At 33.9% G+C, this 60,948-nt stretch overlaps 4 protein-coding genes and 2 pseudogenes across 6 annotated transcripts; 5 read left to right on the forward strand and 1 right to left on the reverse strand.

The window, feature by feature from the left end:
- Positions 1–7,868: 7,868 nt before the first annotated feature.
- LOC107806015 (uncharacterized) lies at positions 7,869–8,723 on the forward strand. The gene is made up of 2 exons (XM_016630129.2): positions 7,869–8,180; positions 8,265–8,723. The coding sequence occupies exons 1-2, from the start codon at positions 7,869–7,871 to the stop codon at positions 8,721–8,723; spliced, it is 771 nt and encodes a 256-aa protein (XP_016485615.1).
- Positions 8,724–14,560: 5,837 nt separating this feature from the next.
- LOC107806013 (uncharacterized) lies at positions 14,561–15,373 on the reverse strand. Its single transcript, XM_016630127.2, has one exon. It carries the CDS (start codon positions 15,371–15,373, stop codon positions 14,561–14,563), a length of 813 nt encoding a protein of 270 aa, XP_016485613.2.
- Positions 15,374–20,289: 4,916 nt separating this feature from the next.
- LOC107779344 (origin of replication complex subunit 3) lies at positions 20,290–37,399 on the forward strand. 3 transcript variants are annotated; one of them, XM_016599744.2, is made up of 18 exons: positions 20,290–20,490; positions 20,792–20,850; positions 20,953–21,135; positions 21,260–21,440; positions 21,788–21,957; positions 22,063–22,193; positions 23,177–23,450; positions 23,594–23,671; positions 24,149–24,240; positions 24,336–24,429; positions 25,118–25,317; positions 25,717–25,786; positions 28,279–28,364; positions 29,803–29,880; positions 33,145–33,220; positions 34,103–34,230; positions 35,018–35,185; positions 36,576–37,399. In XM_016599744.2, exons 2-18 carry the CDS (start codon positions 20,794–20,796, stop codon positions 36,679–36,681), a joined length of 2,172 nt encoding a protein of 723 aa, XP_016455230.1. In that variant the 5' UTR covers positions 20,290–20,490; positions 20,792–20,793; the 3' UTR covers positions 36,682–37,399. The 3 variants fall into 3 exon arrangements, 2 of the variants coding, with proteins under 2 accessions (XP_016455230.1, XP_016455231.1); XM_016599745.2 differs by having other exon boundaries at positions 24,339–24,429; XR_012705091.1 differs by lacking the exon at positions 33,145–33,220.
- Positions 31,199–32,219, forward strand: LOC142176486 (putative sodium/metabolite cotransporter BASS4, chloroplastic; annotated as a pseudogene).
- Positions 37,400–44,740: 7,341 nt separating the features above from the next.
- On the forward strand, positions 44,741–53,795 carry LOC107779345 (protein PSK SIMULATOR 1). Its single transcript, XM_075244290.1, has 13 exons — positions 44,741–45,075; positions 45,636–46,205; positions 46,934–47,259; positions 47,364–47,456; positions 47,555–47,645; positions 48,452–48,545; positions 49,548–49,645; positions 49,805–49,874; positions 49,995–50,089; positions 52,043–52,159; positions 52,274–52,350; positions 52,661–52,705; positions 52,793–53,795. Exons 2-13 carry the CDS (start codon positions 45,879–45,881, stop codon positions 53,292–53,294), a joined length of 1,935 nt encoding a protein of 644 aa, XP_075100391.1. The 5' UTR covers positions 44,741–45,075; positions 45,636–45,878; the 3' UTR covers positions 53,295–53,795.
- Positions 53,796–55,117: 1,322 nt separating this feature from the next.
- LOC107779349 (sucrose transport protein SUC2-like) lies at positions 55,118–59,493 on the forward strand (annotated as a pseudogene).
- Positions 59,494–60,948: the final 1,455 nt, after the last annotated feature.

The following is a 60,948-nucleotide window of genomic DNA, read 5'->3' on the forward strand; positions in this document are numbered from 1 at the left end:
CATCCAATGGGGGGTATTATAAGAAAAATTAAATTATGGTGGATGTCTACTCTTCCTCCATAATCTACTCAAATGCTTAATGACATATTCAATGACATATTTTTATGCTTAATGACATATTCAATGACATATTTTTTTTACTTTTTATGCCTATATAAAGGCCTTGTAATAGATAGAAAAATACACACAATTGAAGAAGAAATACTCTTCCGTCTCTCTATCTCTATTTCTTGTTCATGTTTTACTAAATTGCTTTTATTTCATAACTTGTTCTTGTTCATGTTTTACTAAATTGCTTTTATTTCATAACAAAATCAACACTTGTTTCGAAAAAAGTAAAAAAAAATTGGAAAAATATTTTTTTGGTAAAATAATTTTTCCGGATTTTTTTTTTTACTTTTTTCGGAATAAGTGTTGATTTTGTATTTTAAAAGAATCCGGAAAATAAATTTTCCATACTGGATTGCTTAGGTTGATGGTCATGTAAGCAAATCTAATTCAGTTGGACTGTCATGTCACCTTCAATGACAAGACTAACGGTTTAAGGATATTTGTGGTCCAAAATATAAACTGTCGGGATATTTTTAATACCAAAAACAAATTGAGAGTATTTTTGAGCTATTTCAAATAGTTGAAAGTTTTATTTTGTTTTGGACCCTTTTCCGATATTATAATCATCACTCTGTACTCTATAAAAATGCGACTCTTTACTCTCTTTTGAGGTAATTAATTTTTACTATCGGAAAATAGATTATTACCTTAGGGCTTTGACCACCGAAAAGACAAAAGCAAAGCAAGTGGGTGGCGTCTGGCCTGCTGTTTTAGACCATGTTCCAGTTGGATTTGTTATGGACTGCGTGGTTGGGGGAATTTTTTTACTTTCTATGTTTTTGCCACATTTATTAAATACATAATGTATATAAGTTTTTATTAGAATCTTATTGTTTAATGAAGAGCGAAAGATCCTATAATGACGATATAACAGATATATTTAAACCATATGTTATTTTAAAATTGGACATATAAAGCATGGTGACATTACATAAAATCAACCGGGATGGAATAGCATTATGGGTTTGGATCGAATAACGTATTAAAGCCCCCGTTTGGCCATGATTTTGTCAATTTTCTTTGGCTAATTCTTGTTTGTTTATAGATTTTATTCATATTTTGATAAATTTCCAAATCTCAAAACCCATATCCCAAAATCAGCTAAAGAGATATTTTTGGCCCAAAATATTACCGTTTGATTTTTTAAAACATTTCAAAAATTACCTCAAACTTTTGTATTTTATAAAAAGCCCACTTTCTGTTATTATGACCCAACTAATTCATATCTACCCACTTTTCCCTCATTAAACTTACGCGGCTTTGCCCTTCTCTACGGAAGAAAACCTTCGCCAAAGTTGTTGTGCCAATCTGTGGCAATCCATCGCAAAGACAAAATTTGAAGGTAATTTGCTAAAATCTGCTAGTGTTTGTATAAATTTTCTTCAAATTTGTTTCGCTTGTTTATAAGAATTTTCTTCAGATTTGTTTCGCTTGTTTTGTAAGAATTTTCTTCAGATTTGTTTTGCTTGTTTTGTCTGGATTTTCTCTAGAGTTATTGAGTATTTTTGATAGTTTTTAAAACTTATGGGTATAAGTCACATTTAATTTATTTTTTTTAAGTGAAATATATTTTGTAAAATTATGTCCAAACAGATTTTCATCTTCAAACTAAACTTCACCCAAATCAAAATTTTAAAAACAAATTTGGGAATATATTGTCAAACGAATGGTTCTTGAGCTGAATTAAACTCTAAGAATTAGTGCAGATAGAAAAAATAAAATTATTCATTGTTTATTGACTTATTTTACTTGATATAAATATATCACAATTACATATCACTATAAAAATATAAAACATGATAAATTCTGGAATATCAGAATAATACACATTAAAATTCATAATATGTAACAACTTATAATACAAACATAAATTTAGTTTAACTCAACTCAATTTGTAAGTAATGCCTCTCGTAAGTCAAATTCATTAAATCAATTTGCACATTGTTCCATTTAGATTCCATTACTTGTTTTGTATTTCTTTCTTTCTTTTGTTTGAATTTGCTTTAAAGATTGATTTGTGAGCATTTCCTCCAATTAGGGGGGGGGGGGGCTTGCTTATTTATTGCTAATTTATTTAGTGTAAAAGCATTCATCAAAATTGGATGTACCACCATACCTAGAATCAGTGTGATTCCGCAAACTTTTCGTTGACGTTACTTTCTTTTTCATGACTAATTTCGAACTATAAAAGAAATGAACAAACTCTGAAATTGTGTAGAGAATGTGTTGAAAATAGAGAGAGTAAGAGCAAAACAAATTGAAAAGAGGATGAAATGTCGATTATGGGAGTGGGGGTGGGTACATTATAGAGATGTAGGTTACCAAATGTCGCTACAAATTAAAAGCCCTGCAATTAGGGGACGCTTGATTTACATTAAAATGTATAAAATTGATAAATTATATATCAATTTATAATTAATAATTAAATTAAAACCCCAATAGTTAGGGTAATTAAATCTCTAAATTAGTATAGCTAGGTAAAAATTAAGGGATTTTTACCTTCCTATTCTAAATATGAAACTTTATTACCCTTCCTAATCAAGTTTTAATTTAATTACATAGTCATATATAATTTAACAATTATATACAAATTAATTTTAAATGAGTATCTCTTTATATTAGGAATTGAATAAGGAATATCAGATATTTTCCCATCCCTTTATCTCTCGTGCTCTCTCTCTCTCTCTCTGCCTCTCTCTACTATGCTCTCTCTCTCCCCCCTGACTCTCTCTGTCTCCCATTCATGTTGCACAATTGGTGTTCAAATTGAAATTGTTAATCAATAACTTAGCAATTTTCTCATTCGTATTGCACAATTAGTGTTCAAATTGAAATTGTCAATCAATAAATTTTGAAGGTGTTTGACTATTCACCATTGACAGTCATTAAAAAGCTTTAAAGCTTTGAATTCGAATTTGGATTTTCAAAAACCATTATTTGTTTGGATTGAGTGTTGTTACAAACAATTGAGAATATTGTTTGGAGTTTATACCTCAATTTTGAGGGTGTTTGGTGAATATTATACTTGATTTTGGCTTAATTTCAGATTGAAACTCGAAGAAGAAGAAGAAGAAGAAGAAGAAGAAGAAGAAGAAGAAGAAGAAGAAAGACACATGACATACAATATACTTACGCAATTGTAGTAAAGTTATCTTATAATTGTATGTAAATTGTATTCTGTTATAGTTATATATATATTTTTTATTTGAATGTTGTATGAAAATAGAAAAATAGATGTATAATGTATGAATCGTTATATTAAATTTGTATTTAAGTTATCAATACTATCTTTTTACATAAAGTTGTTGATATATAACAAAATTGTATTAAGAGAGAAAGTTTTGATTGGAATTTTAGAGAGGAAGAAGCACACACCATATACAAAATATATACAAACCAAATACAAAATATACAAAAGACATATTGTATAAAATTTGTATGAAAATTATATTTAAGTTGTATGATGTTGTATATGTATTTTAAATGGTAAAAATAATGTATGAAAGTTGTAGATAAGTCGTAGATTGGTTGTAAATAAGTGTATATTGTATAATTAGTTGTATGAAATTTATTTTTAGTATGTATGAAAGCTGTAGATAAGCTATAAATAAGTTATATATTATATAATTAGTTATATAGAATTTATTTGTGTTTATATGATGTTGTAGATGTATCAAATTTTTACGAAATTAATTTTTTAATTTGTATGTTGGTGTACCATACAAATTTATCATCTCTCTGTTCTACTTACGCTTCAACTCCAACTAATCTCGAGATCATTGATATATATGTTATGTTTGCGATATTCGCCACTGTAATTCAAGTTGGGTACATTGCTATTGTTGGGTCCTTCCAACTTTGTCTCTCCTTCTATTCCATTGGGCGATGTGCACAGATAGTCAGTAATAACACATGTATTTACTTTTAAGCCACTGTTTTAAATGTATTTAGTCTTTAGCCACTACTTTAATAAACTTTTACCCACTCGGACGTAAATACCCTTCTGCTATATAGGATTTCGCTGATACATACGCTCCTTATTCACGATCAGCAGCAACTCAAACTTACGTGCAATCTTACATGCAGAGAATTGTTGTGATCGTCCAAAATTGCAGAAGCTTCTCTTCCGATTTCAAACTTTTTGTCTAAGTTCAGAATTCAACTTTCTCGTCTAAAATTCACCATAAAATTACAGTAAGTTCTAAAGTTTCAGATATCTCTATATGCTTTTGTATGTTTGTGTGGATTTTTATTTCGTTACTGAAGAATAAGATGCTAGGAATTTGATTTTTTTTCTTTTCTGTATTGATAACGTTAAGGACATCGCGTCCTTAACTCTGTGATTGTTCTGTAAATATTAAGGACATAATGTTAAGGATTTGGTGTCTTTAACATGACTGTTATTCTAAAAAATATTAAGGATAAAGTATCTTGTGTTTTGAAACTTGTATTAATAAAGTTAAGGACACGATATCCTTAACTTCATGATTGTTGTTCTAAATATTAAGGACATGGTGTCCTGTATTTGTAAATTATATTAATAAAGTTAAGGACACAATGTCCTTAACTTCATGACTGTTGTTCTAAATATTAAGGACAACATGTCCTTAACATTTTCACTGCACACAGCAAAGTTAAGGACACAATGTTCTTAACTTTTTCACTGCACACATCAAAGTTAAGGACAACTTGTCCTTAACTTTTACAATGCACACATCGAAGTTAAGGACATCATGTCCTTAACTTTTACAATGCACACATCCAAGTTAAGGACACCATGTCCTTAACATTTTGACTGCACACATCAAAGTTAAGGACATAGTGTCCTATTTTTGCAACTTGTACTGATAAAGTTTAGGACATAATGTCCTTAACTTCATGACTACTGTGTAAAAATTAAGGACATAGTGTCCTATTTTTGCAACCTATACTAATAAAGTTTAGGACATGATGTCCTTAACTTTATGACTACTGTGTAAATATTAAGGATATAGTGTCATGTATTTGCAACTTATATTGATAAAGTTTAGGACATGATATCCTTAACTTCATGAGTGTTATTCTAAATATTAAGGACATAGTGTCCTATGTTTTGCAACTTGTATTGATAAAGTTTAGGACATCTTGTCCTTAACTTCACGATTGTTGTATAAATATGTCCTGAATTTCCCATTTTCTTGACTTGCATGATGGATACAATATGTATTATAGTTGCTTTTAATGGTAGATGGACTGCAGACTATAAGTATCTTGATCATCAAACAAAGCTTGTTCTAGTACCTGAGGCAATTCGATTTGAAGATTTCATTAATCAGGTCTTTGAAGTTATTGAATTGGATAGAGACAAGTTTGAAGCAATGATATGGTTTGATATCAATCTGGGAACAAGCAAGGGAATGCTTGTATCCAAAGATTTAGATCTTCACACATGTATAGAGTTACTAAAAAGTCATTCACTCTTCAAGGGCTGTCGTTTCATTATTGATATTTCGAAAAGAGTTTTTGATTCTACAAGCACCTTTGAACATGTCAATACAGAAACTCAACAAGACAATCAAGACAAATGCCAACAGATAATGGAAATAGATGTGGTTGAAGCTCAACCAATAACTGAAGAGGTGCTTTAAACATTTGATTCTATTCAAGTAGAAGGACAAAGCATTATAGAGATTGACAACGAACAAGCTTTGGGTATTCAAGTCTTAGAGAGTGCACCGGTAATAGAAGAAGTTGCTGAAAAAACCTTTACTCAACTAACTAGACAAAGCTCAAATTCGAAACAAAAAGAATCCCCAACTACGATATTAAGAGAAAATGCTTCGTTGGATGAGATAAAAGTGGGATCAATATTTGACAAAAAGAAGAGTATAATTAATTGTTTTTCCAATATAGCAATTAAAGGACATTTTGAATTCAAGGTTGTTAGATCAAGCTCAACAAGATATTCGTTGAAATGCAATGATGATAGGTGTGGGTGGTGTGTGCGTGCTTTCAGAATTAAAGATTCAACACTATTCAAGATAGTAAAGATTGAGAAAAATCATGACTGCTTAGTTAACACTATGAAAGCTGATCAAATGCATGCAACTTCAAAGTTGATTAGTGGTTACATTATCGACAATCTTTGAGACCCAAGGTTTGAAGTTACACCAGGCTTTGTCATGGTAGAAATACAAAAATTGCATGGACTAGACATTGGTTATCACAAGGCGTGGCGTGTTATTCAACGTGCTTCAGCTTTAATAAGAGGAACTCCTGAAAAGAATGATGAATTATTGTCTTCATACTTGTATATGATGAAAAGTAAAAATTCGGGAACATACACTAACATAAAGATAGACGACAACAACAGGTAAACAATCAAAAATAGTTTATTAGTCTGTTTTATAAACTTTAGGACATGGTGTCCTTGACTTGGATGTGTGCAATGAAAATGTTAAGGAGATGGTGTCCTTAACTTTGATGTGCGCAGTGAAAAAGCTAAGGACATGGTGTCCTTAACTTGGATGTGTGCAATAAAAAATTTAAGGATATGGTGTCCTTAACTTTGATGTGTGCAGTAAAAATATTAAGGACATGGTGTCCTTAACTTTGATGTGTGCAATGAAAATGTTAAGAATATGGTGTCCTTAACTTGGATGTGTGCAGTGAAAAAGTTAAGGACATGGTCTCCTTAACTTGGATGTGTGTAGTGAAAAACTTAAGGACATGGTGTCCTTAACTTTGATGTGTGCATTGTAAAAGTTAAGGACATTGTGTCCTTAACTTTGTTATGTGCAGTGAAAATATTAAGGACATGGTATCCTTAACTTTGATGTGTGCAGTGAAAAAGTTAACGAGATGGTGTCCTTAACTTTGATGTGTGCAGTGAAAAAGTTAAGGACATGGTGTCCTTAACTTTGATGTGTGCAGTGAAAAAGTTAAAGATATTGTGTCCTTAACTTTGCTATGTGCAGTAAAAATGTTAAGGACATAGTATCCTTAACTTTGATGTGTGCAGTAAAAAAGTTAACGAGATGGTGTCCTTAACTTTGATGTGTGCAGTGAAAATATTAAGGACGTGATGTCCTTAACTTTGATGTGTGCAGTGAAAATGTTAAGGACATGGTATCCTTAACTTTGATGTGTGCATTGTAAAAGTTAAGGACATGGTGTCCTTAACTATGATGTGTGCATTCTAAAAGTTAAGGACAAGTTCTCCTTAACTTTGATGTGTGCACTGAAAATGTTAAGGACATTGTGTCCTTAACTTTGATATGTGCAGTGAAAATATTAAGGATTTGGTGTCCTGTATTTTTAACCTTCTGTTAAACTGTATTTTCAGGTTTCTTTATATGTTTTATGCATATGCATCATCAATAGCTGGTTGGAATCATTGTAGACCAGTGATTGCTGTTGATGCAACTTTTTTGAAGTCAAAATATCGTGGTGTTTTAATGATTTCAGTTTCAAATGATGCAAATAACCAAATATTCCCCACTAGCCTTTGGAATTGCAGAATCTAAGAATAACAATTCCTATGAGTGGTACTTTAGTGAGCTTCGCAATGCAATTGGGAGCCATGACAATTTAATTTTTTTATCGGACAGGCATCAATCTATTGCACATGGCATTGCAAAGGTATATCCTGAAAGCCACCATGGGATTTGTATTTATCATTTGGAGCAGAACCTAAAGCGAGGAAAGTGAAAAGTGAGGTCATAAAACCTTTTCAAAGTGCTGCAAGAGTATACAGGCGCAAAGAATTTGATCTATACATGTCAGATATAGCAAAAGTTGATAAGAAGACTTTTGACTACTTGATGGAAGAACCACCGGAAAGGTGGGCACGTTCTTGTAGTCCACGGCGAAGATATGACATGCTCACAACAAATATAGTTGAATCAATGAATTCTGTGCTATTAGAAGCAAGGGAGTTGCCTATATTAAGAATGATGGATTTCATTCAAGTGAAGCTACAACGTTGGTTTTATGAAAGAAGAAATGAAGCAGAAGGAACTTTTTATGACGTTTCTTGTTGGGTAGAAGAGGAATTGAAGAAAAAGATAGATTTAGCTTTTACTTTAAATGTAAGTATTATGTTCTTACTTTAGCTTATTGTTTTAATGATAATTTAACATAATGTACTAACTTATAGTTTTTCAACTTCGAAGGTCTTCCCTGTTGATTCATGGCGTTCTAGAGTTGAGGAAGAAGGAATTACTTTCTTGGTGGACTTAAACAAAAGAACATGTGATTGTTTTCAGTTTCAATTTGATGAATTGCCATGTATACATGCAATTGCAGCTATCGAGAAGAGAAACATCAAGAAGTCCAATTTCTGCTCGGACTGGTACTTAAAGGAATCTTGGCTGAAAACATATGAAAGACAAATACATCCTGTAGGACATACGGATTCTTGGATTGTACCAGACAGTGTTAAGTCACAAATTATTAAACCTCCAGATTTCAAAGTCCCGCCAGGTAGAAGGAAAAAGAAAAGGCATATTTCAGCTACCGACTCATCAAAAATAACATTCAAATGTGGTCGTTGCAGAAGAATTGGTCATAATAGAACATCTTGTATATATTCTCCGGCAGTCCATCCATTTTCAAGGAAGCATAGAGAATAATAGATATATCCACTTATGTTTATCTACTCTTTTAAGTTTTTGCTATAAATTGGATTCATTTAAATTATTTTTATTTGAGCAAGTAAACATTAGCAGATAGTTATATAAAAGATGTCCTGAATTTTTAAAGTTTCTTTGCACTTACTTGCTCTTTGTTTATGGGATTTTATTCTTGCCGTAAGTAAACAAGAAAGTCATTTTCTTTATATAATTTGACGCATGCAACTTGCTACATCTTTATTTTTAAAATGAGATTGGTACAAGTAGAACTTAAGGACATAATCTTTTACAAGTCCTGAAAATTTCAAGTATGAATCTAATATTAAGGACATAAATTTCTAAAATGTCCTTAACTTCTAGAAATCTCAGATTATTATCTAGATTTCCAGAAGTTCAGGACATTTCAGAAAAATATGTCCGAATATTATTTTCATCCTTCAATAAATTAGGATGTTTATGAACATAATGTCCTGAAGTTCTACAACAATCAATGTATCTTTTGCTATATCTCTACAGATTTAATAAAAAAAACTAGCAATTTAAAATGGACAAATCAGTAGTTATAAAATTGACATCTGCAGCTTGCTAAACACAACTTGCTACATCTTATTTTTAAAATGAGATTGGTACAAGTAGACTTCAGGACATAATTTTTTGAAACGTCCTAAACATTTGAAGTATGAATCTAATATATAGGACATAAATTTCTAAAATGTCCTTAACTTCTGTAAATCTCAGTTTATTTTCTATATTCCAGAAGTTTAGCACATTTAAAAAAATATGTCTTGAATATTATTTTCATCCTTCAACAAATAAGGATGTAGTTCACAGATTCTGAAATTCTACAACAATCAATGTGTGTTGCTTTGAATTTCTAAAAACTTCAAGACAATTTAATCAAAGATTGGCCCTTTAAAACTGTGAAAAAATGGACAAATCAATAGTTAACAGAAAGAAAGAAATTAATAACACGATGCCTTCATATTACTGCTGAAACTGTAATTTAGCATAGTTGTGACAAAAAAAATTATGCTATGCAAATAAAATAAAGTGCCTTGTGACAATTTACAGGATATTTCAGAATTCATATGGATTCTTTACAGCTATTTTATACCAATTTCACTACAGCTGACTTTCTTTACAACTACACTACAGCTCTTTTGGGCAGGAAGTTTTATTTTCACTATCATAGTCGTCGCCGATATTTTCTGGTGGTGTATCATAACCATAATTTCTTTTTAACTCTCCATGTGCCCAAAGATTTGCTGCAAGTTCTTTTCTGAAGTTTGATATGTCCTCAGGTTGGAATTTCTCCACATCCTTTCCCATCATCAACAACTCCACATACTTGATTAGGAATGCACCACAATCAGTCCTAAGAAAAATATAGAGTCAATTAAACAATATCTTTAATAAAATAAATCTAAAGTACATATAAATTATATAGCAAATGACAACACGTACGATCCAGTTTGGTGTGGTGATCTTTGCCACTGAATATCAAATTTGTTGAATGCATTTCCAAAAGACTTGTGATTTTTCTCAAACTGTGAGAACTTTAGCAAGTGGGGGATCATGCATGCATACATTTCAATGTGTTTCATTCCTTGCTCATATGGCTCACTATATACGAAATCGTACACATCAATCTTTCTCTCATTCAAGTCCAATACCCCCAAAAGAAAATGTGTCACAACATCATTATCTTCTGAAGGAAGCCGACATGGACCTCTGTCCAAGCAATTCCACATCTACGATTGTCATCCCACACATATGGTGTGAGAACCAACTGATTATCATCACACCAAAATAAATCCGAAGCATCTTCATTGAAATCCTTATACCCAATTAGCATATAGTTATCAAAAAGTATATCTGTAGTTGTGCAACGAAAAGGATGGGCGCAAGGGTGGTAGCAAATCTTCTTTCTCAAATAATACAGGGCAATGTCAATATGCTTCATAAAAAGGCAAAAAAAAAGAAAAAAAATCCATCAGTCATAAATAAATAAAAAACAATAAATTAAGAAGAAAGAAAACAAATGCCTTGTGAATTATCAAACCTTGTCATCAAGTACAAAGCTACTATCTGCAAGCTCAAGGAAGAACATTTTTCTACTAATTTTTTGATGGTACAATTTATATGGATTCTTTTTCACACCATTATCCTCAGCATATATATCAGTTTGTCCCTTGAAAATTTTGAAAATATCAAAGTTAGAAAGTTTATAAGTTAGTTCTCAATTCCTAATTAAGGACTCTTGGTCCTGAAGTTAGAGTTGCAAATTCAAAAGTTAAGGACATGTAGTCCTTAACTAACAGTTAAAAGTTCAAAAGTTAAGGACACTTGGTCCTGAACCTAGACTTACTAGCTCATAAATTAAAGGACAATTAGTCATGAACTTAGAGTAACAAACGCATAAGTTAAGGACAATTGGTCCTGAACTTAGAGTGGAAATTCAAAAATTAAGGACACTTGGTCTTGAAGTTAGAGTTGCAAATTCAAAAGTTAAGGACAAGATGTCCTTAACTTACAGTTACAAGTTCAAAAGTTAAGGACACTTGGTCCTGAACTTAGACTTACTAGCTCATAAATTAAAGGATAATTAGTCATGAACTTAGAGTAACAAGTGCATAAGTTAAGGACAATTGGTCCTGAACTTAGAGTGGAAGTTCAAAAATCAAGGACACTTGGTCCTGAAGTTAGAGTTGCAAATTTAAAAGTTAAGGACATGTAGTCCTTATCTTACAATTACAAGTTCAAAAGTTAAGGACACTTAGTCATGAACTTAGACTTACTAGCTCATAAATTAAAGGACAATTAGTCATGAACTTAGAGTAACAAGCTCATAAGTTAAGGACAATTGGTCATGAACTTAAAGTGGAAGTTCAAAAATTAAGGACACTTGGTCCTGAAGTTAGGTTGCAAATTCAAAAATTAATGACAGGTAGTCCTTAACTTTCAGTTACAAGTTCAAAAGTTAAGGATACTTGGTCCTGAACTTAGACTTACAAGCTCATAAATTAAGGACACTTAATCCTTAACTTAGAGTTACAAGCTCAAAAATTTAGGACATTTAGTCATGAAGCTAGAGTTGGAAGCTCAATACACTTAGTCCTGAATTTAAAATTACAAGTTCAAGACACAAATGTAAGCAATTAAGAAATAATGAATACATTTAGGGACTTACACTTTTTTGCGACCTTTCCATTTCTCCTTGCCCAACCACCCTATGAATTTCTTCAATAAGTTTTTGTCATCTTTGGCATAATGAAAAATACATGTACGAGTATATTTTGATTTTATCCAGCCTGTATACTTAGGAGTATTTTCATTGTGCGCCATCGATGTTCCTCTTTTTCTTTTCTGTTCAAAAGGAGATTTCAATTAAGCTTCTTATTCCTTTTTCCTCGACCAAGCTCTTCTTCAACATTTCCTTCAACCTTCATAGACAAGCCCTCATCAATGCTCATTTGTGTAGTCGGAAGAGTATGAGTAAGAATAGCAAATGATGGACCATCAAAACCAATACTATCTCTCTTCCTTTTCCTAGTATATTGGTTAACGACTTCATTTTTGTTTTGCTCTGCAAGCAACACTACATATACATTAGTTTGCTGCAAGTCGTCAATTCTATGAATTATCAAATGAAGAGACAAAAACTAAGGACATAATTTTTGAAATGTCGTGACAATTTGAATTATGAATACAATATTAAGGACACAATCAATACTTGTGTTGGCCACGCTGCCTTCTTGTATTTTTTTAACAGATAATAGTGTTGACATATTGCTTGCATTTTCTTTATCTTGCAACTGTTCTCCATGTTCGTTGATTGCAAGTTCACAAGATTCTGCAAAATATTTACAGGAGCTAACATAATTAGTACTTGTTACTAATCTTTGATTAAAACAAACATGTATAAGATGGAAAAAAACTCTGTCTAACCTTTTGCAACTGTCAAGATCATGCCAGTTAAATCATTATCTTGACTAGTATTTTTTTGGCTTCCAATATTGTCTGTAAGAGAGAGAGGTGTAGAGATATCATACGTTCCTTCTATACATTTGCAAACAATCTCACTTATGCTTGTTCCTTGGGTATTTTCTATGTCTTGAGATTGTCCTCCACTTCACTCTTTTGAAATTTCATCATCATGATAGTCCACTCCATCTTCTTTCCTTGCAGTTTCAAAAGATTCTGTAACATTTACAATTAATACTTGTTACTAATAGTTTACTAAAACTAACATTCAACATGTCATGAAAATTCCATCTAACCTTGATTGGCATCATTTTGATTTCCAAATTTCTCTTTAAGTGAGAGAGGTGTAGATAGATCATATATTTTTTCAACACATTTGCATACAATCTCACTTATACTTGTTCCCAATGGATTATCTAAATCATGAGATTGCACTCCAGATTTACAAATTATGTCTGTTACACTTGTCTCTTTTGGATTTTCCTGGTCTTGACATTCCATTCCATCTTGAACTTGCACTCCATCAAAAGATTCTACACACATTTGTAATCACAAAAAAGTTTATATGTATTATGCTATTGAATATAAATTTCAATGATAACAAATTCAAAAACTGTATCTAACCTTTCCCAATTTCGATGCCAATATCAGTTTCATCTTCTAGATGTGCATCTCTATAATCGCTTTCATAATGATCTTCTACATGCACATCTATATCATCACATTGATCATCAACTGCATCTTTGCTAATTGGAACACTAGGTTCTCTCTCTATGGTCCTTTCATAAGTTTTGTCAAGAAGCTTCAATAAAGTATCAATCTTTGATCCTAGGTTTTTCTTTAAAGCCTGTGAGGTAGTATTTAAAATAAGAATCAGAATGTTAGCTGCTTATAAGTTACGGACATTGGTCATTAACATAGAGGTACAAGCTCACAAATTAAGGACAAGTGTTCCTTAACTTAGAGTTACAAGAACAGAAATTAAGGACATGTAGTCCTGAGCTTAGAGTTACAAGTTAAAAAGTTAAGGACAGGTAGTCCTGAACTTCAAGTTACAAGTTCACAAATTAAGGACACTTGATCCTTAACTTAGAGTTACAAGCACAGAAATTAAGGACATGTAGTCCTTAACTTAGAGTTCCAAGTTCAAAAAATAAGGACATGTAGTCCTGAACTTAAGTTACAAGTTAAAAAGTTAAGGACATGTAGTCCTGAACTTAGAGTTATAAGTTCAAAAGTTAAGAATATGAAGTCCTAAACTGAGAGTTACAAGCTCAAAAATTAAGGACATGGTGTCCTTAACTTAGAGTTACAAGCACAGAAATTAAGGATGTTACCTTGATGTCATTTTGAATCCTTTTTTCTGATAAAGCTATTTTTTGATGTATTCTAGTACATTCTACCTCCATATCCTTTTTGAACTTCTCCGATAATCTCTGAATCAAAAACCATAAAAACAAAAAAGTCTCTTAAGCAAAAATAAGCAAATAAAAAACTAATGATATTCAAAGATAGAAAACCTACGTTAACAATTTCCTTAAGCAAGACTTCATCAAATTGTGTTGAAGGCATTGAACTTTGATCTTGAGACAATGGCACATGCATACTAGTGGGCTCCGCATCTACTTCAGAAGAAAGAAATGGTACCATCTCGAGCAACTGATACAACTATTATATAAGAAAAAAACGTAAGTATTCAGAACTAAAACACATAAACAAAAAAATAGCTAGTAATCCTGTTAACTTACTTTTTCATTATGGAAGTACTTTTTACATAGGGTGTCATAATATGGAGATTTCATATCTGAATAACTTAGCATCCGGGGGAACCCACATTCTCTGAAGTTCACAAATTATTTTTCCTGAAAAATTAGGAATACTTCCATAATCCAAACACAGAAGGCGAAAGGGAAGCCAAGTATAGTATAACTGTCCTTCTCTTTATCTTTCTCTTTCTCTTTCTCATTCTCTGAAGTATTTTGTTTGGGCTTCAAGCAGCTCTTCAATGATTTTAGTAACTTTTCATAACAAAGAGAGCCCCAATTGAAAGAAGAGCAGAGTTCATCGTCATCTACGATTTTTATTACCCGCTCAGACACATTTCGATTCTTGCGCTTCCCCATCAACACAGATTTAACAAAATAAATTGTTGCCAACTTCACCGCATCGTCATGGCTGCCTACAAATGATGCAGTTGTACCATATGGGTGACTAGTAATAAAATGCCACAAATCGCCTAACTCGATTCTATCCTTTCCAGGGAAGTAGACTTTCGAAAGCCTATTCTCTCTTTCACCTAAAACTTTGAAGTCCACTGAAGAAGAACATTTCAACCCAGTAATTATCTGGAACGCTTCACGTGTAAACTTCACTTCACGATAAAAAACCTTGAATGTCATTGAATGCGAGTCATTGCTTATAATTTCTGAAAGCAACACAGAATGAATAAGTCTACCACAGAACTTCACACCTTGTAATCGGAAAAAATTTCCGAAAACACCATCCCTCAATTTCTTCCATTGCGTGTTCGACAAGAAACTTTTTATTGTTTTCTTATACTGAAAATCTCCTTTCCAATAGCTCATCGAATTACGCCAATCATCAAACTCGAAAATACGATCTCCTTCCACTAGCACCTTACAAAGAAGGAAATAGAACGTAAACATTAGGACTATTTTTCTGAAATGTCCTTAATATTTAAACTACAAAACTAAAATCCAGGACCTAAGTAGATGCATCTTTAATAGAAGAACAGTAAACTAAAATTAGCTTACAAATTCTTAGGACTATTTTTCTGAAATGTCCTTAATAATTAAACTACAAAACTAAAATCCAGGACCTAAGTAGATGCATCTTTAATAGAAGAACAATAAACTAAAATTAGCTTACAAATTCTTAGGACTATTTTTCTGAAATGTCCTTAATATTTAAACTAAAAAACTAAAATCCAGGACCTAATTAGATGCATCTTTAATAGAAGAACAATTAACTAAACTTAGCTTACAAATTCTTAGGACTATTTTTCTGAAATATCCTTAATATTTAAACTAAAAAACTAAAATCCAGGACCTAATTAGATGCATCTTTAATAGAAGCACAATTAACTAAAATTAGCTTACAAATTCTTAGGACTATTTTTCTAAAATGTCCTTAATATTTAAACTAAAAAACTAAAATTCAGGACCTAATTAGATGCATCTTTAATAGAAGCACAGTTAACTAAAATTCCTAAACACAGCTAGCTTACAAATTCTTAGGACTATTTTTCTGAAATGTCCTTACATAATCAATATATTGATTGAACCACAAACACATTTCAATACCAAAAGGTTCTCAATAACTTTCTCACAAAAATCTGCACCTTATTCCTCAACGAATCAAGTTATAATCATTATTTTGGACATTTCACACATACTTGATGACAAATACAGCATTGATCACGATTATAGATATACAAAAAGAAAAATGCATAAAAGCAGAATCGAAAACATACTAGTACGCTGGTTCGTTGCAGAGAAGATGACAAATGAGAAGAGATTAAGTTAGACAAAGTATACGCAGAAAATTATTGTGGGCTGGGCAGGAGCAATATTGAGGGAGCGAAATTTTGGCTCTGAACTTCAATCGAGAGAAGAGAGTTGCATGCAGAAACGATATTGAGGGAGCGAAATTCTGCCTATGAAATTTTGGCTCTGAACTTAAATTAGAGAAGCGTATAAAGGAAGGGTTTGGGAATTAAAAAAATAGAAGAAAGAGTAAAAATGTCTTTTCATATTAATTTTAATAGAGTAGTGGCTATTTTTGCTCAACATTAGAATTGGTGGATAAAAAATAAATACCACCTTATTTAGTGGCTACCACACGCGATTTTTACTATTCCATTCGTAGTTGTTTGATGCAATGAAAAAGGAGGGAATTGAAATCGGCAAGGAGTACCGTTATGACATATGGATTCCTTATGGTGCAGTAAAAGAAGTGACAACAACTCGTATGAGCGAAGAATTAATTGTTCCAAGGAATTTGAAATTACCCGTTGCTAGGTATGCATGTGATGATCTAAAATATCATATTTAGATTTTAATAATTAATTATGTGTTTTAAAACCTCAAAAAATATTATTTATCATTCCTTTAATTGCGTGCATAATCCGTATAATTTTTGAAAAGTTTTTGTGTGAAAATGAATTAAAATGTAAAATAGAGCCTTAAAACTCAACTGAGTTGACATTGGTCAACATTTTTAGCAAACTTACTCAGATCAGTGTTTTGACAGTTCTGATAAGTCCGTATCATGATTTGAGACTTGGGCATATGTCCAGAATCGAATTACGAGGTCCCTAGTCCGAGATATGGAATTTTGATGAAAAATAAAAAGCTTGAAAGCTTAATGATTTTTACGAAATTACTAATGTTGGATTTATTGACACCGGGTCCGTATTTTGGTTCCGGAACCCGGTATAGGTCCACTATAATATTTGACTTGTCTGTCGAATTTGGTGAGAATCGGAGTTGATTTAACGTGATTCGGACGTCCGGTTGTAAAAATATAAGTTTTAAAGTTTTCTTGAAAATTTCCTTTGATTTGGTGTCTGATTCGTAGTTCTAGGTATTAGTTTGGCGATTTGATCACGCAAGCAAGTTCGTATGATATTTTAGGACTTGTGCGCATGTTTGGTTTGGAGCTCCGAGGGCTCAGGTGAGTTTCGGATAGGCTACGGGATGATCTCAAACTTAGGAAATCTGATTTTCTGCAAACTTCAGGCTTCTAGTGTGTTCTTCTTCGCGTTCGCGAAGGCACTCTCACGAACGCGAAGAGCAAATTGGGGCTAGCACGTTTTGTGCTTCACGTTTGCTACAAAGTGAACGTGTTCGCGAAGGCCTGAGGTGCAAAGCTTCACATTCGCGAAGGGAAAGAGGCTAACCGGGAAAATTGCGTTCGCGTTCGCGAAGGGCATATTACGTTCACGAAGGCCAAGCCAGGCAAGCTTCGCGTTCACGAAGTAGCCCTCGTATTTACGAAGAGTAAAATTGGTCATCAAAATTTTGTGCTTCGCAAACGCGAGACACTGACCGCGTTCGCGAAGGGTAAAAATCCTAGAAACAGAACTTAAGTTCTAGAAAATGGGATTCGTCCCATTTTCAACTCTTTTCCATTTTTGAGCTCGGGTAAGGCGATTCTTGGGCGATTTTCACGGAAAAATATTGGGGTAAGTGTTCCTTATCCTATATTGATTATATTTCATGATTCCATACTTATTATATCATAAATTCGTGAAATTTTGGGAGAAAAATCAGATTTTTATAAAATCTTCCAAAAACGAAAATTTAAGATTTGAAGGTCCATTTGACATCGAAATTGGATAAATTTTGTATGGTTGAACTCGTATCGGAATGGGTGTTCGGATTTCGTAAGTTTTTTCTGAGATTTGAGATGTGGGTCTCACTGTCGAATATTTTAATAAATTTTGGTTAATTATTCAAAAAATTAGTAAATTCCTATGATTCGTATTGAGTATATTAAATTGTTTATGAATAGATTTGAAACTTTTGGATACAAATTTAAAAGAAAAAGTTGTGGTCGAGTAATTGATTGGAATTTGCAAAGCGAGGTAAGTGTCGTGGTTAATCTTGACTCGAAGGAATAGAACTCTTAAACTATTTGTTATATGAAATGCATGTGAACGACGTATAGGCAAGGTGACGAGTGTCTATACGTCGTCAAATTAATTGTTTGCATAATTACTTGAAAAATCATAAATCGTTTTAAATCATGAATTAATTGTTATAATAATTATTTCTCTCCTATTCTTTGTCAAATATTAATTCTTGAATTCCTGCAATGATTGTTACATATTATTTGATTTATGTGTCTTAATTGTTATTTGACATTTAACATACTAAATATTAACTGCCTACTTTCTCCATGATTTTCATAATTAATTGCTAATTGCCATTATTTGTTCATAAATAAATTATAATTATTGTGTGTCTTGATGCTTAATTGTTTCTCATTGAACGTGGTATTTATTGGAATAATTTTTATTACATTCATGAGTTGTTTAAAGTTATATTGGTGGAACGGGTTGCACGCCGCAATGTAAATGAAAGTATATATATATATATATATATATATATATATATATATATATATATATATATATATATATATATATATATATATATATATATATATATATATATATGTATGTATGGGGGATCGGATTGCACGTCGCAATAGACTTATTAAAAAGTCTATATTGGGGGATCGGATTGCACGCCGCAATAGACTTATTAAAAAGTCCATATAGGGGGATCGGATTACACGCCGCAGTAGACTTATTTAAAAGTTAATATTTGGGGATCGGATTGCACGCCACAATAAACTTATTTAAAAGTCTATATATATTTGATTAAAAAAATATATGAGAGGATTGAAAATGAATATATTGTGGGAGCGGTTTGTAAGCTGCAACGGAAATTGGTTGAAATAATAATGGGTTATGACTTATGAGTTGACTTCAATTAGTGTAAATGAGTTAACTGATTTATTTCTATTATTTGTTGTTGTTATCAATATTGCGTACAATTTAATGTAAGTGACCCGGCTTAGCCTCGTCACTACTTCATTGAGGTTAGGCTCAACACTTACCAATACATGGGGTCGGTTGTATTGATACTACACTCTGCACTTCTTGTGCAGATTTCAGAGTTAGTCCTAGCGACGTACCATAGACTTGCTCGGATTTCAGCTACCAGAGGAGACTTGAGGTATAACTGCACGACGTCCGCAGTTATGAAGTCCCCGTCTACTTTACTTTAGCCGTGTGTTTGTTTTCAGACAACTTTATTTTATTCACACCTTTATTTGTATTATTCTAGAAGCTCGTACACATGTGACACAAATTATGGGGTGATATTTAGACACCGTTATTTTATGAATTATTCACTACATTTCGGACTTTACTTCCGTATTTAATTCTTTGTTATTAATAAATTTAAAAATTATTTTAAAATGAATAATATTATTTTAACAGTGGCTTAACTATCAAGTGACATACTGCACTCATCGAGTATGCTCCAATTTATGAATTGTCCTCATTCGTGCTTTAATGCAATTGAACTATGAAGCTTTAGACATGTAATTATGTCGATTTAATTTAGGCTTTTTATCTTTTTGGATTCCACTATACTTTTGGTGCAGAAACTGATAAACATGGTTAAATAAGGCAGGGACAAATCGAATGAGGGACTTCCAATTATTTTTTCTTTTTTGAGATATTTTTTTTATTACTGGGTGAATGACGCTTTAAAGAAGGAAACACTGCGGGAAGGAAACTCTTTAAAGAAATTGTATATGAGCCGTAAAGAAACTATAGTTATAGCGGGTAAATTACAGACAATTTTAATAAATAAGTTTAAAAATACCCCAAAAATTTCCTTGTCAAAACCCAAAGCCAGATTAGTCCCAGGTGCAGAGTGCCGCCGATTCGTTTCCCGCCAAAGAATAAAAAAAAGGAAAAATAAATAATAATAAAAAAAATGATGCCCTCCTTTTCATTTTTCCTTATTCAACCCCAAAAACTAGCCCAACAAATAGCAGAACTTCAATTTGAAAAATAACGAAGAAGAAAAAAGTAGACCTTCAATTTGAAAAGTAAAAAGAGCAGACCTTCAAAATCTACAACACCAGAGAGCATCTCCCTCACACTATAGGGTCCCTTCTACCACAACCGGCCGCAACAGACACCATCTTTCCTGCTTTACATTCTGAATTTTCATTTTTGGTAAATATTTTTATGTTTGATTATTTAAGCTTAAATTAAGCTGGCAATTTTTCCGAGTTTATATTGACGGGTCTGAAAAAGCGAATTGCTCTTATGATGATGTTTTCACTAATATGATGTGTTTCATTGGTTCTTCTCTTTATTTCAATTTATAATTGGAAATTAGTACTTGTTGCTTCATTCAATTGCTGTTGGCTTACTTGTTACTTGAATCAGTTGTTGTTTACTATAGTAGAAGTCTGAACCGGCTAACACTAAATCCTAAATCAGTCTCTGAATACTAATGCCTGTTCTCTCTCAGAGATGGATTCACCAAATACTGATCCTCTCACAGACCCATTTGCAGAAAACAATCTTCAGGTTCATAGCAATATTACTTTATCCAATCTTCAGATTTTTTATTAACTTTTATTTAGAGAATGTAACTGTTTTTGGGTGTTTGCTCTTGCAAAAAATCTACAGCCATACTTCGTGCTGCACAAATCATCAAAGTCTTCAGAATCTACTGCAAAATCTCCTGGAAAACCCCGGAAGAGAAAACTTGATTCTTCCCCCAAAGTATCATCAAGCAATGAAAATACCAGTGATGACTTGAAAATGGAAGCTTTCTACTGTGTGTGGTCAAAAATTGAATCCAAGATCAAGGTTTTTCTTCCCCTAATTTAATTTCACTTCAACGGGTGTTGGATAATTTCATTAGTCCAATTGAGTATAAGGCAGATGATGCTAAATTACTTGTTTCTTGCTGTTTGAAAAATTGAATTTTTAGGATGTTTTGACGAGTATAAATGCTGATGTGTTTGATGAAATCGGACAATGGGTTTGTGAATCTTTTGATGAGATTTGTTCATGTAAAGGGCCCGTTGATCCATCAACTTCAAGCCTTCCATACCCTTTTGTTAATAATGGCGGTATAGTTAAAAAGCTCTTCACTGGTCTGGTTTTTACCAGTAAGTCCCTCTTTCATTTCTTTCTTTTATTGTCATCCACTTTTAAATGATTAGATATATAGATTGCTAAAGCCTCAAGTTCTGCTGATTGTAACATATTCTTTCTAAAATCTCTTGATTTGTTTTTGAAAAAGATCTTCTATCTCAATTTATCCAGCAAATTTGTGGCATTTTTCCCAGTGTTATTATCAGATCATTCCATTACTCTCCCACTTCCTCAAGTTAATATGCAATGTGCTGGTGGAAAAACTGATTAAAATTAACCATTTGATGCCTATTTGGTTCACAGTTGTTAATCACTATACTTTTGAAACTTGAATATTGACTTTTGATGTCAATGTTTGCAGAGAATATCGAAACAGTCGATGACATATTAACTTTTGCTGACCTTGGTTCAAACTTGAAATCTCGTGGATACCATGTCGCTAATATTTCCTCCTTGGATTTTTCTACCAAGAATGGCATTGGGGGTTGTCTAAGAGGGTTGCTGAGACAATTGCTTATGGTTGATGTAGAAGTAAGCAGGCAGAAGTCTATAATGATGTACATCATTGATTTAAACTACATTTTTATATGATGTTTATCTTTTACAATAACCTTCGCTCATGGTTTTGGTTCTAAGGCAGCTGAAATGTCCCTTCTAGCATCATGGTATAACGGCCACGGGAAGTATGAGAACCCCGTGGTAGTGATTATTGAGGATTTGGAGAGGTGCTCTGGGACTCTCTTATCAGATTTCATCAATATGTTGAGGTACTGTCATTTAATTGTTCAAAGCGTCTCATTTTAATTTCATTGCCGTATTAAAACGGCTTGCACAAAACTACTTCCAGATGGTGTATTTTATAATTTTAATTAATCGTAGCTGGGGTTAGATTGCTTATTTATGATAGATTGAAATGTGTATTGGTTTTGGAACAGTAGGCCATTAATCTAGGTGGGTGGAGGGGGTATATGTCATCTTATAGCTCATAGTAGGAACTTCTTGCATATAACATATTTAGTGGGCGTTTGGACATAAGAATTGAAAAATTCCAAAAAATAGTGAAATTTTTTTAAAAGTGAAAATGGTATTTGAAAATTAGAGTTGTGTTTGGACATGAATATAATTTTGGGTTGTTTTTGAATTTTGTGAGTGATCCGAGTGAAAATTTTGAAAAATAACTTTTTGGAGTTTTTCAAATTTTCGAAAAATTCCAGAATTCATCTTCAAGTGAAAATTGAAAATTTTATGGCCAAACACTGATTTCGAAAAAAAAGCAAAAGATTTTCGAAAAAGGTGAAAAAATTCTTATGTCCAAACGGGCTCTTAATGTCCATGTTGTTTTTCAAAAGGTGCATTTAATATGCCAAAAGGTTCGTGCAATAAGTGTCCTAATTTAGAATGGAGTTTGGCGGCAGCGCTGACGAAGTTTGGGAGCAAAAATATGAGGCTGCAAGTCGCAGATATGCATAGCTTATATATAACCACAAAAATTTAGGAAAGAAGAATGAACTGTTGGCCTAGTTTAAGGCAGGAATTTTCCTGTTTAGGGATAAAGCTGATTTTGTTGTACCTGCTACAAGATATTTCTGATGATGCACATATTAACTACATCAGTGCATGATTTCCGGCGGAGCTTTACCTCATTTCTTTTTCATTTTAGAGTTCAGTTACCAAATTATGCAGTTGGTATTATTACATGTTGTAACACTTCCGCATAGTTAGACTTGCCAATAATAATTTCTTTTATCAGTGAATGGGCTGTTAAGATTCCAATCATCTTAATAGCGGGTGTTGCAACAAGTGTTGATGCTCCCAGAAATTTGCTCAGTTCACGTGCACTTCAACATTTGTCTACATCGATATTCACCTTGAAATCACCTGCTGAAAGGATGGATGCCATTATTGAGGCTGTTCTGGTAAAAGATTGTGCTGGCTTTAGTGTTGGCCACAAGGTGGCGACTCTATTGAGGAACTATTTTTTAAAACAAGAAGGAACAGTCACTTCATTTGTTAGAGCCTTAAAGGTCTGTGACATATTTTTGTCTTTTTTTCTTGTACTTGTATAATAAGACTACTCCCATCACTTGTTTATTGGATCTGCTTTGATTAGATATCTATACGTACTCATCCAGTCATCTACTTACAAGTGACTAAATTCTTTTTCCAGATGGCAATAGTCCAACAACTTTCCATTGAGCCTCTTAGCTTCATGCTCAAGTTTTCAGTTGATGACGGAGATAATAAGGTGAGAGCTGTTTCATTAACTTTACATTTACAGATTTCTCTTTTTTGCTGTTTGGTTGGTGTCTGGGTCTAAATGAGGCATGGAATTTTGCCTTAAAGAGGTAAAGGAAAGCTACTGTTCTGTTAGCTGTTCAAACTGCAAGTACTTTGAACTTTATTGGATTTAATCCGTATATTTTCTTAGTTCTTAAGAGAGGCTTTGCCGTTTCTTGAGATTGAGTTGGTGAAACTTCCTAACCTCGTTGAAATTCTTCAGACTGTGGCCTTAATGTAACTTAACGACTGAGGTCTTATATATGATGACAATTTAATGTTGGATGATAAAGAAGACATGTGATTGATGCTTTTGCTTGAATATGTTTCGTGGTGGTTTTACATTCACATTAGTAACCATGTGCAGATCAAGTTGCTTCAGCTGCATCCCTTGAAGTGACAAAATCCTATAACTTTTTTCACCTATGATTTTTAACCATTTCAGAGGTCGTGCAGTGAGGAACTTGCTAAATTGCCAGAGGCATTGGTTAAGCATGCTTTCGATCTTCCATCGTACAGGACTTTTTCAGTACAACGGTTTGTGTCATGATTTCCCTTTTTCTTTTGTGATGGTTGCTAAGTGGAGCATATGTCAGGAGTATGTCTCTTAAATAGCCATATTCATCTATTAGCAGGAATAATCATGTAGAACCAAATGTTATGACTCTAGCCCATGGATTATCGGAACTGCAGAGAGTGCAGAAAGTATGGAGATCTCTCCTTATGGTAAGGTCTTTACTTTTTTTTTGTTCTTTAAGATTAATGTAATTCATGCCCATGGTACCTAAATCTGGTGAAGATATGATATGGCCAATCATCCTCTAACTTTTCATTAATGTTGTTAAATTTCATGAATCCATATAGTTAGAATGTCTTCATCATTTGATTAATGAATTGTGGCTAAATAGTTGGTTCTAGGAACTGATTCATTTCTCTCCAACTTCCAGTATCATTGTTGAAGTGCTTCAGAAGGATATCATGCTACCCCACAGTTCCCCAGTTGACAATTTATCGAAATACTGTAGTTATGGAGTCGAAACCTTGTTTTCTAAGTTGAGTACTTCAAATAAACGGCTATAGCTTTTCTGGATTTGCTTTTGCTTCTATAATTTGTACTTTTTGCGGTTGCTACCAGAAGAAAGATCAAAGCTTGAGCCTGTATGCTACAAAACCAACCACCTTCTTAATATAGCATTATCTCTTTTCAGTTTGTGTTCTTTGGAAGTTGAGATTATTTAGAAGTTCCAAGGTTTGAAAGCTTATTATTAAGTAAATCTCTTTGTTGTGTCCTGATTGTTTCTATTTGCTGCCTGAATATCATGAACATGCTCTAGTGTGGCTATTGAATGAAAATCTAGTTGTTTGTGCAAACCTTGGAAAGGAGTTCTATTTCATAGCTAAATTGTTATTTTAGTGCTTGCATGAAGCTGGAAGATATCATAGAGTTGCACTGATGGACTTGTATTGGGAGGCATTGGATCCTGGCTTGTACAACTCCAGGTCATCTGATAATAACCTTGAGAGTGCAAAATGCATGAGCTTGTTGTCAAATAATCATCATCATTTCAGACAGCAAAAGGCTGATTTTACAAATCAGGTCATCCGCAAAATGAGGTAGGTATGCCATAGCTTATTTCCAACATTTAGCATTAACATGTTGTTTCTTCACTGGGAAAAGAAACAAAGAAAACCCTCACAGATGGGATTTCATCTGGCGACAAGAATGCACTTGATGTTTATGCATCCACCTGTTATAGTAATTTCCTTTTATGTATTGCTGTAAGGAGACGACTACTGCATTCAAAATAAGATTCTTCAGAAGATTGTGTAACAGGAAAAGTAAAAAGGTTCTGTATTTGTTGTGAAGCAAAACATTTGAGAATTCTAGTAATTGTGGATGTGAACTATCCCACAGTAGCTAACTTTGAACTGATAAAAGGTTCCTGTAAATCATTTTCTGCATCCTGCCTCTCTCTCCAACTCATCTGTTTGATACTTGAATTTTCATGCCAGGGACTTACCAGCTGCAAAGTTATCTCAGTTGCTTAAGAGTTGGGAGAGGCTCACTGATGGGACAACGGAGGTATTAACTAGCTCATTTTAAGCTGACACCCTCATTTTACGTGAACAAGGCACTTGTGGATTACATATGGCGTTCATGTTTCTAGAATAAAGGCGGAGAATGTAATTAAATATTAGATATCAGTATTACAGAACTAGGAAACTAAATTACCCAACACAAAGGATCAAAGAATACTCAACACAGATGCTAATCCCAAATATATTCTTCAGTCAGAAAATTTATGAAGAAAAGCAGAGATATAAAGTTTGAAGTTGAAGGAAAAGTTTCATAGCTTGTAAAAGTCTTCTTCAGGAGCTTCCTAGACCCCGCAATTGCCTTCATGATCTTTTTCTTTTCTTATTCTTTTCATAAGTTATTTGAGAACCCCTTGGAGAGTGCATTTTGCGTAGAAAAACTCCAGGACATATGCTATCTAAGATACAAGAGAGAAAATCAAAGAAAGATAGGAGATGGGAGGGAGCCCGTGAGATGCTTTAAGATACAGAAAGAATAAAGAAAATCTGAATCATGCATTCTAATTGTCCTTTTGATAGTTCTACTATCCTTATGCTGTCTGAGTATACTTAAGTTTAATAATAGAGTACAGCAAATCGTTTTGAATATTTTTTGCCTATCAAAAGAATAATCCCTAAATCTATTTCTTTCTTAAATTCATCTCTTCATCCTAAAACTGTCAAAAAGCCTATGGTCTGGCTGTGTTTATTCATTAGACCACGGGAGAAGGTCCTTATCATTTAGGATGATGAAATGTTGTAGCACAGGGTAAATGCATAGTTGCCCTTTTTCAATCTTTATATGAATCTCTGAATGGATATATTCTTTGCGTCAATCTAACTTCTAAGGTGTATTTGTTCTGTTTAGAACTGCGAATAGCATATCTTTTTTACTGCTGTCATAAATAGGGTGAGGATCTTTGGGAGAGTGGTACTGCAATTATCATCTACTTGGGTAAAATAATTCAATTAAGCAGAACTTTTGAATCAATTTTTGCCTGAGTGTGCTTTGAATGTAGCTATATTTGGTGTATGGCAGTTGGAGTCCATAGTTGTCTACAGCTAATAGACTTGTAAATGGATTAGCAATCTGCTCTGTCTTATGCTTATGCATGTTTAGGAATTTAGGACATCTACACTGAGCTATTATAACTTTCTTCCAAGAATTGGATTCTTTTCGTGCATTATAGTGCCGTCTTAATATTAGCATATTGTCATGTGCCTATCAATCATTATTGTGTATGATTATTACTTTATTAGTAGGTTTTACGACATGGTGGTCATTTTTTTAATTATTTTCGTGAATGTGCTGCGAAAGAACCATCTCAGATTATTTAGGCTACGGACCACTACCCAAATACTTTTTAGCTCCTTTGCAGTCTTTCTTGAGATTCTTTGGACTGAAATCCTCCTTAAAAATGGTGTTAGGGACTATTATATTTATAGTAGTTATTGCCTTCAGTCCCAGTTGCTGATGAGCCAGCAATAAAGCATTTGAGTTTCTCTGTGTACCAGACTACCACAAAGAAACTTCCCAATCACATCAATCTTTAACATCATTTTCTTAAGGTGTATGATCCCCTTTAGAATAGTTATAAATTCATGAGAGATTCTAGATGGACCCGGGTTCTTCATGTCCCATGTAGAGATCTCTATACAGAGTTACCCGGTGCCTGTGCTAGTGGGAGGTAGCAAGTATCTTGTGGAATTAGTCGAGGTGCGCACAAGCTGGTACGGACACCGTCACACCACTGTTATCAAAAAAATGATTTCTATATTAACAATTAATAAAATTTAGATAACTGGGTATACATTATGCAGTGCATAGATAAGGAGTATAACAGGTATATTTTTCTTCGTATGATAAGAAGAGCCTTGAGCCGAGGGTCTATCGGAAACCACCTCTCTATCTTCATAAGGTAGGGGTAAGGTGTGCGTACACTCTACCCTCCCCAGACCCACTTGTGGGAACACACTGGTGTTGTTGTTGTTGATGATGATAAGAAGGTAACACAGACAATGAATAGTATTATAATGTGACAGCAGAAGTCCAGTGCACGTAGATACTTTATAGAAGTGCTTGCTTAGCCTGCTCTTTAGTTGAAGAGAAAAGAAAGAAAGAATTATCCTTGTTTAAAATGTCAATCCAGCTTCCCTGCATCATTGGCCCTCGGGGATTTCTCGGTTATCAAAAGAAAAAAAGTGAATTCTTCTTTAACATCAACTGCTCTTACTTTTTCGATATTCCAACATCATACTGTTTGAATGAGATTTTCCCAACAGTACGTTGGTTATTTAATTTGCTCGTCTGGTAGGGAAGGCAACTAGGCAGCTCGTCCAGGGTGGAAGTTTATTCAGATTGACTTATTTGTTTGATTTACACGTTTGGATTTCTCAGCAGTTAAATCTTACCATCATTATTCTAATCCTTGCTACAAGTTGATTTTTGTGTTCTGCCATGCTTAGTCTTATTCTGTAATGTTCTGGTCATTGCTTCAGGTTCATGAGAAGATTAAGGAACTGCAGTTTCAAGTGGTATCAGAGGATGACAAAAGTCGCAGAGCAGAATTAACAGATATATCGAAGTATGTTGTAAATTCATAATACTGTGTATTCTATCCTCATGCAACGTAGTTGGACTAATGAACTCAACAGTCATTTATTTATAAGATTTTGCATCCAGCATATTTGTTGTCCTTAGGCAACATGTGTGAGAAGGCACGGGAGAAAATATACTATTGATAAATTGTTTTACTACAATACAAGGAGCCCTATTTATATCTATATTCTACACAACATATACTACTCCTATTCCGATGTGGGACTAAGTCTCCTATATACATTAATTCTTTAACACTTCCCCTCAAGCCGGTGCATATAAGTCATGTACCGAGATTGATACAAATATAACTAATACGAGGACCAGTGAGAGACTTGGTGAAAATATTTGCAAGCTAATCATTTGACTTTACAAACTTCGTAACAATATCTACCGAGAGTATCTTTTCTCTAACGAAGTGACAATCAATCTCAATGTTTAGTCCTATCATGGAACACCAGATTTGATGCAATATGAAAGGCAACTTGATTATCACACACAAGTTCCATCTGATTGATTTCTCCAATGTTCAATTCTTTGAGCAATTGTTTGATCCAAACTAGCTCACACGTTGCAATAGTCGTTGCTTGATATTCTGCTTCTGTACTAAATCGAGCAACCACATTCTGTTTTTTGCTCTTCTAGGACACCAAACTACCTCCTACTAAAATACAATATCCGGACATAGAACGTCTATCAGAAGGTGATCTTGCCCAATCAGCATATGTGATCCAACTATCTACTCATGGCCTCGATACTCAAACAACAGTCTTGTGCCTGGGGCTGGTTTTATATACCGAAGAATTCAAACAACTGCATCTTAATGACTATCACAGGGAGAGTCCATAAACTGTCTTACAATACTCACGGGACAGGAAATGTCAGGTTTAGTCACTTTGAGGCAATTCAACTTACCAACGAGTTTCCTATATCTTTTGGAGCAGAATGTCGATAAAACACAGAGTGACCAGCTTCACTACGAGTCATGCAAAACTGTTGAACAACTATGCTAAACTTACCATACCTAGCTCGAGGGGCTCTAATCCACTTCTTCTTCAACTTGAATTTGAGTCATAAAATAATTATAACATATAGCTAATTCATATCTTTAGCCTTGAGCTCTTCATCCCAATTAGCAACTTCTTTATTTGCACTTGATGTCCAATGACCTTGTTCTACAACTCTTTAGCTTGAGATCTTTTTAATGGCCTTCTTGGAGATTCCAAAACTTCATCCTTTTCCTTGAATAGAGTTAAAGTTCCTAGGATGCTACTTCCCGACCAATTTGTAGACCCAAACTTAGTACACGGCACAGATACTTCGATACTCTTGGAAGATGTGATCTTAATGATTATTATACTTATAAAATTAACTAACTTCATCAATTTAATATAAAATTAACTATGTTGTGACTTGTGTAACAGGAGGCATATTAATCGACGTAGCCTACATGCATGCACATCAAGTGAAAAAGCTATGACTTTGGCAACTAACTTGATAAGGTATGGGCACCACAAACCTATATCCTCTACCAGTTGTATCAGTGCAGTGCTTGATAATGTGAATAGTGGTGTTGGATATACTGTTTATCTTCTTGCTTTTCTGTCCTTTGAAGAGAAGTTTGTTGTTATCTAACATCATTAAGCAGAATGTGATCTTTAGCCAGCAGAAAACTTAGAATCTGTTAAAGGTTCGCCTATTTTTGTTTATATAATATTTGGCCTAGAATGTAGGCGTTATAAAGAAGCATCAATAATCTTATGGATCATCGAAGCAGCATAGGAAAAGGTGCTAGTGTAATGTCAGGCATGCAAAATACATAGACACTCTAAATTTGGAATTTAAGGTACATTAGAAAAGACATTACATGTGTATTCTTATAAATGTGCGATTTGTGGGAAGAGGAGCCCGTGGAACGGTGAAATTAAGGAGCATACTCCGTCATTTCATAGTTTTAAAATAGTTTAAAAGTGAAAAAGAAAACTACGTCTAAATCCAAGCTGATAATCTTTCTTCCCGATTTAGGAATCGTTAAAATGGTAAAATAAAAGAGATTGGAAACTTGTTTGATGACCTTTGTTTGCTATAAATGACTGAATATTATGTTTAAAAAAAAAAAATCTATCAACTAGACTTCAATCTCAAGTCCACTTGTGTTGCCTATATCAATCTACTTTATCCATTCCAGATGTTTATTATATTAATTTCTACTAGAAGAGAAGATGCATAGAATTTGGAAGTTGTGTCGCATTGTGTCTAGTAAAGTGAAAGGACTGTCTAGAGCTTAAAAGATAAATAAAAAGACAAAAGAGAGAATGATTGGACATGTCATGTTAGTGTCTGCTTATTCTTGTTAATCCTTGATCTCTTGTCAGAAACTCAGCTCCAGTAGTCACTTGATCCCTAATGAGTAATGACTTTTGTAATGTCCTTCAGTATTGTTATAACCGTTTAGCATCTATTGCAGAAAATGTGCAAGTTCCTTGCCAGAATGGTGCTTCTTGATCTAAGTTTCAGAGTTTTTATATCTCGTATGTGCACACAATTCTTCCGAGGAAATTTACTTTTCTAAACATGCTAATCAATGTTGTACTTCTGAGCACTCAAACCTGTGAAGAAAATGAAGAACTTAAGAAGTGATGAGGAAAAAAAAACTTAAGAAGTGATGATCATCATGTACCTTTAAGATGCTCTTCATGTTTGATTGGCCTTTGACTGTATTTTTAAGGTTTATGGCTCAAAGAAAGAGTTACTGAACATATGACTTCATAATGAAGTGAAATTAATTTTGGTATGATCGTTCCTTTTCAATAAATAAATTTAGTTACAGCCAGTTCACAACACTTAAATAAGGGAAATGGTAGTGGAGACCAGCTTTCGCGGGCTACTGCAAAAAAAAATAAATCTAATAGGGTTAAACCAATTTCGGGTTTTGTATCAAACAGCTTTTTGCCTTTAGCTTTTATTGGTGGAGTAGCATTAGGGCTTGCTAATCCTACACTTGGTTGTCTTGCTGATAGATACTATCTATCCAAATTAGCACCTTTGGCATATTAATAATATCAGTGATGAAGTAGGTGCTGCTGCTGAAGCTTCGCCTGTTGGGCTTTCTGGTCTTGTATGAACTCCAATTCTTCTCTTCCATTGTAGTTTTTGTTTCTATTTTGTTCTTCACTCCTCAATTTTCCAATATTATTTTGCTGCTAAAGCTTCAACCTCAAGAATTTGTCACAGGGTTGGCTATACTTAGCTGTATGCCCACAACACTATCTAGTTGAGTGGCACTAACTCGGCTAGCAGGAGGAAGTGCTGCTCTTGCTCTTTCGATGACTTTAACATGAAACCTTCTAAGAATTCTGATTGTACCTTTTTCAGTTTCCAAGCTCATAGCTGTCGGGGTTTGGTGTGTCTATCCAAGCTGAGCAGTTATTCAGAAGTCTTGTTCTCACACTTCTAGTTCCTGGTATCATAGGGAAGGCTATACGAAATGTTTCAAGGGTGTTGCTGAGTTTTCCTATAAAACATGTTTTGTCGATGCTGAGTTTTGTCCTCCTAAGACCCCATTTATACAAGAGCAGATCAAGGTCACTGCTTTTATTGGTTAAGCCAACAGTTCTTCTTCTGGTTGTTTTATTAAGAGTGCTTCTGCATCTCATCCTCTTTGCTTTTAGTGCTCCGGCAGTACCATGACTCTCCACTATTTCAGGGGGTAGTAAATCATCTTTTTCAAAGATGCAAAATATTAGTGCCCTTTTACTTGTTGCAACTTGCAAGCCAGAAAACTCTGCCTGTGATGGTAGCAGTAGTGGAACAGCTATAGCTTGGCAGTGCTATCGCTGCATCTGGTTTATTGGTTCTTCCATGTGTGGCGGCACATTTGAACCAGATCATCATGGACTCTTTTGGTGAGATTTTGACTTCAAAAAGAGCGTGCTTTGGATAATTTGAAGACTGCTTAAAATCATCTGAAGGTCCCAGATGGTGGGTGCTATACATTGAAATGTTTTGCTGTTTTCAATAAGGAACAATGCACATGTCAGCCCATTATTGAAGGCTAGAAGTTCTAATAGTGAGGTTTGGTGGTTTTAAAGAGTGTGGAAGCATTGGACAACAAGGGAATCGAGAAAAGGACAGCATCTGGTGGTCCTCTCTTTGTGCTTGCAAGGATTAACAAAACATAGTAGTACTAGTAGTAGTCATATATTTATGCATCTATCAAAATTAGTTCTTGGTTTGTCTACAGTTGAGTCAATAAAAGGAGGAACAACATAAACATTAGACTATTAAAAGTTTTTGTTTTGCCGCCTCCCTTGCCAATGCGTCGACTACTCTATTCTGCTCTCTGAAGGTGTGCCTAATCTTCGGATATCCCAGCTGCTAAATCAGTTGCCTGCAATCCACAATACATGGGTATCTTGAGTCCATGGAAAAGGGCCAGCAGTTATGTCAGAATATTTGTAGCATTGTGGGGGGGGGGGGGGCATGTCCAGAGTAGCCCAGGATGCAGACCCCTTTATTGCTTTGGAATACGTTCCCTGTGCCTCCTTTCCCAGGGTTCCCTTTTGAGGCCCCGTTAATGTTAGTTAATATATCTGGGTTTTAGGTGGATCTCATCTTAGATATATTATTTTTTTAAGGTGCATACTGTTGTGTGTAAGGACAAGTACCGTGGTTCTTGAAACATCAAATTCTTTTGAATTTTTTTTGTTTTATAAAAAGTTCTTCACCACTTCTTACCTTTTATCATGATCTGCTTATGGAAACAGGGAGAATATGCATCCCATTGAGTGTGTCCCATTTCATGAACTTGTTTGCTTCAGGGATGTTGACAAACTCCAATCAGTTAAGTTTCCTCGGCTTGGTTTGAAGATATGAGCATTAATACTTTTTAAAGTTGGGGGCTACTTTTTTTTGAAAAAACGAATGCAGAGACATCTGTGTTTCCTTCAGAGGTTTTGGTAGTTGTTAAAATGTTGGTGGTGCTTCATCCACCTAAATCCCTTCTTCTATCATGCACAAGGATTATCTAGTGAATGTAATTGTTATAACTGTCTGAAGGTGAACACTGTTCTTTCACCATTTAAAGCTTGTCACTAATTACATTGTACACATTATCTTAATTGCAGCCAAATTTCAGGATGGCCTTTGTATTGTGTCCTTATTCTAGCAGAATATAGATAGTTCAATTTTGGATACTATGAGAAATTATAGAAGTCGTCACTCTCTCACTGCTCTCTTCGTGAACAAAATTATTTGTTAGAAGAAAAAAGAAGAAATGATATAACTCATGCTGTTGGTACTCACTTTATGCATATTCACTTTGCGCTTTTTTCTTCCCTCAGTGGTTGTGGACAAGAAAACAAGGTGTATTAAGATATAATCCAAGTGCAATGTTCATGTGAAATATTAAATTGCTTATAGTTGCCCCCAGTTTGGATTTTATCGCTCAGCTATTCATGTTTGAGTTGACAACAAATTTATTTTGCTGTAATTCTTCTGTTGGCTGTGGTTTGATGTTCATTTAGTTCTAAATGGTTGTGTCAACAGACTTAATTCTGTGTCATTTGCAAGTTAGAAGAAATTGTTATTGTGCTTTGCTTTACTATTTTGGTCTTGCATTTTGATTGTATAAATGACTTTTAGCTGTATTTTAACATCAACAGTACTATTGAGAAACTGTGAAATGATTTCTTAGTCTTACCAATATTTTATGCTTCTACGCAGGCTTTGGTTGGTGATCCCAGAAGAAGAGTTCAAGTTGATCTCTTGGATTTCCACAAAATTCTCAAGTGTGGATGCTGCAGCAAGAGTGTGGGTACACTAGTACCATCTATGCATGACACCTCAATAATGTAAGCTACATGCGCTCCTCCATCTATTGTTACAATGATGATAGCAGTTTTTACTTGTGGTATGTTGCCACATTTAGGTTAGATGGTATTTCCAAATAGGAAGCAGGCTAGCTTATAATTTTATGTTCCATTGAAGTGCCGTCATTGTACGTGGGCTGATGAACTGTGCTACTTAGTTGAACCTTTTGTTGTTCTTTTACACTAATATATTATGCTCTTATACCCATGAAAGACATGCTATGGAGTTTTCTGGCCTTTTGATCAGAAGGCATCTCTTGTGCTACTCCTTTACTGTGTATGCATCATGTGGATTTTTATTTCTGATTATGCATAAAATGGGTTTTTAGTTGTTAGGAAATTTTGGCATCCATTTGAGGTTCACATGATTTCATTTTTCATATGCATTATTTTTTACTAAAATGATGTTCATCACACCATATTGTTGTGCCAACCCAGTTGGTGGTTTTTTGGATGGAAAGGATTTTCATTAATAAACTGAAGGGAAAATGTAATTTTATAATTTCGCCACATTCAAATGTTCCATTAGTAAATTTTATGCTTTCTATAGAAATTATTCTCGCTGCAGTGCTTAATTTCACATGACATTAGGCTGAAGATTACTCCGATATCATATACAGGCAACTTAATTTGTAAACTTTAGATTGCATATTTATTCAGGTAAGAAACTGCTATCATATAGTTTTCTACCAACTTTGTAGTGATATGAATGTTATGCATTTATGTGGATTAGCTGGAGAGCTGAAGTGTTTTGAATCTGCTTTCATAGGTATACTCTGGCGCAGGAGCATGGTGATCTCATCAATCTTCATGACTGGTTTCAATCTTTTAAAGCAATTATTTCTAGCTCAGGAAAGAAAGGATTGAAACAGTTGGCTTCACCAAAGAAAAGAAAGGACTCCAGCAGTTCCCAAAACAATTCTGATGCATTGAGCCAGTATCCTTTGTCTAGCTATAATTACAGCATTTCTTTGCTTTAAAACAGGTGACACATTAATCTGGAAGTACACAGTTCTCTTGCTGTCTACTAAGCATTTGTGTTTACATCATCACTCTCTGTGCATTTATCATAACTTATAGGCCAAACCCATATACAACCCACTCAACTTGGCTCCATTTTTCATTTTGGCACTCTATCTCAACCTTGTTCCATTTTGGCCCTCCAACTCTATTTCTTATGTTTCATTTTAACACGAAAGCTGAAACCAGTGCAAAAAAATATAGCGCGTGTGTATACACAAATCTGAGGTGTAATAAATATCCAATTAAATGTTGCCACCTGATTTTTTCATTCTTTATTTCATATAAGCTTGAAGTTTGAAGTGAATCCATGTCTCAAAGAAAATTATTTTTTCATAATGGAATGAATATTTATTCTTGTGGATTTTAAGTTGAACTGAAAGTATCATGGACACCAAGAAATCCGGGTCGGGTATTTTAGTATTGACCCGTTTGACAAGGATGAACAACATTTAATTGGATATTTATTACACCTCAGATTTGTGTATACACACGCGCTATATTTATTTGCACTGGTTTCAGCTTTTGTGTTAAAATGAAACATAAGAAATAGAGTTGGAGGGCTAAAATGGAACAAGGTTGAGATAGAGTGCCAAAATGAAAAATGGAGCCAAGTTGAATGGGCTGTATATGAGTTTGGCCTAACTTATATGGTGTCATTACTTATTCTGAACTTGTATGCCACTTAATATTCCCTTTTTATGATGAGAGCTTCATCTTCCTTTCTCCTGAATTCTAGTAATACTCGTCTTCTGTTCAAAGTAAGTCTGGATAAATTCTATGAAGTTTCTTGTTTGCCTGTGTATATGTATAGTATCACAAATCAATTGATTAGGTGTTGTCCCTCCCAGATGGGCTCATCCAGGAACCTCTCGTAGTTTTCAGGGATCGCAAAAGTTTCTCGTTCTGCATCTTATAGGCTTCTTTCTTAAACAATAGGATTTTAAGTAGATCAAAACGTTAAGTTTGATTTGTATTACTAGCAGAAAGAGGGAGAAATTGCATTAGTGTTGAAGTTTTGAATTGTATTGTTTGTTTGATATGTAATACATCAGTTACTAGATCAAATGTGATTACTTGATGAAAAACTTGATCAAATAATGGGATGCGTGCAAATAGATCTTTACAAAGTCGGAAAAAATAGAAATCAAAAGAATAGAAGAATTCAAATGACAAAGTTCGAATTTCCCTTTGATGACTAGTCACAGATAGTCTTTCATAACGTGTATGTTATTGTGGTCGTGGATGGACTTAAAACATGGTAACCCAATGGAACCATTTTAAATCCTTGACTTAATGCTGTACAGAGCAAGGTTTTGCAGGGCTGTCATGGAGCTGCAGATTACAGGATTGCTTCGCATGCCAAGCAAACGACGCCCTGATTATGTGCAAAGAGTGGCGTTTGGAGTGTAAAAGTGTGATGCTACATTATGTGGATGAGGTTTTTTAATTTACTCTTAGATGTCTTCTGCATCTCCTATTTATACAAACCAGTAATCCTGTTAAGCCAGAGAATTTTGTTCACCCTCTTAAAAGAATGGCATGACATTTTAGTCAACCAACCCTTTCTGAAAGTGTTTTTTTAAGTGGTGTACAACTTTTTCAAAGTAGTGCATTGGTATGTCTGAAAAGATTATCTTTTGCCGCAAGGGCACTGGTTCAAGGGCAGGAAAGTCTCCCGTTCAATGCCCACCCTTCCTTAATAGCCTTGATTGATAAACAAATACTCTCTGTTCTGTCTTCTGTAAAGAAGGTGATGGACGGAGTAGAAAACACTTGCAACTCTTTACTTCAAAAGTTCTCTGCTGTCATGAGTAAAGAAGTATCATCATGTCTTGCATCTTATGCGGGTGATCATTGGTGGCGGCGGGGGTGGTGGCTTCATCGGAGGCAGTGCTGCAGCAGCAGCTGCTCCTTCTGGTGGTGCAGCAGCTGCAGAAGCACCTGCAGCTGAGGAGAAGAAAGAAGAGAGTGATGATGACTTGGGATTCTCACTCTTTGACTAGATTGGCATTATATAGTAGTACAATTTAAATAGCTCTGCATCTTTTGTCATTGTCACTATGTTGGCCCTAGATTTTTGCTGTTTAGGTATCTAATGACATTGTGTTCTATGGTTCTTTGACTTAAAGCTGAGTCGCTTATCTTTTCATTTCCTTGCGGCTTAATACCTCACCGGGACTTGGTACTTTGGCAAGTTAGCTGAATGTCTGGTGTTGAACTCTAAATAGACTCTTAAGACTCAGAACACTACTAGAATGCTGACTAACTAGAAAAGCTAGGCATATTTATTCTCTAAATCTGACTAATATCGTATTTGGCTGATGAAGAATAGGACAGATTGGTCTTACTTGGGACTACATATACCAAGATCCGCTTTTATTATATGGACAAATATATACTTTTATAAGTTTGTAGAATTAAGCTTCTGATTTTAATGAAATAGATATTTTACTCAACTGTAACAAGAAACAAACTTCTTTTAAATTATGCAATTTAGAGACATAATACCAGAATGTTCTTAGCTGAATTAGTGCAGTGGTAGCTTGGTTCTGATTGGGGAGTTATCATAAATAGATTCTTCAGCTAGAAAAACTTTACAATGAAGGGTGTGTTTGGTACGAAGTAAATTATTTCAAAAGGAGAATTCATCTCCCTCTACTTGACATACCCCACAATTGCTCCTTAATCATAAATAGATTCTTCAGCTAGAAAAACTTTACAATGAAGGGTGTGTTTGGTACGAAGTAAATTATTTCAAAAGGAGAATTCATCTCCCTCTACTTGACATACCCCACAATTGCTCCTTAATCATAAATAGATTCTTCAGCTAGAAAAACTTTACAATGAAGGGTGTGTTTGGTACGAAGTAAAATGTTTTCCTAGACAATCATAAATTGTTCCTTATTTTTTGGTGTTTGGTATACTATAGAGTGAGGTGGAGGGAGCAGGGTGGGGTGGGGGGAGAGAATGAGCGTAGAATTTCCATTTATGGAATTTATTTTTTTCATACACCCCATTATGAAAGTCCTGATTTTTAAGAAATTTATTTTCATAGAGAATGTTTTTTTAACTCATCAAACATGAGAAAATATTTTTTTGACCAATCAAATAGAAGAAAATTAGAATTTATGTTTTCTTTCCTGCCAAACACACCCGAAATCTGTAATATTACTTAAAGCAAGTTGTTAAAGATTTTCATAAAACTCCAAAAAAGCAATCTGTTTGCTTTTTCTTTACTCTTCTTTAGCTATTCTTCCTTCTCATCAAGGAACTTAAGAATATCCTTGTCACTTCCTAGTTCTGTCCAAAGGACTCAAAATATCAATGGATTTGCAAATATTTATCTATCCAGAAATCATGTTGCTTCTTTGTTTAGCATTACAAACCAAACTCTGATAATCCCCGTCTATGCTGGGTAATTTCATGTGTACAATTGTTGCTTTTGCTGGGTTTTTCATATCTATTTTCCTTAATTTTTCTGTTCCCTTAAATCAGCTCTAAGGCCATCTCCAACCCTTGCCTCCATTTTCTCCTCCAAAATAGAGTAAAGTTACTCCAACCATTACTCCATGTTTTACTCCAAAAAAGAATATTTCATTTTATATTCTTCTCACTCTTCAATATTATATTATTATCTTTTATTTAAATTTTATTTTCTTATTTCTATTAAAGAAATTCTATCTTTTCTTTTTTTTTACATATTCATCACATATAATTTAATATAAAATTATTTTATACCATAAATTTTTAAATAATATAATTTGTGAGCAAATATTATAGATTATATATATTAACGGATAATTCAAATAAAAGTAAAATCATTGAGATACAGTATAATTAAATACATATTACATTATGCTAAATTTAGATTAAATATTGCATAAATATTCAACCTCCACCTCTAGTAAAATCGATGTGGATTCTATTATCGATCCGACTCGTCGTGAATTTTTGTGATAAGAACAACGACGAATAATGTATAAAAGAAGTTAACAATTTTCACAGTCACAACCACAACAATACTCGACCCCATTCACTCAATACTATAATAATTTTGGTGTATCTGGAAACGACATAGGTCCCTACTAAGTTATTATGCTATTTACCGTAGTTTCAATTTTTATGTATTTTAATTTAATGTATTTTCAATTTTCATGTATTTCCAATTTTAATGTATTTTTAATTTTCACTTTTCAATTTTAGCAACATCTAATATTTTATATTCGCACCTTTCAATTTTAGCAACATCTAATATTTTATATTTGCACCATTCATTTTTTGAGATTATTATATATTTTTTGTATAATTATAACTTATAATAAAATTAACTTACAGTTTTACATAAAAATAATAAATGCACGAAAATTAATTTATCAAAATTATACGCCAAAGTTAAGATGTAAAATTAATATTATAAAGATATTACATAAACATAATTAGGTATATATAAAGAGATAAATTAAAAGAGTTAAATAATAAAAATAATAATAAAGTAATGATGAATAGTAATGGATGAGATGAATAGTGTCACCCCAAATTTGGAGTAACACTATTCATCCCCATTTTTGGGGCAAAAATGGGGGAGCATTGGAGTCACATTTTGGCAAAAAAGGACTGCATTTTGGAGAAATGGGGAGGGTTGGAGATGCCCTAAGTGAATGCTTTTCGAGCTTTTCGGTGGTGTACACTTTCTGCCGGCGTTCTGAAAATTTAGATTCTTTATTTTTCTTTGTGTTTTCCAAAATATTTAGTACTATGGATGTTCATGTGTTGGTTTGACGTGGTTTGAAAGATTTTGGTTTGATATTTTGATTTTCGATTTTAAAAACATTACACTAATGCTATATTGAAATAAATTCGGTATGATTTTATTTTTTATTTTTGGTTTTGATTTCAGTTTGTACGGTTATATATTTTCGGTATTACTCTTTAATATTATATTCTATCAACTAAATTTAGATATAGTTAAAACTTATAAGCATGATTCACGAAATCGATCTTTCAAACTCAAGAAAAAAGAATAAATTAAAATAAAATATTAACTCATTTTAAAACAAGAGCCTCGTTCTTTGCTGGAAAAGAAAAGCAATGAAAAGCAGCCACCATATTATTTGAAGTCAAATGCCACGAAGTTATTTTGATCAATTCTTTGAATGAATCAGATGTGTATGAAATAATCATCTATTAACAGTTACACATATTGAATTTACAATAAAAGACTACAAAGAGTTATTATTCATGTGTAAAAGATGACATTTAAAGTTACAGGAAATATGACCCTTATAAATGAAATTACTTTTTCCTTTTAATAAATCACTTATAAGCAAATTACAGTGTGAGCTAATTATTTTGATGAAAGTTAAAATGAAAAAGGAAAACAAAATTTTGAACTCTAGAGTATTGAGTGAGAGCAAGCACCACAGGGGGCGAGTGGCACTGAAATCTTAAAAAAATGAAGTGTGGTAATTGAGAACTTATGGTAAAAAGTGTTGGCCATATAATAATATAATCATCACTCTATGGTAATGGGACTCTTTACTCTCTTTTGAGGTAATTAATTATTTTAATTATTACTCTTACATAAAAGATCATTATCTTGGGGCTTTGACCAGAAAAAAGACAAAAGCAAAGCAAGTGGGTGGCGTCCTATTATGGACCATAGTTCCATTTGGGTTTAGGGAGTAAATTTTGGGCGCCCTATTTGGTCGGTTATTTTTAACTTGTAATCTTGTATTTGCACTCATTTTTTTTGTTAAAAGCATTTTAAAAAAGACGATTTTACCCTTCTTTAATAAAAGACTGTTGACAAAAATTAGGACAAAATTTTAGCATGTTTGTATATGAAATTTTAGCAAATGAACTAAATAACTTCAGCATGCATTAGCAAAAACTCATTAGAAAACTACATACTGCAAGACAAAAACTTAAGCATGTTTAGTTTAAAGTTTTAGCAAATGAACTAAAAAACTTCAGCTTGTTTAGACTGAAATTTCGGATAAAACTCATGACAAAATTATAGACTGCAGGACAAAACTTTAGCATGTTTTGGTATGAACTTTTAGAAAATGAACTGAATAACTTCAGCATGCATTAGCAAAAACTCATTAAAAAATTACATACTGCTCGACAAAAACTTAAGCATATTTAGTCTGAAGTTTTAGCAAATCAACTAAAAAATTTCAGCATGTTTAGGCTGAAGTTTCGGATAAAATTCATGACAAAATTATAGATTGCAGGATAAATAACTTTAGCATGCATTAGCATGAAGTTTTAGCAAACAATTTCATGCTACATTAGCATGAAGTTTTAGCTTGTATTCGATTAAAACTTCAGACTTAAGCATGAAACAACTTTTTTCTATATCCTTCACGCATTAAATTTGAAGTTTTGAAAATTTTTTGAAGATCCATAAGTGAAAACTTCATGCTATATCCGTCAAACAACTTCATGCAAGTGTGATTTTGAAGATGAATTTGGTTCAAGTTTCTGGTTTTTTGATAAAGCTGCTGAGAGAAGAGGAGGAGATCTTTTTTCATGAATGAGGTTGTAGATCAAGCGATTAATGCATGATGTAAGTTTTATATCTTTTGTTAGGGGTATAATTGTCATATTATTACAGACCTTTTTGTCAGCTAACTACCAAATCAATAATTTTTTAAAATAGGGTACAAGTTAAAAAGTAGCACAAATATAAGGTACGGGTGCAAATCCCTGAAAATCTTCACTTGCAATGTTTTTGGCCAAATTTATTAAATACTTGATGTATCCTTTATTACAATTTTATCATTTAATTATAGTCAATTCTTTCCCAAGTTTTAATAGAAATGGATATGGTGTTTAACCCAATCTAAAAGTTAGTTCAAGTGATGATGAGTTTAATATCTTATGAGGATGATATAACATAGTTATACGTTTAATTGATATGTAACACGTCATACATAAAAGCTCGACATATGAAGCATAGTAACGTAATATAAAATGAATCAAAATTGAATAGCATGAAGTACTTGGCTTGAATAACATATTAAGAAAATGGTTCTTGAGCTGAATTGAACTCTAAAAACTAGTGCATGTAGAAAAATTATTCAATATCATATAAAAAACTACTCACTATACAAATTCTAATAGAGCCACAGTTAATTAAAATATATTTTACATATTAATTTATGATACATGTAAGCTACTCGCCGTACAAACTCTAATAGAGCCATAGTTAATTACATATTTTATATATGAATTATGATACATATAAAATTTTTAAAAAGTAATATTGTTCACTTATTTTATTTGATATAAGTTTATGCAATTAATTGTAAAAATGTAAAATATGAAAAATTCTGGAATATCACAACTTATAATAAAAACTATTTTTTTTAAAAAAATTCAATAATACTCCTCGGAAAGTCAAACATTAGCAACTCAATTAATAGCCTGTTTGGCTAAGCTTTTTTTTTGGGTCAAAAGTACTTTTTTTGGCCAAAAGTATTTTTTTCCAAAAAAAAGAGGTGTTTGGCCAAGCTTTAGAAGGAAAAAAAAGTGATTTGAGGAGAAACAAAAATAGTTTTTGAGAAGCAGAAAAAAGTAAATTCTCTCCAAAAATACTTTTAAAGCACTTTTGAGAAATGAATTTTTTCCTTCCTATACAATATTTGAAACTTATTTACCAAAATTGTCCTAGTTTTGTATATTACCCACCATAAATAATGATTACTTACAAATTATATACAATCTATTATTAGTGCCTTAAATTAGAGGATTCAGTTATATTCTTTTCCTTTTTCTCTCCAATCCTCTTTCCCATTTACTCACGCCTCTCTCATCGGTTTTTCTTTCATTCTTTATCACTCTCTCTCTCAATAAAATTTGTGAATGATCACTTTGTTCCAGCATTTTTCTACTTATTCTTCGCACTTTACCATTTTGCCAAAAATTAATTAAAACTAGATTAAGCACAAAACAAATAACAGGTGGCGGTCATACTTCTTCTTAACCATTCCTTTTGTTATTTTGCAAATAAGTACTCCTCCTAATCAACTGTTTAACGGACAACCCTCAAAATGATTCTTTCTTTCTCTTTAAAAAACCGCCCCACACAAAAGAAATAGTAAAGCATCATTAAACAATATTGTAATTAGAAAATGAAGTTGGAATCTGATGGATAAATTAAGAAAACATATTTATATATTTTATACTATTGTAGTTTATAGAAGTGCATGACGAAACAGAAGACAAATAAATATATTTCCTTAATTGTCAGCGTCAATCGTCATACACTATTTGGTTTAGTTTTGCTATTATTTTGTTTTCCTGGTATTTATTTAGTAAAAATGGAATATTATTTTTATTTTATTCTATCACTTACTAATGAAATAAAAAAAAAATCACGCGATAAATGTTAATTTAAGTGACAACAACTTAAAATAAAGATAGTATTAACGATCCTCTCTTAAATTCCAATCAAAACTTCATCTCTTAATACCATTTTGATACATATTAACAACTTTATGTAAAAAGATAGTATTGATAACTTAAATACAAATTTTATATAACGATTCATACATTATACAACTAATTTTTAACTTCCATACAATATTCAAATAAAAAAATAAAAAAACTATAACAGAATACAATTTACATACAACTTTACTACAATTTCATAAGTATATTGTATGTCATGTGTTCTTCTTCTTCCTATTCGAGTTTCAATATGAAATTAAGCCAAAATCACGTATAATATTCACCAAACACCCTCAAAATTGAGATATAAACTCCAAACAGTATTCTCAATTGTTTGCAACAACACCCAATTCAAACAAATAATGATTTTTGAAAACCCAAATTCGATTTCAAAGTTTCAAAGCTTTTTAATGACTGTTAATGATGGAGAGTCAAACACCCTCAAAATTTATTGATTGACAATTTTAATTTGAACACCAATTGTGCAACATGAAAAGGAAGTTGCTAAGTTAAAACGATTAAAATACATTGATGAATTCCATTAAAACTCTATACAACAAGAAAGCATAAAATAATAGAGAACATCAAATGAAGAAAAATTGGGGGAAAAAATAGAGAAGGAGATTAGAGAGACGAATAGAGAGAGAGAAGACAAGTGTAAAGGGATAAGGAAATAACTGATATTCCTTATTCGATTTATAATATAAATGGATACTTATTTAAAACTTATTTGTATAATTGGTAAATTGTATACGACAATATAATTAAATTGAAACTTGAGTAGTGGGTAATAAGTTTTTAAATATTGTATAGGAAGGTAAAAATCACTTGAGAAAAATATACTTAAAAATAATTTTTAAAAGTTTGTCCAAATACTAATTATTGCTCAAAAGTATTTTTCTAATTAATTAGTCAAACACAAACTTCTTATCACCATAACCATTTTTTTTGAAAAATAATTTTGAGAAAAACACTTCTTAAAATAACTAATTTTAGAATTTAGGCCAAAATTAAGTTTGTTTTTCCAATGACGATAGTTAGCAAGCAGGCACCACCCTACTACTCGATAGTGTCACTAGTCTTTCAAGAACATAGGTAACTGTGTGTGTGTGTGAGAGAGAGAAACCTTGCCTACTCTATCGTGTCTGACTTGGGGGTCTCAACTTCCCCTTCCCCACCTCATACTCTCCAAAAATTCAAGAAAAATAAATCTACTAATCACTTGTATTACCCTTAATTTCTCACCTTGTTCAAGTGTATCTTGTTCCTGTTGATAAAGGGGTTAAAGATTTTAGAATCTGTTGTGTCTTTGTTCAGATCCAATTTATTATCTTTTTCTCTTACTTGGTAAGTTTGCTTTGCCTCTTTCTGTAACTTCTTTAGCATCTGCATACAACTGTTTGTGTTTATGTAATTATGTAGTATGTAAGTGTTTTTTTTTGTTCTTCTGACTGATGAGACAAGTTATGAGTTTTTACTTGTTTTCAGTTGCTTCTGTATAGTTCATGCTACATACGCGGATCTAGGATTTTATATCAGTAGCTGCCTGCTAATTTGTGGCAGTGAGTGCAAACTTAGTTAGATAATTAAAATTTTGACTTATACGTAGTTCAAGTAGAGTGCTTCTTGTGAGGCATCTGACAATATAGTGGTGTTATTTGAAATCGTCTGCTAATCTCTAATTTTAGCAATAATTATCTGGTACATTGTTCCATTTGGATTCCATTACTTGTTCTGTATTTATTTCCTTTGTTTGAATATGCTTTGAAGTTTGATTTTTGAGTATTTCCTCCAATTGTTTTTTGGGGGGGGGGGGTGTGTGTGTGGTTGCATTACTTTATTGCCAATTTATTGAGATAAGGGGATATGCTTTTTGACATTGAGTTTTCTTATGTTATGGTTTGCAGGTTTGAGTCAGTTGACTTAGTTAGTACCTGTGCTCGGACGTTGATGACCATCGTAAATTTGGTCATGTAGCTGATATCGAGTATCTGATTGGTATAATTTAGACCCATTCGAGCACAGAATCTTGAAGTGGCTTCCTTGATCAGTCCTCTGCTGCAGCAGTTTCTTAAGTTATTTATATAATTTTGACTGAAATCTTGATGGAAACATTGAGGTTTAAGTAGGTTGAAGGTCATTATACGGCAATGGGTGGCCTCTGCTCTAGAAGAGCCACCAGTGAGAATACAACAGGTCGTGGCCTTCCACATGTCAACGGCCACTTTAATTATGGTGCTGGAACAGTTTATCAGTCGCATAGGTTGCCCACACAGGCTAATAATGAGTCTATGCAATCTCCACCGGGCGAAAGCGCAGAAAAACAACCGAGTGAACTAGCATTCTCTTTTCCGGAGTTGAATGCAGTTTCTCATGGGGTTGATATGGATGATATCAATGATGGAATTCCTCGATTGTCTAGGGCTTTATCAAATAAAACCAGATCAACAAGGTCAAAGCAAGTTGCCATGGCAAAGGTGAGTGGTTACCCTATTCGTTGTTATTTCCTTTGACTATAACCTGATGCTTCTTACCTTTTCCCCTCATTATATTTGTGATTATGTAGAATATTTCAATTTTACTGTCTTGACAATAACCAAATGTCAGATAGGTTGTAGGAAGATACAACGGTGAATGATAAAAACTCCTGAATTTAAGTGGTAAAAGGTAGAGAATCTACAAAGAAATGTAACTCTCTATGAAAGACACCAATCGTCTATACAAATTGGAATCACATGGGTGGACCAAAAAAGGGGACAAGAGGCTATTCCTCAAAGTACAAAACCATTTCCTTCCCTTCAAAAGGTCTTCTATTTATCTCTTTCCATGTAACCAACCTGAGTACTAGTGGAGCAACATCCCACACTCTTCGTCTTCTCCTTTGTCTTCTAAATTCCCAGCTGAACAGTGCCTCCTTCACGGTGTGAGGCATCACACATGGCAACCCGAACCATCTGGAAATCTTCCATATCAAATAAAATCCCCTGGTCAGCTTTCTTTATACTTTTTGACTTAAGATGCTGCACTGCTACTTTACTCTTACTTGGTATTGATGGCGATATAATTTACACGTACATACAGGATTATTTTGGACATCCTTTGGCAATAATTCTTGTTTTATTCAGAGTATTAATTTCCAAACAATTAAAATTATTGGTTATGTTTCTAAATGGTAATATCTAATTGTTTTATATTTGCTTGACAGGTTTCAGAAGTGAGTTCACTTTTGGGCAGAGCTGGTACGGTGGGGCTTGGCAAGGCAGTAGATGTGTTGGACACGCTAGGTAGCAGCATGACAAATTTAAGCCTAAGTGGTGGCTTTGCGTCCAGCATGGCAACCAAGGGAAATAAAATTTCAATTTTGGCATTTGAAGTGGCAAATACAATTGTCAAGGGCGCCAATCTTATGTATTCCCTTTCAAAAGAGAACATTAAGCATTTGAAGGAGGTGGTGCTCCCTTCTGAAGGTGTGCAGCGGTTGATATCAAAAGATATGGATGAACTCTTGAGAATTGCTGCAGCAGACAAAAGGTGCTAAAGAGTCTGAAATAGCTTTTTGCATGAACATTCATATATCACATGCTACTTTCAATTTCTTTTTGCTCAACACTGAGATGCTTGTTGTAATTTGACAGGGATGAGCTGAAAATATTCTCTTGTGAAGTGGTTCGCTTTGGAAATAGTTGCAAAGATCCTCAATGGCACAACTTAGACCGCTACTTTGAGAAGTATTTAAAACTAACATTAGTCCAGTTTTGCTAGCTCTGTTGTTACTGCTTCGGAAATGAATTTTCACATCATCTGTAGTTCATTCCATTACATTCAGGTTGGAATCAGAATTGACACCTCATAAACAATTAAAAGAAGAAGCCGAGTCTGTGATGCTGCATTTAATGACCTTGGTACAGTATTCAGCTGTAAGTTCCATCTCAACCTCTATATTTCTCGACCTTTTTTTCTTCTTTTTTTTCCTATTTCTTTCATTATCTTTCCATTTTCTTTGATAAATTAAAATAAAGTTATTGATGTGAAGGGCTCTGGTATACAATATAGATATAAAAGTAGAGAACTTCACACAAAAACTTATTCTTCATGAAAAGCATCAATGCAGAATCTCATATGTATTCCAACAATTAAAAGAAGTTCCTCTGATCTGTACAACAAGTATTTCAACCCTTCAAATGCGCATCCAATCCTAGTGGTCAGTGAAGTGGGTGACCATGGGGTTATGGGTTGAGAAGTTAGTCCATGATACTATGTATTGTGTGTGAGAGAGAGTGATAGAATGAGTTAGTTGGTGCAATAGCAATGAGGGGGTGCGAGGAGCAGAAATGCTTGATGGGAGTTGTCTTAAAGAGTTTCTCATGGATTGTTCCAGGATCTGGTCGGTAATGAGTGCTTCTTTACAATTAAGCCCATTAAATTCAATTCTAACTTACAAAAATTTTGTTTGATCATCTCGGGACAGGTCAGTTCTATATTCGCTATGGCAGATTAGTCTTGTCTATTTTAATGGGATTTAATAGCTTCATGCTTATCATGGATGCTTGGAGTGCAAGCATTGTTGCCTTCTTATTACTTAACACTTTATGAAAGCGAAGACATCTCGTTGCATTACACCTTTCTCGCAATTGCTAAATTCTTCTTTTTCGAAAAAAGTAAAAGAAAAAAGTAGACAAGACTATCTGATCTTAGTTAATTTTAATTATTATGCCTTTCGCAGGAACTGTACCATGAATTGCATGCATTGGACAGAATTGAGCAAGATTGTCGACGTAAAGTTCAAGAAGAGGATACTTCAAATGCTACTCAGAGAGGTCATCTCTCCACAGATACTCTCTTTGTGTTTTTAGCTTCTATTTTAAAGCAGCTGATCTGTCTAGGAATAATTCATTCTCAAAGTTTATATAAACTATTTTCTACAATGAACTGCCTCCAGTTTGTCATGTCATTAGTAACTTACCAACATTTGAGGTGTTGTGGGCCTAGACGGAGCACTCCTTCTTGGGGTTTCCATGGGGTGCGACAAATATCCTAATGGAGAAATCTTGAACAGGTAGACTCTGTCGTCGTTTTATAGCTAGATAGGAATTAGACGTAACACGATTCTAAAGAGAAAAACTTTAGTCACTTTTCTTTGTTTGAAAGGACAAAAAAAGAGATGGTATATATACCTAAATATTAATCCGTTAAAATTCTCAAGAGAGTGCCCTTGATCTTTATCTCTTTCCTTCTTTTGACATCCCTCTAATTTTCTCTCAATTGTTTCAAATTTTCAATCACATGGTCCTATACTGTCCGCTCCTTGCTAGATGCTCCAGTGGGAGGCCGAGATAGGTCATAGGCAAACTACCTACTCTTCATCAAAGCAATGTTTAGTTCTTATTTAATAAAATCAGATCTTCTATCTGATTGCAAAATATCAATCATATTTGGTAAAAAATCATCATCAAATTTGATAACTAATGCAAACCAAAAAGACCTTAAGTCTATAGGAAACTAGCATGTACGCTATGCAGGCGTCTTACTGATTCCCGACAGCATTTAGGACATTGTTTTCTGGAGTGGTTACTTTAACTTTTTGTTTGCCCTGTGTAAGGGAATTCTAGTTGTTGAGGCTATTCCGTACTTTTAGTTGGTGTATAGATTGTTTCTCCAACTTCATGTGATTCTATGGGACGTGAGACCTTTGTTTCCTTATCCAGCTTCCTCTTGGTTATTCTTGCATTATCTTCTTTTACTTTTATCTTTTGTATCTATTTTCTTCATACTATTTTTTTATGTTTTTTTAAATACTGTTTTAACGTATAAATATGCAGGAGATAGCCTTGCAATTTTGAGAGCAGAGTTGAAAAGTCAAAAGAAACATGTTAAAAGCTTGAAAAAGAAGTCTCTCTGGTCCAGGGTATTGGAAGAGGTAGCAAGTTAGTGCTGCTTTGTGTTCTCATTTATTCTATTATTCAATACTTGTAATGTGGTTTCCACTTGCTGAACAAGATGGGTGGACTTGTTTAAGAAAAACCACTGAGGTTCCTTTCAATTGACTGTACTAATATGTGCTTTGCCATAATTGAAGGTGATGGAAAAGCTCGTTGACATTGTTCACTTCCTCCATTTGGAGATCCATGCTGCATTTGGCAGCACTGGTAATGCATTTGAAACTTCAACTTAACTTTTTATCATGGTTCTTGGCCTGTTATACAAAACTGTTTTACCGAATTATAAATTTTTTGACCTGATTGCTATAGTTTTACTGAACCTTGCAGATGGAGACCGACCAATAAAAAACAACCATCAGAGATTAGGATCTGCTGGTCTTGCATTACATTATGCGAATATCATTACTCAGATTGATACACTTGTAAGCATCTTATGCACATACAATTATTCGAGAAGCTGCATTGTTGACACTCTCATTAAATCTTTTGCCTTCATTCATATCCTTTATGGAACGTGGAAAAAAGTGGATATAATTCCCCCTTAAGCTAAAATACCTTTTTTTGTTTCTTGTCATAAATATATCGAACATTTATCTTCCTCGTTAATGTTCTGTTTACTCTCAGTTGATCATCATCTTAATCCCAATATATATGCTCTCATCTCATTTTCTTCTTTCATAGAGCTGTATTCTCTCATCTCTTTTTGAAGTTACAAACTTACAATGAAGGATGGAGGTGCATTAATTGGGACCACAAACAAATGCCACACAATCTGCCACATTGAGAATATTCAAATTGCCATTGAATTTGTGAAATTCATATCATGACTAGAATTTGAAAGCGATAAATGGAAGTCCCAAGATTAGCTTGCTCATTGTTAGAAAGCAATACTTTAAGGTGTTGATTCTTTATAGAAGGCATTTGAATTTTGAATTCTTACTCTAAATGCGTTCATGGTTTTCACTATTTCATCCACTTACTCTTAGATGAAGACGTTACACATAGAATAGAATCAAAGTCAGATAGTTAAAAGGGAGAAGCGCTACTGTGGTATCAGAGCCAACCCATCCTTTCGTAATGAGAAGTGCTACGGGGGTGTTATGTTATAAGGATGCCTACTAAAGTGAAAGTGAAAGGTAAATTTTATAGAATAATTATAAGACCAACAATGTTACATGGGGGTGAATGTTGGGCTGCTATAGTCCAACACATCCACAAGATGAATATTGCATAGATAAGATGGATGTGATGTCATACAAGGCTAGACAAGATTAGCAATGACAAAATTCGCTAGAACGTTCAAGTAGTGCACATCGAGGATAAAATCAGAGAAGGCTGCTTGAAATAGTATGGTCATGTCTTGTGTCGGCTGCCAAGATGCACTGGTTTATAGATGTGAAACCATGAGGAGTGAAGGTGTTTGTTTAAAAGGGACAAGGTAGACCTAAAATCACTCGAAAGTAAATTTTCTCGAAGGACCTACAATTTCTTAGGATCCATGCAAAATTTCTTAGGATCCGTGCAAACTTAGCGAAATGTAAAGCACAATGAAAGGAGAAGATATATATATATAGGACTATAGGAAATACCTATTAGTTGAGAAAATGTTTTAGTTATGTTGGCACTTTTGTTTTATGTCGTATGCTTTTCGAGGAGTTGTTTAGACTTTCAGAGAGTTATATGTCAGTGGAAAATATAAAGAACTTCTAGTACTTTTTAAATAATATTTTGTATAATATTGGCGCGAGATGAGTTTAAATGAAGTAACATAGCTGATGAGGATTCATATAGCTGACCCCAACTTGTTTGGATTGAGGCGTAATTATTGTTGTGTTGTTGTCCAAAGATGTTGGATTATTATTAGGTGGGCCTATTACACATCAACTTAAGCACCCTATTTCTTTTTTATTTGATTTTGATTTTTTGACTTGTTTGTTTGAATAAAGATGTAATCTTTTCTTTGTCACCCCAAACGTTCTGGTCCTCGTGCATAGCTGGCTAATATGCCTCATAGTTGACACTTGTAAATGTTTGGAAGTCAATTGTTGGTCACTCTAGGTGAATCATTACCCATGTTGGAATTTGGAGACTGCCTCAAATTCTTGAAGGTTTATACTTTTCTTAAAAGATTCTCACTAGACAGCCAAATACATTGTTTCTTTAGTCAGTAAAGGTCCCTTAAGTAATGGGATCATATAGCTTACAGTTTTTATAATCTTGCTGAAATTGTAACTAATTGGTATTTTGGAGTAGCATCCATGTTAACCTACTAGGTTGTCAGAACATTTTAAAAAAATATTTTTAAATTTAGTTATTTGTTGACATATTTCTAATTGGAAAATACAAAATGAGAGTACCACATTTTACATGATCAGGTTACTCGATCAGGTTCGGTTCCCCCAAATACAAGAGATGCTTTATACCAAGGGTTGCCACCAAGCATAAAGTCAGCTTTGCGATTCAAACTGCAATCGTTCCAGCTCAAGGAAGAGGTGTTTTCTCGTTTAAGGTTTTTGTGTGTGTGGGGAAAGGGGGGAAGGGGGTGCAAGTTTCTTCCTTCTAGGTAATTGAATGTTAGTAACATTCTAAATATTCTTTTGGTGCAGTTAACTGTGCAACAAATCAAAGCTGAAATGGAGAAAACACTGCAGTGGCTTGTTCCCATGGCAACCAATACAACCAAGTAAAAATACGATGCCTTACAATGTATTATTCGTTGCTTACAGTTTTGCCATGATTCTTCATATGTTTCTTAGTCTGAGGTACTTTCTGGTCAGCTATACTATGTTAGTTGGTAAAAGGAATTCTAATTTGAGTTTTCTTGAGACTCTTAATTCAGGGGGTTGTTTGTTTGGAGGTTGTCCTTATAGATTTTACATGAGCTAAATTGAACATTATACCTTGGCGTATTTCAACTATTCTCTCCTTTGACTGTTCTAGTTCAGATTGTTATTTCCATCATTGTTACACAGTGTTAATGAAAATTGTTGCAGGGCCCACCATGGCTTTGGATGGGTTGGAGAATGGGCAAATACCGGGTGAGCTCAACTGAATGAAACTTGTTCTTAACTGCTTGAACCAGTTTTATGGAAAGCATGTATACTCATTTGGTCTGAAATGCACAGGAAACCTGCTGGCCAGACTGATCTACTTAGAATTGAGACACTCTATCATGCCGATAAGGAGAAAACCGAAGCGTATATTCTTGAACTGGTGGTGTGGCTTCATCATCTTGTCACTCTGTCAAGAAATGCTCCAAACGGTGGAATTAGATCTCCTGTGAAATCTCCAAGCTATTACCCTAATCAAAAGATGAATCAGTTAACACACAAGCCAAGTTCTCCGTCTCCCGCATTAACTGTTGAAGACCAAGAAATGCTTCGGGATGTAAGCAAGAGAAAACTGACTCCTGGAATTAGCAAGTCTCAAGAATTCGATACAGCAAGAACAAGGTTGAGCAAGTTCCATAGGCTGAGTAAGAGTAGTAACCATTCCCCTATAAGAGAAACTAGGAAGGACCCCTTTCCCATCAGGAGACCCTCTTCTGTTCCAGTGATCGACTTTGACATTGACCGACTCAAAGCTTTGGACGTCATTGACAGAGTGGACACCACTCGAGGTTCATAATGGTACAATATTATAGCTGCATTGGCAGAGAGGGATCTTTTATTTGATGCGTCGTCTTTCTACTGCATTTGATTATTTTCCGCTGAAATGGCTGCCTTTCTGCGCGAGCTGAGCCGATCATCTTCCTCTGGTGCCTTGTATTACGACTTAGTTTGTGTTGGTGAATCAGATGTCAGAAACACGTTGAAGTTCTGCAATCTGTTCTGCTGCAATTTTTCCAGTAAATTTAGGGTACTATGATGAGTGAAAGTGATTTTTTGTCTGTCTTTTCCGTTTTCTAAAAACAAAATACATGGGATACAGGCTTGGTTGAGCTATCTGGTACCTTGAAACCTCTCGGGAGAGCTGGCGGATAGGGGGGTGGGGGAAATTTGATAGAGCTGAGCTTTTTAGTAGAGGTGAATTGATGTGACTCCCACAATTCCATCATCGTATGTACAGAATGTTGTTCTATATTATTTTTTCCTTTAATAGTCAAAAGCTTGTTCTTTGTTTCTCCTATATAATCCTTTGTTCCTTATTAGTGGAGAGTATTTTCAGGCCATAAGCAAGTGATTGCTACGTCTACGTTCTTTTTTTTTTTTTTGGTTCTTGGGTTTTCTCGAAGATAAATACACTTTTATTCCTACAAATGTGGATGTGTTTGCTGTGTTGCGTAATTTTCTGAATATATAGCTACTTAGTTAAATAGTATAGACAGTGTATATGTTTGTTGTATCGCCCAATATAGCGTGTCTGCTGCAAAAGAATGACAATCTCTTTAATAACTGGACTTCCGTTTAAAAAGACCAAAGTCACGGTACACTCCTGAATTTTCTTGTCTCAGGGAAATCTAGAGCAGGAAGAGGTAGATTCCATTTTTGGTTTCTTCCATTTCCATTAGAAGAATCCAGAAAAGAAAAAAGAAAAAAGAAAGATAAAACAGAGATCAAGAACTGGAGAAGAGAAAGAGCGTTTCTTTTTCTTTCTATCTGGCGCTCTACAGGGGCGCCAGAGATCTTTTTCGCTCTCAGAGTTATTGTACATTTTAAGAAAAGAAAAAGAAAAGAAGGAAGAGAGAATAAGAATATCTCCTCTCTCTCTATTACGTTTTTCCTTTTTCAGTACCGTAACAGGTATTGAAGCTTTCCCATTATCCTTCTCATGCATTTTCATCCTTTATATAGCCGAAGATGAGATTGAGACTGAAACACATTTCTTCTTGTGATTTTGTTTTGTGTAACGTGAGAATATGTTAATATGACTTTTGTTTTTTGTTTTGGCATGTTAGAATGCCAATATTCTCTTTGGCCAAAGCTCGACTTTAATTTGTTACAGAAACCAATCTAGTTCAGTAGCATAGCTAGGCCGAGCTGAGCTCAAATATTCTTGAAAATCTTAATCCATTATAGGAACAAGACATTATTTCCTTTCTTATATATTATGATCAATCATATTAATTATAAAATACACAAAAAATATCCTTCTTTCATCATTATAATACAACAAAATCAACATGGTTATAAATCTCTATTTAATATTATAGGGGTAAATTTCACAAATGGTCATATAACGATATTTTTTTTCACCAAAGTCATATAACTATATTTTCTCACAAAAACCATAAAACTTTCACTAACTCACACAAAAATCTTAGCGACCGGAAAAAAAATAACTTTCCGATAGTATTTTCTTATATCATATTTTTTATTTTAGTCTAATAAATAATAACCCAATTAAAATAGGAGCAACATACATTTTTAGCCGCTCACTTATTAACATTAAATCTTTTAATCAATTTCAATCCAATCATTTAGATACATATATTCCCCAGACCCCGCGCTATAACTTAGAGCACAGAGTTGCCCTTTTTTTATTTAGATGCATATAATTTGTTTTAAATATTTTCATAATTTTGTAGACTAAGTCATACATAACTTAAACACGGATTGATATTTCAATGGAGAGTGAAGTTCAACAACCATATTCAGCTGTTCCAGTACTGCCGCCACGTTGGAAGATAGTAATGGTGGCATCCATAGCTGCTGGAGTTCAATTCGGATGGGCACTTCAGCTCTCTTTGTTAACTCCTTATTTACAGCTTCTTGGTATTCCACATAGATATGCTTCAATTATATGGCTTTGTGGACCTATTTCTGGAATGATTGTTCAGCCTGTGGTTGGTTACTTAAGTGACAACCTCTCCTCCACCTTTGGCCGCCGTCGGCCTTTCAATGTCGCCGGCTCCTCCCTCGTCGCCGTCGCTGTCATCTTCATTGGCTTTGCTGCTGATATTGGTCATGCTTTTGGTGATCCTCTTGATACAAAAACTAAGACTCTTGGCATTATTACTTTTATCGTTGGGTTTTGGTACCTTGATGTCGCTAACAACATGTTACAGGTAAATGAAATTAGAGCTTCACTTTAATATGCTCATATTGAAATTTCTTTTTATATTCTTAGGTCAATTACTAGTAATTTCTATAATAAAGATACATAAGTTGATCACAAACTATCGATCTTATATATGGCAAAATGTTATAGATAACTTGTTGAGAGGCGCGTGGGGCGATAAAAAAAATTTAAAAAAGAGCTCACCTAGCCGTTTCTAACAGGGCATTCTATGTACACCCTATAGTTTAGGTATGAAACTCGTAAAATAGTGATACTTAAGGGAGGGGGAGGAGTTTAACCTATTCACTCAAATTTTTATTCCATATGTACTGCCACTTGGAACTCTTTGGAGGAGTTTTTGGAGCGTGATGTTCGCATATGACGCTATGAAAGTTACAATATTGCTGGAATTTCTTAATAGTTTAGGTATAACAGCAAACAAATATCAGAACAAACGATTATAGAGAATTTTGACCGTATATGGTTTGTTGAACGAATTTTGAATGCAGGGTCCGTGCAGAGCATTCTTGGCTGACCTCTCCGGCGGAAAAGCCGGTCGGATAAGGACGGCACAGTCTTGCTACGCATTCTTCATGGCGGTCGGAGGCGTTCTGGGGAACGCCGCCGGTTCATAATCTCACCTCTACACCATTTTCACCTTTACAAAGACAGAAGCCTGTGATGCTCAATGTGCAAACCTAAAGAGCTGTTTTCTCATCTCAGTAGTTTTATTGCTCAGTTTAACAACCTTAGCCTTAACAACTGTGGATGAAAAAGGGCTGCCACAGAAAGATTTCATTAACAGTGAGTAGTATTTGGGTGCATCAGGAAAAAAAGGAGGATTGTTGTTTTTTGGAGAGATGTTTGAAGCTCTAAAGCATTTGCCAAGAGCAGTGTGGATTCTTCTAATGGTCACAGCTGTGAACTGGATTGCTTGGTTTCCATTCACCTTGTATGGCACTGATTGGATGGGCAAAGAGGTATTTAATTAGAAGTATTGTCTTACTTTTCTTTTTAGTTTGTCTTTCTACATTTTTATTTATACTTGTCGATTTGGTTTAAAGACAAAGTCATGCAAGATTGTAATGCAGAGATTAGTAATAATATAAGGATTATATAAAAAGATATTATTTCTTGTTGAATATTTAATATGACATATACATATACTTCTTTTTATTCAAATCATCCACCTAAGCTTTCACTTCCTGTGGCGTGAGGTTTGACATTATCCCTTACATTATTTATTAATAACAAAAAATTAGTACATCACAGAGGGGCCATAATTAAAGCCTTACCTCCAAAACTAGTTAAAGAACCACTTTTATATATGACATATTAATCGGTTCTACTACTTCTATCAAGTTACCCATTGAACTTTTATGAGAGTTTGACATCTTTCAGTTTATAGGATGTCACTAGACTGATATAGTATTAATTTAAAAAAGGAGAGTTTTAGATTTTGAGAATTATACCCTAAGTGGGAGTTGTAAAGTTAAAAGACTACTGACTCAGAATTTTAAAGGTTACAATTTTTTTAGAATTAAAATTAACTTTTTACACTATGCATCTTACTCGTTTTTTTTTCTTTCTTTGTTTGGACAGGTATATGGGGGCACAGTTCGGGACGGGAATCTATACAATAAAGGAGTAAATGCAGGTGTATTTGGGCTTCTGTTGAGCTCATGTGTGCTATGCTTAATGTCACTAGGGATGGAGTGTGTTGGAAAGTGGCTAGGTGGTGCAAAAAGGCTATGGGGGATTGTCAATTTCATCTTGGCTATTTGCTTGGCCATGACTGTTTTGGTTACAAAAATGGCAGAGAAATCACGGCGATACGGCGGCGACGGCGATCTTCTGCCGCCGGATCAAGGTGTCAAAGGTCAGTGCCTTGCTTCTTATTGCTGTTACGGGAATTCCTCTAGCTGAGAGTTCTTCTATTATTTGTAGTATCTGTAATTTGCTACTTTTAACACAAAACAATTAAGTAATGCATTTAAGTGCGTAATATGATAAGCCACATTGCATTACTTAAATGTTTTTTTTCCGTAACTTTTGACGCAGAGTAAAATATTATGTGTAAAAATTCATTAAAATTGTAAAAATAATAGATATGAACCCATAACTTTAAAAATATAATGGGTTTTGTGTTAAAATTTTTTAAACTTAAACCCATAGAGTTTAAATACTGAATTCGCCGCTGGCCCCGTGACCGTAGATTTTCTTTTATTTTTAATTTTTTAGAAATTAATAAACATATAATTCATAAAAAAGTTAAATTTGCACTTTGAGATAAAACACAATGAGTGTTTGGTTACTGAGTAAACTAAAGGACAAAGAGAAAGGATTATGAAATTACAGGCTAACAACTAAAAAAAGCCTTTCTGTTATGAAAATAATTATATTGTGGATGTTCATTTATTACTTCACTATAGATAATCTTCCTGAAAAAGATTATCTATTTAGTACTCTGTTGAAGTTTATCTACAAGCAGCTGATGCAGACAGGTTGCAAGCAGCTCAATGAAATAATTTGCAGCAGCTTCTTATTAAACAGGCATGTTGCAAGCAGCTCATGCAGACAGCTTACAAGCAGCTAAAGAAAAGCCTTGCAGCTGCTTCCTGAAAAGCCTCGCAGCTGCTTCCTTTCTTCTATAAATAGAGGAGTTTTCAGTTCATTATGTACATAAGTTTGAAGTTTGAATAATATATCAATTTCTCTCTATACTTGTCTTTACTTTACAGTTTTTATTTTATAACACGTTATCAACACGGGACTCTGCCATCTCGAGAAAATACTTTGAAAGTATCAGAGGAACGAACTTTTTTCTAAATAATGTCAAATCTTTCTAAACTTGAGTTTGTAGCCCTGGATATATCGGACAAAAGCTACATGTCTTGGGTGCTTGATGCCGAAATTCATCTTGATGCGATGGGTCTGGCAGACACCATCAAAGATAAAAATCAGGCATCAAACCAAGACCGTGCCAAAGCAATGATATTCCTACGCTATCACCTTGATGAGGGCCTGAAAATGGAATATCTTACTGTTAAAGATCCAGTCATAATGTGGAATAATTTGAAAGATAGATATGACCACTTGAATATGGTCGTTCTTCCACAGGCACGTTATGATTTGACTCATCTAAGGTTACAAGATTTTAAATCTATCAGTGAGTATAATTCTGCTATGTTCAGAATTATTTCCCAATTGAAACTATGTGGTGATAATATTACTGATCATGATATATTGGAGAAAACTTTCACCACTTTTCATGCCTCGAATATGCTCCTGCAGCAGCAATATCGAGAGATGGGATTTAAAAAATATTCTGAACTTATCTCACATCTTCTTGTAGGCGAGCAACATAATGAGCTATTAATGAAAAACCATGAAAGCCGACCTACTGGTTCTTGTACATTCCCTGAAGTGAGTAAGACGAACTTCGACCAAGCTAAGCGTGGAAGAGGACGTGGCCCCAGTTGTGGTCATGGCCGTGGTCGGGGAGGAAACTCTAATCGTGGTAATAACAATGCACCAAAGAACCCTCCTCACCACCAGCAGTGGAAAATGAAGGAACAAAAGCATGAAGCGGTGCAAGAAGCAAAGCCAGAAAATGCATGCTATAGATGTGGAGGAAAAGGGCACTGGTCACATACATGTCGTACGCCAAAGCACCTGGTTGAGCTGTATCAAGCCTCCCTGAAAAAGACAGAAAAATGCTGAAGCAAATTTTATTTCTGAAGATAGTTTAGACTTCATGCATTTGGATGTAGCTGATTATTTTGCACTCCCAGAAGGAGAAACAACTCATGTGATCGGTAGTGAATATGTAGAAATGTAAATATTTAAATTTTTGTTGTTTGTAGTAGATAGTATAGTTATGTAATTGTTGTACATAAATAAAAGTTATGCTTTGATAATAATTTTTACTATCATATTTATTTTGTTTATGTCATTTTGAAGAATATGGATAATCCTCAAATTATATTTGGATCAAAGACCAATCATGAAGATATTTGTGTAATTGATAGTGGAACAACTCATGCCATATTCAAATATCAAAAATACTTTTCTTATTTGCATAAGGAAAAAACAAATATTTCTACAATTTCTGGTAATATAAGTTTGATTGAAGGCTCCGGAAGAGCTATTGTATTTTTGTCTAAGGGAACAAAACTTATTATAGACAATGCATTATTCTCCTCCAAGTCCCGAAGAAACTTATTGAGTTTTATAGATATCCGTCGAAATGGGTATCATGTTGAGACAATAGATGAAATGAACGTGGAATATCTTTGTATTGCAAAGAATATTTCTAGCCAGAAATGCATTGTAGAAAAGTTACCAACTTTATCTTCTGGCTTATACTATTCAAAGATTAGTACAGTTAAAACACACTCTATCGTAAACCAGAAGTTTACTGATTCAAATACTTTTGTGCTTTGGCATGGCCGTTTGGGCCATCCTGGATCAATAATGATGAAACGAATTACCAAAAATTCGAGTGGGCATCCATTAAAGAACCTGAAGATTCTTACAAATGATGAATTTTCTTGTGATGCTTGTTATCAAGGCAAAATGATCACTAGACCATCACCAATGAAGGTTGGCATTGAGTCCCCTACCTTTTTAGAACATATACATGGGGATATATGTGGACCTATTCACCCACCAAGAGGGCTGTTTAGATATTTTATGGTCCTAATAGATGCATCTTCAAGATGGTCTCATGTTTGCCTACTATCATCTCGCAACCTGGCGTTTGCAAAGTTATTAGCCCAAATAATTCGATTAAAGGCACAATTCCCAAATTATCCTATAAAGGCTATTCGCCTTGATAATGCTGGAGAATTCTCATCTCAAGCTTTTGATAATTACTGTCTATCAGTTGGAATAAAATTTGAACATCCTGTAGCTTATGTTCATACTCAAAATGGCCCTGTAGAGTCATTTATTAAACGACTGTAATTGATAATAAGAACACGACTTATGAAAATAAAATTTTCCACTACTGTTTGGGGCCATGCTATCTTGCACGCAACATCACTTATCCGTCTCAGACTAACACATTATAATAAATATTCTCCGTCACAATTAGTTTTTGGTCATGAATCAAATATTGCCCATCTATAAATTTTTGGATGTGCTGTATATGTGCCAGTAGCACCACCACAACGCAGTAAGATGGGCCCCCAAAGAAGGTTAGAAATATATATTGGGTTTAAATCACCCTCTATTATTCGCTATCTTGAATCATTGACGGGAGATTTATTTACTGCTC

Source organism: Nicotiana tabacum, chromosome 22, assembly GCF_000715075.1.
Source record: "Nicotiana tabacum cultivar K326 chromosome 22, ASM71507v2, whole genome shotgun sequence".
Taxonomy (NCBI): Eukaryota; Viridiplantae; Streptophyta; class Magnoliopsida; order Solanales; family Solanaceae; genus Nicotiana; species Nicotiana tabacum.

Excerpts from the sequence above, each read along its gene's own strand:
- LOC107806015 (XM_016630129.2), top strand. The coding sequence starts at position 7,869 with ATGTCAGATATAGCAAAAGTTGATAAGAAGACTTTTGACTACTTGATG. Across the intron at positions 8,181-8,264 it reads ATTTAGCTTTTACTTTAAAT|GTCTTCCCTGTTGATTCATG; the intron begins GTAAGTATTATG and ends TCAACTTCGAAG.
- LOC107806013 (XM_016630127.2), bottom strand. The coding sequence starts at position 15,373 with ATGTTTACGTTCTATTTCCTTCTTTGTAAGGTGCTAGTGGAAGGAGAT.
- LOC107779344 (XM_016599744.2), top strand. The coding sequence starts at position 20,794 with ATGGATTCACCAAATACTGATCCTCTCACAGACCCATTTGCAGAAAAC. Across the intron at positions 21,958-22,062 it reads TGCTTATGGTTGATGTAGAA|GCAGCTGAAATGTCCCTTCT; the intron begins GTAAGCAGGCAG and ends TTTGGTTCTAAG. Across the intron at positions 28,365-29,802 it reads GAATTAACAGATATATCGAA|GAGGCATATTAATCGACGTA; the intron begins GTATGTTGTAAA and ends CTTGTGTAACAG.
- LOC107779345 (XM_075244290.1), top strand. The coding sequence starts at position 45,879 with ATGGGTGGCCTCTGCTCTAGAAGAGCCACCAGTGAGAATACAACAGGT. Across the intron at positions 47,260-47,363 it reads ATTGCTGCAGCAGACAAAAG|GGATGAGCTGAAAATATTCT; the intron begins GTGCTAAAGAGT and ends GTAATTTGACAG. Across the intron at positions 52,706-52,792 it reads GGAGAATGGGCAAATACCGG|GAAACCTGCTGGCCAGACTG; the intron begins GTGAGCTCAACT and ends TGAAATGCACAG.